Raw genomic sequence first — 72,089 nt, 5'->3', positions numbered from 1 at the left:
GGTTGTTACCACACTTAAGTGAAATTTATGTAATTATGCTTCTAAAATAATTTTTAAACATCAAAGGATATGTAAAATATGTACTGCAAATATTTGTCCACATGATATGTAATCATTAAAATATATGCATTCATTTCTTATTGAAAAAATGTGACTTAGACTTTATAGAAAATAAATATTTAGTTATCTCCCTTTATTAACATGACATGTAAATTCGGTAATATCTATAAAATGATCCTTACAATATTGATAAATCTTCATTCGAGCATTATATTTATGATATAAAACCATAAGATATGAGTTTCAGAATCTTTAAACATAACATGTCTACTTTGTGTGAACTCAAAACATATTTATTTCATATTCATAAAGAGAATGTGTAGCAATTGTCAATATTTTCTTTATTCAAAATTTAGCATAGGATATCTTTAACTGTTATTTCTTTGTGTAGAATAAGAGTTTTCTAAGGTGGTAAAGATATAAAATAGTTAGTCATACCTAATGTTTTTATTGTTTCCTCATATGCTTTACTTGGAACATAAACTTGCAATGTCACAAGATCATCTATCATTTCTTCAATTGCCATTGTCATATCTAGCAATCTTCTTTGAATGATTGGTCCACTGAAGTAATCTAGAAGGTATATCAGTGACGTTACTGAAGAACATGTGAACTTGAATATAATAGAACCAGGTCCAACGTTTTCAAAATCAGGATCTCCCATTTCACGAACATCACCTCTAATTTTCTCTATGGAAATCCTGAACGTTCTCTTTGCTGAGGACTCCCCTGAAGAACTTGTACCAGATGATATGTCCTGTTGGGCTTCAGCAAGTTCTCCCGATTGCTTGTGTTCACCTTGCCACCCTATACCTATTGATATCGCTTTAATGAAAAAAAAAAAACACGTAGGATTGGCGAGGATATTTTTTCTGCAGTCAATATCAAGATTTAGTATCCAGTTAACATATGGTCTTAGCCCTAAATTATACAAATTCTTTCAGAGACTACAGCATTTTTACATCTGTAAAAATAGAAAACGTAGATTGCATCAGTAACATTTAATCAATGTGTTATGTATGCAACATATTACATGTATATAGTTTGTGTCTGACCAGTTGGTATTTCCAATATTATCATTGTTCTATTTTTAGAACATAAACTACATGTATGTACTAGAACTTTCTTAACTGTTGTAGAAAACTCATGCATTATATTTAGATAGAAATTTCCGGAATGATCTTTATTGTTGATGTTGCTAGATTATGATAGAACATAATAGACTTTTCTGGAATGTTCCTAGTTTATATATATATTACGGGATATTTTTCATTTCGGTACCTTTTAAGTCATCAGTGATCTTTTAAGTCATCAGTAACCTTTTAAGTCATCAGTGATCTTTTAAGTCATCAGTTACCTTTTAAGTCATCAATATATTTGGAGTATTATTCAACTTGGATATTAAGTGAATTATTGGAGCTTGGATTTTAAAATAAATTATTCTTGTGGATTTTATTGTGGGAATTTATTGTAAAGTGTTCTTGGATTTAACTTGGATTTAACTGTGCAATTCAAAAAGGATCATTCCAGGATCAGACTGGACATTTGAATTTTACATTTTTATTAGGACTTCAGGTATTTGTACACATAATTTGTTATTTTGATTTTTCTTTAATAATTTTTCTGTAATAAATTTGTTATTGTTAAAAGTTTGTTGCTGGCTTTTCTTTCTCGTTACGCCTGGCTCGTAACAAATGCTAAACATTTACTTAATGAGAACAAAAATATCTTACACTTATATTCCATCTAGAACAGATTTCAACGATTAAAAAACAGAGATTATGCCAAAATATTTATCAGTACCAATCATTTTAACATTATTGGGACAAGCTATATGATTATCCGCTGTCTTTTCAATGTGTGCCAATATCTCAAATTATTTTAAAGAAACTAACTATGCTCTACAGCATATCTACTATCCATACATAAGTGTACAATTACGTTTTAAATTAATAATCATTTTGCAAAGAAACATAAATGTAAGAATATAAAACGTATTACATATCTCTATATTTGTTGATCGGTCATTTTCTTCAAACTTCATATGATAATCCAACAAGTTTGTCTTTACTTCGCCTACATCTGAAGTGAAGTGTAAATGAAACAGACACTAAATTGATAAAGTTATGACTCCTTCATCATAATTAATATAACAATTTATACTTATAAACTTTTTTTCCGAAAATCAAAACAAATTATAATTAAATATGCTTTTCTTAAGTAAAATAGCAGGGCAACAAAATACGGAAGAATACTATACTGATAAATAAAATTACCTCTCCCATCGTTTTCTATTGAAATTCCAATGTTAAATGTTTGATCTTCTATGAACCATTGCTTTAATTCTTTCTCTCCTTCTTCAACGTCCTTTTCATGAATATTTTGATCATTTTCAATAATTTTGTCTAGTTCTGATTTTAGTTTTTCATTGTTTAGTTCTTCCTCACATAGTCTAAAGATACGCTTCATCTTTTCTATATAACTTTTATACATGCCCTCTGGAATATCTTTAGTTCCTCCAAAATGCACAACCTTGTTTCTTAGATGCTTCAAGCAAAGTATATCCTGGCGAATCTTTTTCGGTAATTTACAGAACTCCAATAGCAGGAGACAAAACGTACTCAATTCCCACTCATCGACATTTGCTTTCACCATCTCTCCAGGGTAGAATATATGTTGTTTTGATTTTATATGTTTATACCCGAGTAATTCTTTTTTATTTTCTTTTAAGAAATCATCAACAGTCCACGGGTTATCAGATCCACTCGGTGTTATATCACTAACTCTTTTCAAGAACAATTCTTTGGTCAACATTACTCCACAGTGACGAATAACTATAACCAAATGACCATACCTGACCGATGTCATCTTTCAAACATATATGTAGTTGAACCATATGATACCCGTTTAAATTCCCTTAAAACGAAAGTTGAACTTTACAAATATTGAAAATGTGACTAAAATTAGTTCAATACAGTTTTTCTGTTAGAATACTACTATCTTTATTTTTTCTTATATTGACTTCATTTAAATTTTAATTAATTTAATAGTTTTTCACATGTTATTTAACATATGTCATTCAACATGAAGGGGTTTGGATGACAGATGCCATGTTCAACAATGCGATATAAATTCAAATGTCCATAACGTTTTATCATAAAAGCATTAAACAACACATAATGTGTGCAAAATTTCATTACGGATATCATTTATAAATAACATTTAAATTACCTAAAGCACGAAAGATGATAAAAGAAGAAAAACCAACCTTTTGCACTTTGTCATTCAATCTTGCAATTTGAAATTCATAACATAAACTCTATTTATGCTTTACGATTTTATTTTAATTGTGATGGAATGTCTTTTCAATATTTCACATAACCTGCAGTTTGATGAACTATTGGAAATTGTTTCTGAACTGTAGTTTTGCCAGAAATTGTTTGGAAAAAAGCCATTTTGGCCTTTTGACAAACTAAAAAGTACTTAGAATAGTAATTAGAATGAGTAAAACAATTTACCTCTGGAGAAGAGAAGGACTGTGGAAATCTCGACCCCTAAGGCACAATTTATGTAATATTTAAAAAGTTTAATCTTGAAAACTTAAATGCACATTAGTCAGTAAAATTGTAAAAAATTACCTTAATCACAAGTGACCTGGACCGTAGTGATACTTTCCTCCACCCATACCTAAAGGACAACCCATGGACCTACCAAATACGAAAGACATAAGTCAATATAAAGACTGCGTTAGCAAAATCGAAAACACCTTTTTAAACAGCTTTGTAACATTGAACGCGAACTTGACCTAATTGCTATTTCTCCTCCAGTCATAGAGCCCACCAAGCTTTTACATTTTACTTTATAACAATGACAACAATAAGTCAACAAATGAAGGCTTATTAGGACAGGTTTTAAAATATAACAAATTTTTAACATCGGTGACCTTTACGTTACTGCGGATTTCACCCTAAGTTAGTGTCAATCTACTTAATATGATAGACACAAGTAAATAATCAAATGCTGTACGAAGTTTCAATGCGATACCATTGACAAAAAGAAGTTATATTCGGAACACGGTTTATTCAACATTTTAAGTAAGGCAAAGGGAGAAAATTTGAAAAGTAAGGTAGAATTATGGTTCTTTGGCACTGCACGTTTTTACCGGTATCTATAACTATGTAAATTTCTAATTTAATCATTTCAATACTTTTCAAGTTATTTTCAAACACATGAATATTATAAAGGGAGTTAATTTAAAAACTATGTTTTTACAATGCACTTTCACTTTCTAGTCACTACAACTGTGTAATTCACAGAACACGCATTATTAATTCTTTCACTAAGTAAACTTTGAAACGAATTTCTTAGATACTTTTCAAGATATCTTGCTGACAAAAGCGTGACGGACGAATGGACGGACAAGACGGGGACTATAAACTCACCATTAGGGGAGTATTTTAAGTCGTATGCAACTTAAGACATTCATTAACGATAACAACCTAGTATTCATAATATTATATAAGAATGTTCTGCATGAAATATTTAGGTTATTATTGTATGAAATATCTGACCCACGGTGATTATTTTTTAATAAACAAATATAATTTACTTAAATCATTGAATGAAAAAATGCAAATAGGTATGTATGAAAATAAGAAACGTAAGAATCGTGAAACTTACATTAAAGTTTTAAACCATCTTTTAATTATGTCCATCCATGCACAATTATTATGTTTGAACTTTAAAATTACGATCTGTTATGCAAATGTGACAAAGATAATGATTTATTCATTATTGAATTTAAAAACACAGGAAACATTGATAAAATTGACGGATACAATCAGATAAATGTTGTACGTATTGTTCTATAGATTAACCGTTTAGTACCGCAAATTCGATAACCATCAGACAAACATTTATTTACTACCCAAGATATGCACTTTGCCATATTCTAATAAATGTCTATTGTATACTCTTGTATAAACATCAATAATAGTTCGTTTAGGACTTTAATAATTTGCATTGTCTTAAAAATTGCACATATCTATCCTGATTTTTTTAATCAATATTTAATGTACGGAAACCTATACGTATTTGCAGACTTCATTGGCCTATTTCGCCACGTGTTTGTATCAATAAAAACATTATTGGTTTCAATCTTATTAACTTATTCTCGTTTTATTTCCCATTTCCATAAGGTCCATATCATATGCAAAATGTACTCCATCAAAAAGTTTTATGAATCATGCACTTAAGGTTACACCTCCTCCATCTTGGAGGTGGTTTAGTATCATAAGGATAATGAAGAGACAAATTTGTTGATTGGGTCTCTTTATTGAAAGATTATTTTTGATTTCTATAACGAATTGAAATTCGGGCATATATTGCCCCGCCTTAATGGTGCTCTTGTTCACCAAACATGCACGCCCCTTACAAATGAATGAACTATGTCACATTCCAAAATTAAATGTAATATCGTCTCTAGGTTGACATTGCAAAAAGTATATTTCTTATCGTTCCTCAAAATTAAACTTGTTCAGTTCTTTGGTCACCAATTGGGTGCAATATACTATCTTGAAGCCACATAAATTTTGAGTCTTTTGTTACTTCAAAATGTGAAATATGGTTGTGACTATTTTTTTTACGAGTGAAAACTGATGATTCAAATTTAATTTGGATAGATGTTTTGAATTCATTTTGTTTGTTTCAATGTAAGATTCTAATACACGAAAAGGGATATAGAAATGCAGTTAAAAAAGAAACATATATTTCTTGGCGCTGTTGGTTTTTAGAAACGGGATAGTTTAACCATTATACTAAAATCTAAAGGAAACAAAATTAGATAAATTTTTGAGTAAAATGTCAATATCAAATAAAAATGATGAAATATGACAGCATCGTTTGTGATCATAATTTTATACACATGTGGAAATATTTTTTTGAGTAATTAAAAGAATTTTAAACTCTTTTTTTACATTCAGTTGTTTCAGAAGCCCTCAGAGAAAACCTCGGAGCACAAATCGTTCCGGTGAAACTGGTTGTACTTAAAGCTTATTTGTCCTGGCACCTTGTCATATGGTTAGTCACCAGCTGTCAAAAGGTGTAACTTTGGAAAAAAATCGGTCCTTTCGTTCTTTGACGTTTTTGAACATTTTCGATACATTTGCCAATTTATCTAACACGATCTACCAAATGGATCTTTCTACTCCGTGTTCAGCTTTACCGTGAATTTCACAACAGTTTGTTTGCCTCCCTATTAGCAGTAATTTACAAAGAAAGACTAAAATACGGAATTTTCCAAATTGAGCAACCTCTTATGTTTAGACTTTTTGTAATACAGTCTTCAAGTGCCAGTGCCCAAAATTCTTCTCTGCTAGCGGGAATTTTTGATATTTTATATGTAATCGGCTCAGTATTTCCTTCTGATGCCTCTGATACTGTTTCGGAGGATGGTTTTGTTGTCTTGATGACGTTTTAATAGTGAGAAAATCCAGTTTTACAGAGATAGATACCTTTCCCACATTGCTCTCGCTATTGTAATAAAGTTTGTAGGACCTAGCTTGTTCAATAGGAAATATGTTATTTAGAAACTGGGCAGATTGAAAAAAGAAAATATACTTTAAACACAACAAATATGTAAGGAAAACTGGTAAAGAATTTGTCATTGTAACAGTTAGTTTTTATACCAATGTAAATATTTTAAGTTTTAATGATATAAAAACTGAATCAAACCGAGTCTGCAATTTTCATGTGATTTTGGTAATTTTATTGCTTCCAAGCGTTCACCTTTTTTCAGATATTTATAATATCTTTCACTTCACTTTGTCATAGAAATGCCTTTTAAAATGAAACGAAGTGGCAACCATTTGCGTGGTGCTGATCAATAATCAAAACATTAAAAATACACTGTTAGTGCTATATCCCGTTTCGTTTGCATATATATTGACTGGAAGTTGAATGAAGAGGTATTGACAAATAACAATATTAAAGTTGATTCTATATCAAATATGATTCGCCCTGGGACATAAACCTTAGGCTTTACATTTAAATTTAACGCATGACATGAAAGCATAATCATATTTTCAATGACTGAGTTTTTTCCCATTTATTCAACAATCAGTATATTGGGATAAAATTTCTGAAGATAACTAAATTATTAGGCTCAGCGGTTTCTTTCTAGAAGTGAATTAAAAACAATTTATTCCTAATTCAAAGTATTCCAAGAAAAAATTTCCAATATTTCAGCCTTGCAAATTGTCGCATGAAGGGCAACCAATTGATATTTCACTTTTGCATTTGATAAATTCATATAAATTCTGTAGAGGAATCCTATGATTCTCTTCGAAGTGTGATGAAGATTACCGTCGATTTAGTAACTTGTTACTCCAAAAGCTGGTAAAAGTCAGAATAAAAAACTGGAAAGTAATTAATTCAGCAGTTTCAGGTATAAGATAATTGTGATGAAATATCAAGGTATAAATACATGTTTATCTGAGCTAAAATAGTGTCTTTACTTTGATATTTCCTTCGCTATTTAGTTAAAGTAAAATTACGATTTGCTGTAGAAATTATTCAAAAGTAAGCGTATTTGCATTTAAATATATTTAAAATTAAACAAAAGGCCTGCATAAACAGACAGTCTAAGTTAAGGCCTATAAATCTAATTTGCAATCAAGTATATGAAATCGATATACCAAAAACTAAAAGTTCTACTGCACAAAGTAAAAATATATCAATAGAACTGCATTCTAATTGTAGTATATTATATACGACTGTTTTGTAAACTTTGCAGTGTAATTTGGTATTGATTATCATGTTTAAAGTTAAACGTATCTTTCATAAAATAAATAAAAGCTAGTTTTCAAGTACTTCATGCTGGTTTATATATGGTTTACATAAAAATAAAATATATCTAACTTGTCTTCAAAATAATCATAAGTTTATACTTTTACACATAAATTAAAACAAAACAAAACAATAGATTGTTAGAATATATTGAAAGTGACATCTATGAAGGATATCTAGTTACAAGACAAGAACAAGTGATACAATGGTCATCCTGTCAAGATAAGATGCTATCACTTGATAACCTTTTAGAATGTTGAAACACCACATTATTTGGCCATCAAAATCAACCATAAAACGACGTTTTATTTTGCGAACAATATCTTGTTAAAATGATCTGTAAAATGCATAACAAATGCTGTGTTTTGCATGATTATCTTTTTAAAAGTAAAAGACAATATTTATCCTATATTCAAATTTTAACGTCGCATTTGACCACTTTAAAAGGGAATTAATTGACCATAAACGTGTTTAAGCAAAGATTAACTTTAACGCAAATATGGTTTCAAAAAACGTTTCAGAGCAAAACCCTAGGCAGGTTATAATTCATAAATAAATGAAAAAGTAGTAATGAAAACGACGAAACCCGTAGTAAAAAATATAACGTGACTTTCAAACCAATTGTCTCAAATTACAATCAATGGCACATAGAGAACATATGAATACGCTCTTCAAATAAATGAAAAACATGATACAATACTAGCAAATAACTGTCATAAAAGAAAAGTAACTTAGTAAAGTATATTATCAATTATATGACATTACTTTGAAACAAGAAATATATATATTATATTAAAGGAATAAGAATGGATGGATTGATGTCTGTCTAATATAAATATTCATCATTTAAAAAGAGGAACCATGACAGTTTCCCTATTGACATCAACCCTATAAAAGAGAAATTCGTGTTTAAAGACACTATTTTTTACTTGAGAAATAAGTTCATGGCCGCCGCCATTTTGGCGTTCTGTCATTCTCGCGAGACAGACGAGACCGAGATTGTGACGTGTAATACCCACTTCCGGTATAGTTGTACACGCTGGTACAACTGAAATATATCTTGATGAAGAACTTATTAATTTAATTGCGTACATTATATATTATTTATGAAAACATCATATGGAACTGAATTGCTTTAATTAATTAATTGTAGACGCCGCGACATTAATTATCATTTGCCCGATACTCAAGCTTGCTGATGATCCCACCACATGATTTAAGCAATGACTGCTTAATTTTCAAAGATAAACCATCAATTTACTTTGGGTACTATGAGAAACTTCTTCAAATTGACGATATATCCTTTTATTTTGTACTAATTTTCGCTAGACAAGCTGTCCAAATAGGGTACATCGCCGGTCATATATATTTTTTCAAGTAAAATATCAACTAAATCCAATATGCTGAGGACGCGATTTTCCGCCATTGACGCTAAAAATGAGAAAGGCGCAGGAAAATCGGCAGCCAGACTTATATCGTATGAAAACAAAACTGTCCGTAAAGTTATTTAGGCACCCTGTCAAAACTGGTACCAACAGCAACAGGTTGCCCATTCCCCTATAATTACGCATATTCTCGGGTTTATCCAGTTCCCCAAAGCTTTTTTTCCACGTTATCTACTTACCAAATTCCTTTCCCCGACAGATACGCGTTTCTTCTACCGTAAATTTAATCCAATAAAACAAAAAAAAAATCTACTTAATATTTAAAATGATTATTGGGAACTGAAAAAATGTGTTGCTATTTTATGACGTGCTGTAATTTACTACAGTACAATTTGACAGGTGTGGAACCGAATTCCCCCTAAGGTCATTCAGTTCACTGATGAAGCGTAAAAAAATAGATGTCTATTTCGTCATTAGAATATTTGACAAGGGTGATTAACCAATTAGGGCAACATTGTGCATGATCAAAAGGTCTGTCGGCACAGAGGCATACAAGGAGCAATAAAAATCGTCAGTACACAGTGTGACAGGAGCATTTGGTGCAAATTAGGAACAATTAAAATGGACAATGCGCAGTATTAGACATAAGTAGTAAGAACCAGCAATTGTGTGAATAAATTATGCAAATTAGATTTTTGAGCAGCCAATAAAAATGATTTGCCTGCAGTTAATATTAGGCTACGATTACGATGCGCAGCATCATACGTTGACAGACATGTTAACAATTTACTTTTCAAAACAGTTGCTGATATTTTTGAAATGTGTACATCAATTATAACATATAGTCACACCTTTTTAAATTTGAAAGTCAGAATCAAACTGCAAAAAATTAATTATATGTACTATTAAGAACACGTTTTAGTAGGGTTTTATAATGGAAGTGGCTAGCGTACGGGCCCGTACGGCTAGCCAAAAGTTTTAGCCGTACGTGAGTCACGTACGACTAGCAAGGACACGCTGTATTGGCTAGCCGTACGGCACTTTTCAAAATTTTATGGAAGTCGAAAATGCATATGTTATTTTATGACTTTAAGCGAGGATTTTAACCAAGAAACAGCATTAATTGTCTTTGGATGTTAACTTTTTAGAGATTAATCGCCTTGATCGCTATATATATCGATCTTTGTCATCGCAAGATGTCGAGAAAAAAAAATAGCCTTTGCTTGCATTTACACCAATTGAAATAGTTTACAAAATTTTGATAAAAATCCTTTTTTGTTTCATTAAGTTTTAATTTTCGACACCTTTTATATGAAAAAAAAAAACAACAAACACTGAAAATGATTGTTGTTAGGCTCTTGATAATTGCGACAATTACCGACGGTACTGTATAGAGTTTGTCCATCAAGGAAAGTTTGCATGTTCCGTGAAAGGCATTCTAAAATTCTATTGTCAGTCCCTGGATAGGTTTTAATCAAGGCTAATTAATTGATTGACTGTGCTTTTATGTTCGATATTTATCTACTGTTTTGAAAATTATATAATTATTTTTGCATTTCACCCTTTTTTTTTTTCATTCAATGTTCTTTTTATTTATTTATTCCACTCCAATCATTTTTTATTCGATCCATGTGCTTAAAATTAACAAAATGATTTAATAATTCATACAAATAAAACAACAAATGATAAGCATGAAAATCAACAATTTTATAACGTTTGACTTCCATATAATTTTGAAAAGTGCCGTACGGCTAGACAATACGTACAGTGCGTCCTGGCTAGTCGTTCGTGACTCACGTACGGCTAGAACTTTTGGCTAGCCGTACGTTTCTTTATTTTTCATTTTTTTTTTGATATTGTTACGTATTTTGAACCATAAAAAATCTCCTCTACACCTCCTGTGAAAATTAAATTGTCTGGTCATTAATTAATATTTCCCTACGATTCAACTAGATTTATCATGAATCTAAAGATGTGGGGAAATGACATCACGCGCACCTGTTTTTATACGGCCAATACACAAACATGGCCGCGCTTACTGATTTGTAGAAATCGGTGATTTAGCGATTTAAATTTTGTTATCATTCGTTTAATGTCATTATTTGGCGGCAGAAAATTTGCAGACTTATTATTTATAGTATTCTTTTTCTGAAATCAAGTTTTTATTCTAACCTTGTCTTTCCCTCCTTCTAATAGAACAAAACAAAGTAGCAAAGTAGCAAACTTGAACCAGTAAAGATGTTTCTGCCTCGATTAAAGTAAAATGATTACCCTGAGGTACGGCAGGTATACTGGAATATAATCTTCAATATGAATAAACCGGAAATAATTACTCTTACATGTTGCATGTCCTTGATTTCTTTTGTTATGTTTATATAGCGTCAACATGAACAATCTAATGATGGCTTTCAATATTATTAAACGGATTAATAGAAAGTGTATGTCGACGTCTATTGAAAGCCTTTTAGGACTTTATCGCACGTAATGTGTAGGTACATTGTCGGACTTCGTGACAATATCGACATAGTTGGCTATTAAAAATAATCGGTCAAAATGAATTCCAAGATTTAAAATTGCATTTTATGGAATATAATGTTATTTGTAAAAGCAATATCGTATATCGTATAAATACCTGGCCACGTAATCTTACAAAATACTTACAACTAATAATAATAAACGATTTATTGGTTGCTGAGTGATAATCACTAAACCAAAGACTGAAACTAAAACTTAAGTAACCATTGGTAAGCAATTTATCTCTTATATCTACGTCTTTAGTGTCAAATAATTGTTTTTTAGTATAAATCTCTTCAGTTTTTTTTTCAGTCTTAGACAAACTTTGCAATGGCTCGTAAGCAATAAGACCACATTGATATGCGTCATTTTTTTTACTTACTAAACAGTGCTATATACCGAACAAATACCTTATATAGTATTTTAAGACATTTAAGTTCTGATTCCTGTGTTTTTATTGTTGTATTGTTGTAACCTAATGAAATTTTATTCCAAACAACTTTAAGGGCATAAAGCTGTATTTACAAAAAAATATTTCTAAATTCACCAACAGTAAAAATTACACTGGTTCCATAATCTTATGGTCAATTTTTAGAAAGGTTTGTAACATAGAATTTCTCTGATATTTAACACACATGGATATTGTACGTAAACAGAAAGAAATGTTTTGGTTTTTATTTTGTTATTTTAAGTTGGATTTTATCTGTTTAACAATGATTTCGTGCATGCATTATATGTGTAATACCATATTTAATTTATACAAGCTTTTTGAAAGTATTGTTTTTATAAAATCTTTTTAACATTCAGACATTTTACAGCAGATATCATATTTAGCTTAATACATAAACAAATAACTAACTTCGAATTCTATTTATAAACTGGCTGATCAACGTTAATACAATATGTAATGAATATTTTTAACGAGTTGCCATATATTCCTTCAAGAACAAATGATATTTTATTTTTAATACAATCAAACGATGTGAGAACATTTGTTTATGAAACCGAAATTAGAAAGATATAAACTTACCTTTTAAAAACCTTGCATTGATATCAGTCTTTACTTTGTTAAGTGTTGAGTCTACCTTAGCGTGACTTAAAATACGATATGTGAGAAGTATAGATATATTTAAATTACACTATGGATCTAGCCTTTTGTTATTTTTTCCCCTTAAAACAAAAGAAAATGCGCAATAAACGTCTGCACAACTAGTACATAATAGATGACCTTCAAATTTTACATTTTATCATTGTTATTATCTGTGCATTTAATGTCCCTATACTTTTGAAATTTACTTCGGTCATATGTAATGCTTTTTAAGACATTGTATAAATGATATATTTCCAAATTGTACAACATGAATAAATACAATAATGCTTTTATGCGAGCGATCCTCTCAAACGATAATATACTCTAACATACACCGGCGCTCAAACACCTTTAAAGAAAAAAAAAACAAAACAAAAACACACACAACAAGGTAAGTGGGCACGTTCATAAGTTGTCCCGTTTATTTTGTCAATGATGTACAGGAAATTAAAAGAAACAACTTCAATGAGGAAATCTGTACGTTCTCTTCTTAAACGAGTTCTGCTTTCCGACCAAAAAAAGACAAACCAAATGAAATTCAATTTATATTAAAATTTGTAAGAGATACAACCTTTAATCACTACCTTTAATCACTTGCAGATAGATTGTTAAATTCTTATATAATCAGAAAAGCCAAAGTCAGAAATGCTGCGAGCCGCAATCCTACTCCGTTGGGGGAGGGAGAGGTAGGAATCTCCAAAGCTCTAGATCAGCGACTGCTTCCATAGTCTATCTGATTGGAAAAACAAGTGTATAAAATTAAATTATTTCCATATCCACGTGCACTAAATGGCTCAAAAGTATGGAGGGCGTTCGTTGCCAAAAATTCCAGACATGTAAACTGTTTCTTTTGAAAATGCCGACTTGTATGCCTTCCATTTATTAATTTATCCGTGCATAGTAAATAATATGCCTTTTAATTGAACGTTCCCACCTTTTTATAACAAATTTACATAAAGATCGTAACAAATTACCTAACATGGCAAACAACAATAAATTTACAAGTTCGTAGCTTCCATTGCATACAATACATATGCAAGTTTGCACACTTATAGATATTCATATCTGTACGTGAAATATAGATATGAAATGTAAAACTCGAATACAGAAAATAGAGTTTAACAAAACGTGTTTCACGTTGTGGAACTACAAGAGTACGTTTTCACAGTTGAAAAATAATCGATCGATGTTTTAATTTCCTTTATAAAGGTTCTTTTGTCTTATTCTCGTGCATGCGCATTGAACATTTATACACAAAAAATCCAAATCATATACAAAATGTTCTTCATCTGTCTTCGTTTTCATTTTTCCTAGTCCAAAAACCATATCGATTATTACTTTTCACTATCTAGTCTCCAACTCATTTTTCAAGTCAAATAATTCTATTTTTGTACAGTTTTTTTTAAACGGTTATGCCAAAAACTGTATGCTTAGTATTCAACACATTAAGCTTCCTCTTTTGATTTTATCTGACAAATTGGAGATTTATGATGATCAGTTTATTTAACCCACTAGGACTGAACTGTCTTTATTTTTGTCTTCTGTATTGTTTCGCCAGGCTCTTGCAGGTGATTTTCTTGTTTCTCTGCCTTTCATAAAGACAGGATTACTTTTGTTATGGTGATAATGTTTTTTACGTATTTTCACTAGATTTTATGTGTGAAACTCATTATAAGTTACTTGGTGGGAAATAATTTTATGTACACCGTCCCGTATCAAAGAAACTGTTGGACTAAGAGTAACGTTTGGTGCACAATTTACATGTTTAAACCCCTCAGTAGTGTTTCAGCTATTGATCGTTGGCAGTGTCCCACCTTCTTCGTGTCTTGTCAACCTTATTTGTTCTTTTATTGGTGTACCAATCTATTTTCATCTTTTGGTAGGTGTTTTCTCCCCTTCCATTTTCGCCACCCCCATCTCTTCCTCATTTTCCTACATCCTCCTTTCTGTACTAATTTCTACGCTAAAAAGTTGCCTTTTAGTAAATACTTGTCCTATCATTCGCCTTGCCCGCCTATTTGCGTGCCGTTGATTTGGTTAGATTTCGTGTCTACGTTTCTTATTATTCTTGTATTTTAAAAATTGGGTGTTTGAAACAACGAGTTTATCAAACATTGTTGAGTACCATACTGATTATATTGGACTCATTTGCAATATTTTATGAAATAAGAAAAAGGTTTTTATGCGGTATGTGCATGAATATTGTTGGATTGTTTTAGATGTGATGTATCAACTGAATGTGTTTCTTCTCCTGGAGACGAATAAATACAAAATATGATAAATAAGATCATCAAGGAAAGGCGGCGTTCAATGAACACAGCCCCCACCCGACCCAATAACAAGGGTCAGTGGAAAGGGGCCCCCAGGTTTGCCCCCAAACAAAAAAAGGGAAGGGCTTTAAGGGCCAGATTTAGGGGCGGGAAAACCACTCCCCTAAAATAAAAAATTAAAAAATTTAAAAAGAACAAAAGGGAAAAAAAAAAAATGATTAAAATTTTGGGCCCAAAAATTTTAAAAAGGAAACGGGGAAAGGGGGACTTTGAAAACCGGGGGGGGGGGATAAAAATAAAATTTAAATAAAAATTTGGGGAAAAAAGGGGAAGATCCCTTCCCTGCCCAAAGAAAAAAAACAAGAGCCCCAAAGGTGTCCCCAAACAGTATCAAACAACTTTGACAAACATCTGCCCAAACATCATAAAGTCTTTTTTTCAGTTGCTTTTGATCTTGTGTATCTTTATTTCTTTTTTTTTACTTTTAAATTTTTAATTTCCCGGTCTATATAAAGACACAGAAGACTTCTTCATTAAAAAATTCAAATATAAGTACCGATAATATACACTTTAACGCAACAATTAGTTTTTTAATAAATATTGTTTATGATACTACTCTCAAATTTCGCCAGTAATGGTATGTTTACTTGCTGTACATGATCAGAGTTCGGAAAACCCATCTCTCACAGCGTTTACCCACAGGGTAAATTGTGTTTTATGCTTTCAACCAGATAACTGGGGAATACTGGATAATAAAGTATTTAAACTTTTCAGAATTAAGAATAACAGAAAGAAAGAAATACTTCATCATTATACATACTTTTTGCAAAGAACATGCTTAACACTGGTGTCAGACAGTGTCTGGTTTTACCACAGATACACATCGACAGCATTGAAATATACATTTCTTAAAACTTGATTCAAAATAATTTTGTTTTCGGTCGTAGCATGTCTTTTTCATATTGATGGCCTTTGAAATCCACAGCGAAAATTTGAATAAAAGCGAAATTTTTGTTTTTTAACGAACTCTCTAGAACATGTAAATTAATATTGAGGAGTTAAGGAAATGCATTTTCAAGTCATAATTGCAGGTCTGAGTCCTGCTTAAAATTCGCATAAATAACTGGGGACATACTGCAATACAAGTACGTTGCAAGATATTAGACAAACTTAACTGTTTAGACAGATAAAAACTACACTTGAAAGGGAAAAATGTTCTTGGCTACTTCCGCAAATTGTTTACATAATAATGTGCACAAAATTAATATTGTATTACTACACTATAAAATCAATACAGTAAAACCCTGGTTAAGACCACAACAGAATTAAAGCGAGTCAACTATTAACATTTATATGCAAATTGTTTACATTTTAAAGTCTAAAGGCTTAGATTAAATTAAAATAAATGTTTTCTTTAATTGATTGATTTACTTGATTCTTGCATTGAAATTAAAACAGACTAAGAATGGGATGGTGATCGAGATTAAATAAAGGGAAAGGAAAACAACTTATGCACGGCAAAGAATACTTTATTTGTCACTGGTTATATGTATACACAACACACGCATTTAGTAAGAAATGTATTGAAACATTATTAAACACGTCAAAGTGCTGTTCATCCAACATTGTGTGCAGACTCTTAAAACTATGGCAGTGTTTAAAATAGTTATAATTTAGTTATGGAATTACAATAATTTCTGCTCTAATGACAAAGGTATTAAACACTTAAAACATCTACGCACACTATTTGTTTTGCTTGCTACTTTAATAGGGACGCCACTGAAGTTTAAAAAAAAAGAAAAAAAAAGAATGAACTGGAAATATGTTTTTTTTCTGAGACATTTGTACCATTTTATGTAGTTTTAGACTAATAACTTGTGTGCATGATTTCAGATAATTCATTTTTTTCCAGAATAATTATTTTTATTATACAAAATGACCAAAAATGAAAAAGGTTGAATGTTGCATACAAGTTATTGGTCTAGACCTACATCAAATCGGATATTTGAACACCCTAGTAGCGTCCCATTAAGAAAAGTGTACACGAAAAATATAAATACACAAACATAAAACAAGATCTGTTTACACATTGGTATGCACTACACGCAAGAATCAACAAGAGCGCCGCATAGGCGGGGCAATATACGTTTGAATGCAAATTTGTACCATTTTAAAGAATCACAAATAATGTTTAAATTACAGAAGAGACATATTCAGATTCATTACACTTGTCCGAACATGCTTTATCTCAATAACCAAAGTGACCCCTTCGGCGGAGAGATTTATGGCTATTTCCTTTCCCTTTTGTTGGGATCTATATTGATACATGTCATTTTCATGATAAGTACAGAAGTGATAATTCTACTTTCATAAAATCAACAAAGTGATGCTATACGCTAAACCTTTATGCTCTGTACATTGTAGGTTTTGAGGAAAAGACTATCAATACATGCATACTATATACTAGTATATATGTGTACATGTTAATTAGGTGACGCTTCCTGCCCTGGACAGAGCCATTTTTAACACCAGGGTAATGAGTTTTGTCACTAATGTAGTGTTCTTCTCGATAATGATACATGCTAAAGAACTAAGATATAGACATTGTGGTTTTACACAAAAAGACACACATGTTTATAAGTTTTCAGGTGCCTTTTTTGAAACCCCAAAGGGAAAGGGCCCCCCATTGGCCCCCGATTTACATTTGCGGGGAAATCCCCCAAAGCAATGATCCATTTCCAAAAAACCCAAGCTTTATTCAATTTTTTAAAAATGGACTGCCCAAAATAGCCCCAAAAATCATAAAAAAGGGAGCCACCAAATTATATCTGCAGGTTTCTCCCTTCAATTCAAAGTTTTGAAAATTTTTCTTTAAAAGCTGGTTCCTTTTTTAATTTAACTTTTTTTCAAAAAGGTTTAATTCAGTTTTTGCATAATTTTCATATTCAATGGTTTCATCAGTTTTTAAAAAAATAACTTTTTTTATTTTTAAAAAACTTAATGTCTCCTCAATAACAAATTTTTCTTAACAGAAAATGTTTTAAAAAAAAAGTTAAATGAAAAAAAATGAAGTATTATTTTTGGGAAAAAAAAAGGGGGGGTAAAATACTAATATTTTAGAGAGGTTTTCTTATTCATAAAATTGTACAAACGCTGTAATTTCCCTTGTTATATAAAAATTTTTTAAGGGGATTTTAAAAAAGTCAGTGTTTACCCGGACCTTATCCGAAAAGCCCAAACCTTCGCCTCTAAATTTTTTTCAGAAAAGTTAATATTTCAGCCCAAAATTTTATCTTCCTTTTAAAAAGTCTTAAAAAAAATAAAAGCGAACACGGAAAATTTATTTGAAATTTGGGGGTAAAACTTTGCTATCGTTTCATTATGGTTTTCATTTCTGTCAAAACAGGTTCAATTTTTTTTCCCAAAAAAGAGACCCCGGGAAAATTTAACAAAAACCAAAACCTTGGGTGGGCATCGAGTTGCATAAACCCAAAACACGCCCCAAAATTTTTTTACTTTTGGCGTATAAAAGGTTTTAAAAAAGAAAAAAGGGCGATATTTCGTGGCCAAAATTTTCAGTAAAATAGAGTTAATAATACATTTACACTTAAACTGTATACAACTTTACAGTTTTCCATTCCACTTGTTCATAATATGAACAGGCGAATCACTAAGTCGTATTGTATAGTATAATAAATATGAGACACATTCTGCCTCAGATATCCATATATTTTTTAGAAATGTCAAATATATGTGTTCAATAATGTTTAGGTAATGAATTAAGTGCATTTTTACTACTTAAAAAGTTGCGTTACATGACTTTATGTGTCTTAAATGTAGCAAAATGTAAACAAAGAAGAAGTACAAAAAACTTATTCACTATAATTATACCAATTGCAAACAGAACAAACAAAACTAAAGATACAAAAGATAGTTCATGAATATAGCAAATGAGAATGTATATATATACATTTATATCAAAACAGAAATAAAAAGAAAATTCCAGAATAATATTTCTGAGGCATAATAGGCCTTTAAACCTAACATGAAAGAAATATTCAGATATAAATTCACCAGTTGCAATATAATATATTACATTGTAAATACGATTCCATTCTATTGTTCAATATGTTACAGCCTATTAACATTGGCAAAATAATTGTGATAGATAGAAGAATTATATGCCTCACAAAATTATACTTCTTGCTGATCAAAAATGATCTATGTAATATTTATATACAAATAATAAAAAATGAGTACATAGTTATTGTTATGAAATGTGTGTCTTAATTAAAACACTTAAAAAATGTAGTAATAGTTTCATTATTCTTGCTGCACATCATAAAAAACTGCTCCGACTTTTTTCCTTGCTTCAAAGTCTTTTTACATTTTATGATATACTAGTATTAGATATTAACAGAGTTCTTGCAGAATCATAAAGATGATATCTCAACATTAAATATTCTTCAATTTCAATATCCTCTTACATGAGCAGCATTTGCAAATTCATTCACCAACACGTATATTTAGATACCTTCACGTTTCTTTTCTAATAAATGAGCACTAATTTTAAACTTTGTAAATGATGTTCTTTAATAACATTCAAATAAGGTTTACATATGAACTTTTGAGAAAGTTCATATTTTTTTCATTCTGCTCTTTATAGCATTCTTCTAATCGTTCTTGCCATTTGGTTTAAAACAGATTTTTAACATTTTGATACGTTTTTGCTATTGGGCAAATTCGTGGTTACTGACATTTGATCCAGCTATATTCTATTTTAGTTTCATCAAGAATGACATGAAAAATATAAACTAAACTTATGTAAAATTATTATGTAATTTCCTTTTTCCTGCTGTTAACAAAACAGTAGAGTATTAACATAGGGTTATAATTTACCTCAATTCAACTCAACTCAATCTTTGTTAGACAATAAGCATCTGTGTACACATTAATTCCATTACACAAAACATAAGATACAACATGGATAATGGAAAAAATAAAATACTGTGAAAATAAAATACAAATAAAATTTTCAAAAATTTTCTGCTCTCAATTCCATTGCTTCTTCCAAAATTTCATCTTCTTACTTTACTACATGTGTATGTAGAATTAGGGTGCTGACACATTTAATTTTCTTTTCAAAGAGCCTCTATTGCTCAAGGTGGTCCCGACGAGCTTGGCACCCTTGAAATAAAAGATAATAAATATACAAAGAAAAATATGAATAAAAGATATTTAAGATTTTTTCTATAGATACAGGATTTATTTCAAATAAATATTTAATGAGTGTCGGAAGTCACGAGTCAAATATGATAATATCCATGCCACAAGATGAAAATAAATCCTCTTTTTACAGAAAAGACTTGAATTTTCTGTTTATTTTATAAAGTTTTCTCTATGGTTCACTACAGTAAAAATAGATTTTACAATGAAAATATGGAAAATGAAAATGCATTTAATTTCAACTATAATTCTGAATATTTCATTTAAAAGTATATTATAAAAGTTTATCTTAATCTTTTGACCCCCAATAAATCAATGAAAATATTGCCGTAGTGACTTTTTATTTTAATAAATACCGATGCCATATGAAAACAACCAAGACGAACACATTTATTCACGTCATTTATATATATTAATATAGGATTTAAAAAAAAAAACCTTAAAGATAGTAAAACAACAACAACAACAACAAAACATCAGCAACAACAAAAAACAGCAACATTCTCTTACCTTTGGCTGTGGAATTTTATTTTCCTTACACCATTCTTCGAAGGACTCTTCAATTACATCGAATAATTCTTGGTCTGTTTCACTACAGTACACTCGAACATATTGTTCGGCAAACGTGTCCGGTAAGACAAATGAAACCTAAGACGATTTCAAAGATAGGAGTACAATTTGTTGATCAAAACAATATTACTATAATTATTTCATCTAGTATACACAATATTCGTGTCTGAAACTTACACACATTCTAATGCTTAAAATTTAACACGAAAATAGGATGACTGATAGAAGTAATAAAAAAAAAGAGCATATAAAAATGGCATGGTGTGCGTATAAATTGTACTGATTACCTGTTCTTTACCAATACGTATAGGTGTATCTTCTTGGCCTTTTTTGAAAAACCAAACATTTGTAACTGGATCTTTGTCCTTGCTTCCGTAATCCAGGTTAACAACCTTTGAATCATAGTGAGTGTTACCGGTGTTATTACAGCTACACAATATGGGTCTTTGAATCGTACGCGCATTGTTACGGGAATTATTACAGTCATTAAAATTTGCTGTTATGCAGATATCAATAAAGAAATCTAAAAAGTATAGTGCTAGCGGAGAATTACAGAAATCAAAATATGAATCTTTGAATCCTAGCGGAATTAAAATAAATTTAAACCTTTTAATAATAGTGTTAACGAAATAATTACACTTATCAATCAAGAGATCTTACAATTATTGTGTTAGCGGAATAAGAATCATAGTGTCATTACATATAACATATATCTTAGTGTTTGCGGAATTATGACAGTATTCAATAAAGAGTTCTTAGAATCATAGTGTTAGCGGTTTACTACTGTAATCAATAAAAATAGTGTTCGCGGAATTAGAACATTTATTAATAAACATGTAGATAGTGCTTACAAAATGTAGTTTAAAAATGCACAGTGTTTAAGTTGTGCATAAAATATGTATATAAAGCGTTTGAAAAATGATGCATGTATTTATTTCTGTATATAAAATTAATTTTCATGTTTCAGGAAATGTTTTATGTTTAAACGTCATATCGAAAGTTAAGTTACATAATGACTTAAAGTATTAACATACGTCTATTTCAAGGATTTCTGACAAATCTCTCTCATCATTTCTTTTCTGATTAATCCTGTTAAACAGGTTTTCTTGAACAGATGCCTTCTCAAATTTATCTTTCTGCTGCAAAAACATGGCATTTCTGACGTAACAAAACGATATATAATACATGCTAACAATAGATATATATAACAAGTAATAATTATATGTTTTGTTTATATATGTTTCTGATCAAGACTTCATTCTTTTAATGTACATATATTGCCTCATTCTTAACTCAAGACAGCCACATACATTAAGTGAGAAAAATGCAGTAGTGTATTAAAATACATTTATCAATATAGGTAAATCAGTACAAAACAAACAAGAAATACGAGAGGATTATTAAGAAAGTTTGTAGAATTTATTCTTTCAAATGTTCAATAATCATGTGAACTTTTAACAAATCACACATTTATAACCTTCAATATTTTTTATATCTTATCTATAAAATTCTTTGCTTTAACTATTTTTTAACATATATGCATTTAACCCATACCCGAGGCCAAGTGTAATATTCTTTTATGTGAGAAAGTAATAAATGCTTGTTTGTTTTGCTCTGTAAGTTGACATTGTAATGTTGAGAATGGAGAAAGGACATATACACCATGATTCATCCGATCAAGAAAAATGCATATGTAAGAGTAACAAACGCCCATACAGCAATGTATTTTTACATATCAAGTGAAGTTATAAGATAAATGAAATATTTCCAGCAGCTCCAAGTAAAATCCGGATTACAACAAATATGCAATATGGGTACTAGTATCCTTGTCTGACGGTCATCAATCATAGATATATTTGTATGGCTAATAAAAGATATACGGGTAACAGTAAAAAAAGAAAGAAACGGAAGTAAGATTATTTTACCTCCGTGACTTTGACTTGTGTCTGGCATATGCATTTGTAGAAATCTCTGCGCACTATTCTTTCTACTGTAGCTTTTGATTTCTCTAAACCCTTTTTGGAAGAACGCTGTATCTTTTGAATGACGTCATCAGTTAAGTGTGTATAAGCCTTCATATCGTAGATTGTGTCAGACATTTTCACCCTTGTCCTTTAAATTCATGTTATTTTAATCAGAGTTTAAAGGACAGACTGATTTTTTGCATAAGAATAAAATTATTGCAAAATGTGTAGATGTATTACATATCATTTGTATTTGAATTTAGTCAGAATATATGGTACTTAATACAATCAAACATAACCATTTCATCACATAAGACGGAGGAAATTGTATACAAAAGAAATCAGAAAGTCCGTTGAGCGTTGTGACAAAAGTATGACATAAGTTAATACAGGTTTAATGTAACGAAGACGACCATTAGTTTTGTAATAGTTTACAAAAGCAATAAAAATATACGAGTATTTTCATTTGAAAACAATACTGCTATTTAAGATAATATTCAATCAACATCATGTTACAAGACGACAGAAACAAAAACACATTACCCGTTTTCTCCGACATATGAAATCTGGTCATTTGCATCATGCAAAGCATTGCATACCCTGAGATATAAAATAAATGCTTATGTAACTTTATGTTTATTATTTAGATTAATGCTCATACCTGGTGTGTTAATTCATTTATCAATCATTTTTAAATAGAACAAAGTTCTAGTGTACCAAAATAATAAAATTAACTAGCATTTTGTGCAACATCGTTTCTTACTTGAACATTATTACAAAATTTATATGTATTAGAACACTATAAACATAAAACATACATTAATCCAATAATATTATGCGTTTTGTGTTGATACGCCCTCCTGTATAGAGTAAGTCTTGCATAAAACATATCATATATGTCCTGAGCTGCCTGAAATGTTAATTGAAAAAATGTCACAACTTCTTTAGTTACAAGGTCAATACACACATGCATATGTCGCAGTTCTATTCTGTTCTCTTGTTAATATTAAAATTTACTTGTAAACCAAGGTGGAAATAATTCCGTTTCATGGTTACTGTTAAAGCTTTATGTCAAACAGATAGGCAAACAATCAGCAATATGTTCTCCAGACGCCATAAAAAGTAACATTGATTAGTTATCTCACATTATACTTGGTTTTCGAATTTATATAATTGATGTGTCATAGGTACATGTAACTGTACCTTTTCTCTGTAGCAGATTTGTTTTCTTCCTTCTGCAGTAAGAACCCGTGCATGATGTATACACCTGTTGTGATCAAAACCATTTTCCATCCCGAGCATGTAGCTATCGCGAGCAATATAGTCCCATCTGTCAACGTCTATCCCAGTCACGTGATTAGCTACTACCTAGTTAACAAATTGGCATTAAAATGAAATAAAAAGGACAATTTCGCTTACGAAATTAAAAACACCGTATATGCTGCACCGATATTTTTTAAGATAAACATTATTTAGGAGTGTTAATTACTAATATTTAGGCAGATGATAAAAGACATTTTGAATACATTCTAAACCTATGTCCTTAATAATACCACAATTTTAAATAACCATTATTCAACATAGTTTCATGTAACAAATTCACCCTACAAGATTTCAGTGACTGTTCAATAGAAAGTACCTCGTATAAAAAGCTCTTTAGCTTGTTTCTTCCTTCGTACGGCCAATTCTAAAATAAAGGAAACAAAGAATTTATCAAACGATGTTCACTTGACATAGTACGTGTCTCGTTTACGAAGAGCATAAACTAGTATACGGCTTATTTAAGGAAAACATAGTCGGTCCATTGTGACAATAGTATCAACATATATTTAATTATGTAAAGTAAATCATGAAGACATTTTGTGTCTTATAGGTACAACTGGTATCTTAAAGGGTAGGGCTCGAATTCATGATATCTGGGTTGAATTGTAGGCCCATTAGCTTATTATCATTTACATGTGTAAATAGATAACACATATTCACATTGAAATTTAAGTCACAAAATAACGTAATAATTTAAATACACAATATCTCTTGCAAATATGCAATGCTTGCCAAAAACATGTACACATAATATGAACTATGAGTCAGCAATACTAAGTCTATCTAATTTTGTGAAATATTTACATAACAAAAATGTATTACACAGACGCGTACATCAATAAGCTCATTTTCATCCACCTTTAGTCTGTCTTATATATCACATCTTTAAAATGTAATAAAATACTGCTAAGCCTTCAAGAATACACGGCGTTGGTTTCTAATATAGTTTTATCTAGAAACAAAAAAATATACAAACTTCTCCATTTATATCCCTACGAACACCGATAAGTTCTTTTATAAATATAATATCTCTGTCTTCAAAGCTAGGTATCATCTGCTTGAAGTCCTTATACAGTTGACGATTGTTTTCATTTATCATAAGCTCAAACATCTTCACTGAGGCCATCTCGTGCTATTGGAGAAGAACACATTGTTACACCTGATTTCATATTCTTTTATTATTAACATATTGATTAAGATTTACATTGAATTATGCAAGTTTATTATATTTACACAAACATATGAGTTTAACCATGACCTTTTAATGCAGACAGGAATTTTTGGAACAAAAATTGAATAGATGGAATGGATACACGTGGTTCAGCATAAGTCTAGAATAATCCCGTACTCATTCTTGCAGATGGTATCTTACATTATTAAGAAGCATGAAGCTTAAGTATTTCCTGATACACCCTGTTTCGTGAAAACTAGGACTGTTTCTTAAGTATAATAGTTTAAGGCCTTTGACAGGATCTAAAATGTTATTGATTTCTTTACTCTTATGAATAAAAAGAATTAAGAAACAATAAAAAATAACCTTCCATCCAGTACCAGGAGAAGTAAATGCAGGAATGAATTTTTGTTCAAACACATGTGAGAAAGGTCCCTGGCCTGAAAACATGAATATGTTTATTTCGTACGCGCAAAAATTCAATATTCAAATTAAAATGTTAGTTTAAACAATATTTTATTTCAATCAAACCATATAATATAATTACAATCAAATGAAAAAGGGTTAAGTAGAATTTAACAAGCTTTTTTTTTTAAATGGATGGATGGATGGATGGATGGATAGATAGATAGATAGATAGATAGATAGATAGATAGATAGATAGATAGATAGATAGATAGATAGATAGATAGATAGATAGATAGATAGATAGATAGATAGATAAATAGATAGATAGATAGATTGGAACTTAAGTTATGCTCCAGAAACCATAATTTTCAGTGTAAAGATCCCCGTGACCCTGACCTTTAACCTTATGACCCTAAAATTAATACGGATCATGTATTGGACATGGCTGTTCATCCTATTAAATTTTACAGCAGTAAGTTAATTAATACTTAAGTTATTGAGCGGAAACTGTTTTCAGTTTTAAGGTAATAGTGACCTTGACATTTGATCTTGTGACCCCAAAATCAATAGGGGTCTTCTACCCTATATTGACAATGACCCTATGAAGTTTATATTTTGGGCAAATTCCGCTCAATAACGTAAGTATTAATCAACTTACTGCTGTAAAATTTAATAGGATGAACAGCCATGTCCAATACATGATCCCTTTTAATTTAAGGGTCATAAGGTTAAAGTTATGCTCCGGAAACTGTTTTCAGTTTTAAGGTAACAGTGACTTTAACTTTGACCTTGTGACCCCAAAATCAATAGGGGTCTTCTACCCAATATGGACAATCAACCTATAAAGTGTGCTTATTGTGTGCTAATGGAACTTAAGTTATGCTCCCATAACTGTTTTCAGTTTTAAGGTTATAGTGACCTTTGACCTTTGACCTTGTGACCCCAGATTCAATAGGGGTCTTTTACCCAATATGGAAAATCATCCTATGAAGTTTGAATATTAAGGGCCAAATGGAACTTAAGTTATGCTCCGGAAACCAAATTGCTAACAGACGGACGGACGGACAGAGGGACGAATTGACAGACGGACGCCGGGGGGTATATCATAATATGCCCGAAATTCTTTCGGGCATATAAAAATCATTCACGAATGAGATTTTTCTTCTATTTAAAAAGTGAACTTTTTCCAAAACTATTTGTCAAAGTTTCAACATATCCAATTTATATGTTATTTTCTAAACTATTTCCATTGTCTGTCAATTTGGATGATTTTAAAGGAGGTAACTACAGTATCACGATAATTACAAAATATGGCAAGTATGAAAGAATAGATGTGTCAAAATCTTCAAATTAAGTTGTGAATATATTCAAACTTCCAACAGCTAACTTTCTAAACATTTTAAGCTATATCAACAGTCAATATTCCAGAATATTGGATTGTATTACATCTCTCTTGACTGTGTGGAAACAATTAACGGAAATGGTAGTCAAATATAAAGATAGTTTTCTTACAAGGATTATATCTATTGTTCACAAAGCAGATGCTTTGCGATTTAGTGACTCGGTTTTACGAAAAATATCATCAACATGTGCATCAACAAGTGTTGCTTCACATGCAGTCACAGAAAATGTAAATACCGTTATATCATAGAACCCGTGATATCATTGGAACTGAGTATAAGTTATAATTTATGTTTTTGTATGTCTTAATTTTTAAATCTCCGAACACCAGCAAATGAACTCTGCAATCCGACTGACAAAAAACTATTGACCAACATGTATAAATGCAAACCAAAGCCATGTTCATCAACATTATATGTTAAGGATAGCACAAAAAAGGGTCGGTATAATTCTTATTCCCATTGTGGTCCTTAAGACGTTTAGCTTAAAGTGAATTTTTGTCTGTTACTTTATGTTTCTTTGTCGTAAAATATGAACAGCATTTTTTTTTAAATTGCGAATAACATGTTAAATAGTTTTAGCCCGCATTGCATCTAATTTATCTTAATTTTATCAACTTAGTGATGGCTATGTACGTTCAGTCGTGTATTATAACACGTCACCAACAATGAATCTTGAACAGCAAAATGCAAATGTTGCTGACACCCCAGCCAGCTCCACAACCAGGAGGTATGTCATTCGCAACCAGTTGGGCTTAAGCATTGAATAAATATGTAAAAACCATAAAAACATCATGAAAGAGGCAATACCAAAAATTGAGTTAAAAGGTGATTTAACTGAAAACTTAAACAGGATAAATATTAAAATCTAAGACATGGAAACTAAAGTAATAACAATGGAAAACAATATAACGGATCTGGACAAATCGGTCTCATTTATAAATGTAATGCAAGCAAGACAAAAATATGAACTAATACATTAAAAAGAAGACTTTGAAAAGACTATAAAACATTGTGAAAAAATGACAGAAAAATGTATGACAGTAAAAAACGTGAACAGTTAGCGAATGACATTTTTAGACCGTGAAGCAAGGTCAATGAGAGTAGAGCTTATTAATTTACGATTTATCAGAGCAGCCAAGATAAATCGAAAACTGTGAATCCCTTAATTGTAAAAGATTTTAAGACTACCAAATAAGGTATTGACACATCCTGTATGAATTTTGATAGAACACAAAGATTAGGATGGCAAATAGTTTGTAAACCTCAAATTGTCGTAAAATTTCACACGTAGTAATATCGCGATGCAATACGCCAAAATTCATTGCTCAAAAATTCAAACCTAGGCGTATGAATACAAGTACCACAACAATACATGAATCTAAGGAAGGCACTAAAGGAACATTGCAAACGGGAAGAAAACCCCGGAATCAAGGCACCCATAGTAGACAATGAATTGTATGCAAACACTAAAATAACAAAGAATTACATCAATGGAAATGTTTATGATCACAGTGAAAGTGAGAAAGGAACTGAAATTACTCTTTTGCAATGTGAACGATTCTTACCTTTGCTGGTTTATATGAATAACATAATATATCTGATTCTATAATGTATATAATATTAATTAAGGTAAATCTTGTGATCATATTTTGTTTATACACAAATATTTATGGTGGCATATTTGTGCCAACAGTTAACCATGTATCGCGATAAAGGGAAAGGCAATGTAAGAATAAGAAGTTTATATGAGTAAAAGAATACTAAATAAATAAAACATCTGCAAATTTTCTGCGTTCAAATAATGATATTAAACGCTTGATAACAAAATTTAAATCTCTAAATCACCGATACCTACAAATCAGAAGGCGCGACCATGTTTGTGTATTGGTCGTATAAAAACAGGTGCGCGTGATGTCATTAACCCACATAGTTAGATTTACGATAAATAATTGCACAGGTCTGTCGATCACAGTGTCAACGTTGCTGCGTGTATTTATGTACATCTAGAACCTTACATTGTAATCGATGGTATTTATAATAATGTTTCTTAATAATATTTCATATTTTTTGTTCATTGTAGTTGATGACATAGCATGACAAAGGTTATGCATGAAATATATATTATGGATTTACATGAGTTTGTACGCTGAAAATAGGATAAATGACCGGCGACGTGCCCGATATACACATACAAAGGACAGCTTGTTTCGAGAAAAAAGATCAAAATAATAGGATTCGTCGTCAATTTGAAGGAGTTTTTCTCTCATTTTAATTACAGTACCCAAATTATATTGACCGAATAAATTAAATTGTTTATTTTTGAATATTAAGCAGTCATTGCCTAACTATGTGGTCAGGGATCATCGGCAAGTTTGATCATCGGGCAAATGTTAATTAATGTCGCGGCGTATTCAATTAATTGATTTAAGCATTTCAGTTCAGTACGATGTTTTCATACACTTTATTAATTTATTATTATAATATATAAAGAAAAACTTGAACTGGAGATACGGGTAATAATAAAGTTAACAACCATCCATTATCGGAAAAAAATGAATTTTACAAGGCATCCATATTATGTCTATAACATGCGATCATTTCAATATCGGTATCTACATATAATACTTATTATTTATACTTTTGGAGACAAAATATTGTCACGGACACATTTTGTAAACTCATTGTAATGTATGCATGTATGTATATATAATGTACGTAATATGAATCATCAACATATATTTCTGTTGTACCTGCTATTCTGTTAGTGGGAGAAATACGTTATAATCTCGGTCTCGTCTGTCTCGCAAGAGTAAAAGAGCGATAATTATATGGATAACTGTTGACAGAAATATGCCACCATAAAAATTACATCAAACGCTTGTAAAATTCCTATCAGAAAGATGAGTAGAGCAAACACGTACATTAACTTAATATATGAAAAAAATTTATCCTAGAAGTGTTTAAGTGAAAATCCAAATATCCAACTGTCACTTGACTCATTTTGTTGACTAAGGCCTCGACATCTAATATTTTCTGTGTTCATTACCCGTAGTTCATATCTTTGCACTAAACATCAAAACATGGTTTCATCTGAACGAACATTAAAATAATATGGATTGAAGGTACAAGTCAATCTAGAAGAGTTTGTAAAAGATGAAAATGTTAAAAAGACCTTGGAGCAGGAACTGCTGGACTTGATAAAAGTAGATCAATGTAAACATGTTCCAATTGAAAAAAGGAAGAAATAAAATGATTATGAAAATAGTAGAAAATGAGTTCAGTAATATGATTTTTTTAAATACTCTCGTACGTTAAAACAGATGCAAGAGTTCTGTTACCATGCTTTTGGGTTAGAAAACAGTATGAAACAGTATGAAGAAATAAGTTAATTGAAACAAAATATGAACGAAAACGAAACAATACTCCTTATGGCTTTCGCCCAGAACTACACATGTAAATCGGCTGAAGAAATACTAACAGAGTATTTGAACCAGACTGGCGTGACTCTCCATGCGATAATGGTATATTTCAAGGGTAAAAGTTGGTATTCTCTCACACAAAAACATAGAAATAGTTTCTGATGATCAAGCACATAATTCGTCTACAGTTACTTGCCTTTTTAGATCAAGCAATCCCACGCGAGAAGAAGTTGGTCCCAGGCCTACAGAGAACACATTATTGGACAGACCATCCAACAAGCCAGTATAGGAACATCTTTATCTTTGATGCAATTGACAGACATGAGCAGATGTACGTAAAAAAAGCTACGTGGAATTATTCGATTCAGGGCATGGCAAGGGTTCATGCGACGGGCTGGGTGGACTTACTAAGATATTGGCGGACGGACGAAGCAATCAATATGGGAGAAACAAAAAAAACAAGACGCTTATGAGGTTTTTGCATGGACCAAGTTGTGAAGTCTGGAGTTTTTCTTTGCGTCCGGAGAAGAATGCCAGAAAAAGCAGGCATGTGCGGAAAAGAATCTTGAATTATTCATTTTGCAGATGTGAGTTACTACTGTATAATTTGTAGAACAGGAGAGTTATGTTCGCACTGGATGGGCGCAAAACTGATCAGGTCTGATCAAACCCCAAATAACACAGAAACTATACAATCAGAGTCGGAACGAGTGTCAAAACAACAACGGAGAAACCTCACAAGATGAAAGCAGCAATGCACAAGGGAATTTGAAATTAGTAAATAATGATATCAAAACTATACCGTAATAGGACGATTCAACAAAAGACGACCAGAGTATTAAGAACAATATAAAGAGGGAGATTTTTTTTAGCTGCATTGTATTCAAATAAATAGAACATTGGAGAAATTAACTAACAACTGAATGACTTTTCAGTAGCCAGCGGGCGAAGACAAGACATACTATCAAAGGTTAGGAAGCCAAGATCAAAAGGCAAGTGTCGGCATGGCCGAGTGGTTAACGCGTCGGACTAGTAATCTAATGATCGCTAACCTCAAAGATTGAAATCCCCGTCAGGGGCAAGTCGTTGTTTCCTTGAGTAAGAAATTTACACTCATTGCTCAGTACTGGTTGGTTCCAAAAATGGATTCGATAGTGTGTCTTTCTTATATAGCTTCCTACACAATCGAACTAAAATCAATTCTGTATAAACCAAGAGCAAAAGGCAGATCACATGGGGCATTTAAACTAGAAGATGACGATACAAAGTTGATCAATTCTTTGTTTGCTGCAAGGAAGCAGACGCAGTGAATAACGAATGTACCGTTTTCGTAAATGACACAGATCAGATAAACTGTTCTACTTGTTAAATATAGATATTTTTTTTCTATTTGCCAAATGGTTATCTTTACATTTATTACAAAAATTGAATCTAGTATTCCATATTGATATGTTTTCATTGGATTGAGGTGTTTGTTTTTGAGTTTAGAATAAGTTTATAATATGTTTTGTACTCCAAATTCCAATTCAATTAAATATTAAATTTGATAAATGGAATATAATAGGTAATGAATATAATGGTCGAGTATCTATATCTTAATTTTTATCTATATAGAAATCTATCTAAATAAATTGGATATTCTTAGTGTTAAAATCCGGTTAAGACAATGAAAGTTTCGTTATTTTACATAGAACCTGAATTTTTAAAAAAGGTGAAAGTAATTAATATCTAAACACCAGCAATGAATTAGGCCGGAAAGAAGTGTTCTACTTGTATGATGTAGCTTCTAGTTTCATGTAGATGTATAGCGCTGTGTTGAAATGTCTTTCCTTAATTAAAGTTACTGTTTAACATTCAAAACAAATCTTTTGTTTGTTTTGGTTTGTCTTTAAAAGTTTCGTTATTTGTACAAAAGACTTGAATTTCTAACCTATCAAACAGATCATTAACGTAATATTGTATCACAAACAACACATTTAATCCTCAGCAGTGATACTACGGATTGTATTAATGACTATAACTAGCCATATACTAATTAATTCTAATTATGAAATATGAAGCAAATTGTCAACATAGTTCAGCTGAAGCTAGTTCAAAATGTGCATAAGGTTATCCAACAAGTAGTACATGATATTAATTGTTAAATTGACATCCAATTTATCATGTTACAATTAAAAGTAATATCATTAATAAATAAATAAATATTAATGTAATAAAAATTAGCCTCTGTTTATAACAACAGGTACTTTGTCACGAACATTTCTCGAATTTTGAAAAATGTAAAATAGGTATATTTAACTAAACGGTCGAATTAAAAAGATTAAAATGACTATTTATGTTAAAAATATTTTACCTGAGCTTCAAGGATGATGCACGGAAGGTTTTAAAAAAGATCAACAGTATTTCTTTTTTAAACTTAAAGTTTTTCTCAAATTTTGATAGGGATAAATAACGACCGATTATCAACAGCTGAGAGTAAAAATGTCTTAAACCTGACATATATAATGTTATAACGGCTTTATGCTATAGGCAGTTTAATGCAAAATAACTATATATATATATTATATACAGTGTAACTTCCGAAAACCGAACACCCATGGGACTTATAAAAAAGTTCGGATTTCAGACGTTTCCGGAATTCAGAGGTTTATGATAATGTGGACAAGACTAAGCCACTTAATGTCACTAAATGTCAATGAAGATGTGGCCATTACTGTAATATCATAATTATTATATAATAGTCTTTTAATCAAGATAAAGATGTGAATGAAAAGAATACATTTTTATCTTACCTGCAAATGCTTTTGAATTTCTATCAGTTTGTAGAAATGTTGTTAATTGCATAAACTTACATATTGTCCGATGCTAGTTTATTAATTATTACATCAAATGCAATAAAATCCCTTAAGATGTTTGATGCATACATTGTCCAATTAATTGTCATTTAATCCGCTAATAAACACTTCAAATTAACTGATCGCCGTAAATTACTTGATTAACCGCATCACTTCAAACAAACCATTTCACAGTTTGTGATTTTAACGCATGTCAAATTACACGATCACCGCTAATTAGTAAACAATCGATAGGGAGATTCAAGCTTCCTGCTGGGTAAACATTCTCGATTTACAATGTATTTCACACCTTTGGATATTTCCGGTTTTTGGAGGTAAAATTGCATTGATCTGACTCTAATTGTACGAAAATATCGTCCGGAATTCAGAATTTAGAAGTTCCGGAATTTAGAAGTATTATAATATGAAAAAGGCAAAGCCTCAAAGCGAGCTCGATGTACTTTTAACTTGAAATAGTATAAAATAATCGCTCATTTTTATTTTAAATTTTCCGTTTTAAAATTGTCATTCGGTATTTTATACACTGCTTCCGTTTATTCTGGTTCCCTCCTATTAAATGAATATAATTAATGTATTTTATCATTTGTGCTACGTGAATTACCTTAATTTACAGGAAGAAAGAAGGAATCGGCTCGACTGTTGTTTCAAACAAATGCAGTGACGAGTGCGTGTGACGTCACACATACTGTGTTAAATATGGCTTCGCCCCTTTATTTTTTCTGTTTTTGTTTTCTAACACGTCAAGAAAAAATATAATAATTATTATAATGTTGGACTTTATGTTTGGGTGGTTTAATTTGTTTTCGCCTCAGAGTTTTCAATAGAAACGTTCTTTAGAGGCTCTGTTCCAACGACTGAATAAAAGATAGTGGTGTTCGGATTCATTTTCTTAGTTAGACAATTTTCTTTCATTCTAGATAGTTTTCACATCAAAATTCGACAAAAAATTGTTTGGATTTATCAGATTTTTCAAACAAAATGGCGCCCTCAATGTGAAAATACACAGGGAGATAATAAGAACGGCGAGTGCATTGTTGTCGGGCCTTCTTTGTTTATACGATAGTGTTAGAATGTTTTGTTTGTTGAAAAAAGAGGAGGTAAATGTACATTTAATGAAATCCGGCAAAACCTATGTACGGGAAAAGTCGGTTAAAATAATCGTTTAATTTTCATTTTACATTTTCCGTTTTAAAACTGTCATTCGATATTTTATACACAGCTTCCGTTATTCTGGTTCCCTGTCCAATTATGGTTCCCATAGAAGTGCGCGGGTGACCAGTCTACACATCCGTTTTCAGTCAGAATTCCTCAGTTTTTATCGTTATCTTTAAATTCGAAAAGTTGCGATGTGTCATATCAGTACTTCGGACGAAAGTTTTCAAAACCATCACTTAGGTACTCGCGTTACCGTAAAGCTTGCTTTGCGAGCAGGCCCTTCGGGGGGCCTGCTCTTCGAGCTCGCTATTAATAGAAAATAGAAGGGAAAAAATCGGGACCGAAAAAATTGTTCGGTTTTTAGAAGTTTCCGGATTTCAGAAGTTCCGGAATTCGGAAGTTACACTGTATTGAATTGAATTAATTATTGCTTAATAATGGGTACAATGTATATTATTAAATCATGGTCACAATGCCTTTAAAACAGATCTACGACTAGTGTTAGATTTAAAATCCTGACAGAGTCATGCGTTGTCCTACAGTCTTGTGTCAACGAAGAACATAAGATCTGTCGCAGTAAGCCTTTCATAAAAAACTAAAAAATTCTAAATACGTATTAGATCTAGGAAATCTCGCATAGTCTCACATGAACGTTCAATTTTGCTGCGTTTCCCTAACCATGATCCTGCGTTGTTTTACAAAGATTTAATGTCGTTTATGTCTGCGTTGACTTATGTGATCCTGCGACAACGTGCGTTGTCTTATACCCATATCCCGACGATGGCGCCGCCTGTTTTATCCGTTTATGCGTCAAGGTATGTACTCACACAAGACTAAGGACTGTCAAGACCCACACTTGACATTTTAATTTTGTACATTTATATTAAACGCAATTCGCTGATAACACTTACTTTAGTCACTTAAAGATGCAACTGAAATCGGTAAGGTATAAAAAGGGACTCCAAACCTTATGTTTAAAAAAGACGTAACAGAAAATACATGCTTGGGACGTCGATTGGTGAGGTATCCTGTCCGTGATCAGCCACAATTTATAACCAAAGGAAAGGTAGTACCAACATAACGGCTTATATCCAATATCATCGATCAATAAATTTTTAAGTAATCTCCGATCTGGTTGTAAAAAAATCATACCTCAATAAGACTCCCCATCTAACGGCTAATACTTTTATAAATCATGTACCGTCATTTAATAAAATAACGAAAGTACATCGTGGTACACCCAACGAGTACCTAAGACAAAAACACATCGACGTGAGTTCGCGCAAACAAACGTAGAAGGTGGTATACTCGTAAAACTTGGTTACGCCGAAGTAGAACAGTATAAAATAATTTGTAAAGTAGTCTTGCGGTGCCGTCGAATGCATCCTATGTCAACGCAAAATAGACATACATAACGTGTTCAAACATATATTTAAATGCTTTTGGATTTTGTCAAAGACTGCAATTTTCGCGCAAATTCTACACTGTCCTCCACAACTCCATGTAAAGAAGCCTTTACTCACCTAGATCATGACAAAGCGCAGCAATCTCTACACATAGTATATCCTTTGATGTGATGTCTAGCTCAGGCTGGCGTTCTTTAAGAACTCTTAGCAGCTTACCGGCTAGGTGGCATACCCTGTTAATTCATTCTTTTAAAACAATTGCATGAACTAGTTTACGGTATTTCAATTTCTAGTTTTATATATTGACTTAATTTTTGTTTGACGAAAGGAAGTAATACCGTACTTTATCATTAAAAAATGCAAGTAAAACTAGGTGTTATTTAGACATTTCAAAACACCGTACTAAGAAAATCTAAAAAATATAAAAGCTCAATATCTACGGTTTCTTGAACAGGAAGAAAACATTCAAAACAAACTCCTCTCTTTAAATTTATAAATCTCATTATTGCTTAACAAATGATAAGTCACTAGGAAAAATCATCTTCCCAAATGTATCTAAAATTGTTGTGGACTCCTAACAATATAGGATCTTTGTGGTGAAGGTGACTCTATTGACAATTGCACTTATCAATATAACTTTATTACCGCTTATCAAAGTGATGTTTTAGATTATATAGGTTAATATACATTTTTTTCTTTAAAAAAATGTATCTTAAGCTCTCTGCTATAGCTCATACAAACGAATCCATTCATAGTTTCCAAGAATTCAAACTGCAACTAAAAATATATTGAAATCAATAAAAGGGTATAAAGCTCATAAATGAATCTAATTAACTATTTTCTATGAAGTTAAAAAAACGAAACAATTATATAAATTTCATAATCTTATGCTCGTTTCTTGAAAGAGTTGTAACATAGAATGGTTCTGTTATTTGACACACATGAATATTCTCCATAAATAGAATAAAGCGGAACAATATATTATGTTGCAGTCTTAAGTTTTGTGTTAAATTATAAGGTAATGATTTCGTAAACGCGACATTTATTTGCTTTTGAGAAAATAAAACAACAACATATTTCTTTCATTCTTTCATACAGGCACTTTGACATCATTAAAAAAAAAGAAAAAAAAAACAACAAAAAAACATCCTTATTTATTAAACCGCGGGTAGTAGAGATATAGCTTTATACAATTTTAAACTTGCAATTTTAGATGATATAGCTCCTTACTTGCTGTATCAAGACGTTCACGTTTGGAAAAAGAAGAGATATTTACAACAAAAATGTTACATACCCTATGGAATGTTCGAATCTGTTGTGACTTGCTCCCGGGTAAACTAAATACACAGTCTCTAATTGTTTGATATGTCTCAATCTTTGGAACTGCGGTGTGTCGATAATCATCATACATATAGGGTGCAATTCTATTTGACCATACAATGGGTCATTGAATACCTTACGATAAGTAAAATGTGACATTAATTTTTAAGCAAGGTCTACTGTTTAAATTTTGTTTTCTGAATTCTATGTAAAGAAAAAGAAATAAAACTCACTATAGAAGAACGAGATAAGATGAATGCATAAACAAGATTATGGTTTTGATGCTCTCCGAAGGGGGAGCATATAGTCGCCGCTTTGTCCGTCCGTCCGTTCGTCCGTCCGGCCGTCCGCTATTCTTGTACGGGACATAACTTTTAAACAACAAGAGGTATCAACATGAAACTTTGTATGTAGATACATCTTATTGAGTAAATGTGCAGCACAAGAACGGTAACTCTGCCTTGCCTAATTTTGAAATTATTGCCCTTTGTTTACTTTTACACTTTGAACTTTGTCCGGGACATAACTCTAAAACTATACAAGATATCAACATGAAACTTTGTAGGTAGATAGATCTCATTAAGTGAAAGTGCACTGCTAAAGAACCATTACTCTGTCTTGCCTTATATTTGGAGTTATTGCGTTTTGGTTAATTCTTTTCACTTTGAACTTTGTCGGAGACATAGCTCTGAATTCTTAAGAGGTTTGTAGGTAAATTGATCTCATTAAATAGAAGTGCAGCGCAAAATTTTGGAGTTATTGCCCTTTGTTCATTTTTACACTTTGAACTTTATCAGGGACATGACTCTGACACTTCAAGAGGTATACTTTTCTGTGTCCAAAACCTACCCGGGAGTATCACCCGGTTCAACCGGTTCTTGTTAACAATTGGCATTAAATATTTTGTATTAACTGTAGGATAAGATATGTGGTCCGTTGAATTGTATATGATGTCAATTGGATGTCAATAATTTTAATGCTATTTTTCTTAAGAACAATAACTGTAACTTTCACAAATTAAAAATTGAGTTCAAACGTGCTTGAGAATAAGAAGCAACAAGGCCTTTTTAGATAAATTAAATACAAAGAAGTAAAAAATGGCATTACCAATGTGACTCATTATAATTATGATATTAAATATAATTGTTTTCAACAAAATATGGATTTGATAGTTCACCAACACAACAGCAAAGAAAGAAAAAATATTATATGCTAAGAATCTCTGATCAAATACTAAAAGCTATCATAAGACAGTAAAACGAAAACGTTTTAGGTTATTTGCCATAAAAATAAATACCTTTGCGCTTAACTTTTTCTTTTGTTGTGCAAAGGCCCAATTACCGTCTCCTTGGTCTATAACATGTTCTGGAAATGCAACAACGAAAACATATATCAGTATTATTTAATAACATCATTTTGTATTATAATCAGTGTAAAATAATTACATTATTACTTAAAGATGTTTTCAGTCCCATTGTAAAGAATTATGACATTCCCGTACTTTTTACTATTAGCCAATAGTTTCTATTAAAATGGGTATATTCCCTGAGTTAGAAAATAAGTTAGTGAAGAATGTGGAGTTTCGAAATTATAAATTAAAGAGATACTCAGGCACATTAATGACAACAATATAAAAAGATGTTATTAACTCAAATTACGCTATAATGACATATTTTTTTTTAAAATCCCAGTATGAATTTCTGTATTAAATTCTACATATTTTTGGTTTTAAGCGTACATATATCTTTACGTGTTGAACGAAATTTAAAAAATGACAGAATCACCGAGTAGTTTAAAAACAAGTTATGTGACTTGAAACAAGAGGTCCAAGATGGCCCTAAATCGCTCACTTAACACACCCATCGAACTCATTCGAGCAATTACTTAGACAAGCATCCTGACCAAGTTTGATGACCTCTTGCGTTAAAAATGTTTTTTCCATATTTTGCAATGTTACCTTGTTTTTGACCCCAGGTAACCTATATTCAAACTTGACCTTGAAATCATCAAAACAAAATTGTAGACCAATTTCCAGGATATTTGGATAACAACAGTAGCCACTAAAGAATTAACAAGATTTTTCTATTTTTAGATCATGTGACCTAGTTTTTCATTGGATATGACCAATGTTCAAACTCATTTGAGCAGTTAACTAGACAAGCATCCGGACCAAGTTTGATGACAAGTTATTCATACACCTTTATAAAAGAAAGAAAACTTATTTGAGGAAAGTAGCAGACAATAAATAAGTGTTGACAGATGTGTAAATATTAAAAAAAACGGCTAGGAAATTGGAAAACTTGGAATAATTAGAAGGCTGCCTTACAAAGGCTAGGTTGTTTACTTATTCTTCAGGCTTATGGCTGTCATTGCTTTTTATAAAGCATACGGCAGTTATTGCTGGTAGGATATTTAGATATGCCCAAATTCATGCATGTGGAAGGAATGTTTTTTTCAGACTGTAAAAATGAAGCAAAAAATTAAGAGACGATATTTGGTGATTGGTAATTTAAATGAATAGAAGTCAGTTTTCTTCTTTTTATTTCTTTTGACATTAAAGTTATTTATCATTTTCAGCTTTGCTTTTCTCTAAACAGCCTGACATTGTCAGCAAAAATAAAATTGAGGTACCACATGGGCAAAATCTTAAAAAAGTAGTTTCGTCATTGAAAAGTGTGAAATAATATTTTGATAATTTTTACTGTGAAATTATCAAATATAATTTTCACGGATAAATCAGTAATCGACTGAAAAGGTTCTAATTTTTTATTCATCTGAGTGTCACAAGTGAACGTCTAATATTTATATGACCTTTCAAAGCATTTTTCAAGACAGAAAAATGAAAGAAAATTTCAAAATGAAGAAATGAAAATTTTGTATGTGTCTCCCTTTCAAATGAAAACATATACTCCTCATTATAATGTTCTAAATGTTTTATTTATTATATTGCCACAAATCGACCTCTTATATTTATATGACCTTTCAAAGCATTTTTTCAAGTTCAAAATACTTAATAAGAGTAATATTTCTAAATGTAGAAAATCAGCACAGAAACTAAATTTTATTTGCAGTACGTGTGTCAACTGTACTGCTGCTGCTGCTGCTGCTGCTACTGCTACTACTGCTGCTACTGCTGCTACTGCTACTACTACTACTACTACTACTACTACTACTACTACTACTACTACTACTACTACTACTACTACTACTAATACTTCTACTACTACTACTACTACTACTACTACTGCTGCTGCTACTACTGCTACTACTACTACTACTGCTACTACTACTACTGCTTAGTTACTACTACTATTACCAATAAAGGTACTTTGATCGTAACTATGAAAAAAAAAAAGAATTGTAAAAACCAAAGGTAGACATACCCAATGTTTTGATTGTTTCCTCGTATACGTTTTTAGGAATATAAACTTGCAATGTCACGAAGTCATCTACCATTTCTTCAATTGCCATTGCCATATTTTGCAATCTTCTCCCCAATATTGGTCCACTAAAGTAATCCAGCAGGTATATCAGTGATGTTACTGAGGAACATGTGAACTTGAACATAATAGAACCAGGTCCAACGCTTTCAAAATCAGGTTTCATTTCACGAAGGTCGTCTGAGATTCTCTCTAAAGTTACCCTTAATGTTATTCTTGCTGAAGATTCTCCAGTGGAAATTGTTCCAGATGATAAGTCTTGCAGAGCTGCAGCAAGTTCTTCTGACTTTTTGTTTCCAGCCATCCAACTTATTCCAATAGATATTGCTACAATTAAAGTCATAATCAGTTTGAAACAAATGTTTTTTTTCTACCTGTATCATTCAATACACATGTATAATTATTCCAGGGGTTATCTTTTTGTACAACATGAAACTAATCCTAAGTAATAAGTTGTTTTAACATACTTCTAATTGTCAGTATTTTTTGTAATATTCAAATTGTGGTTTAATAAACTTGTGGTATAATAAACAACTGTCAAAAAGGAGCATATAATCTTACAAAAATGTTATTTATCTGCAATGTTGTAATACTATTAACTTTTAATTTTTTATAAGTAATAAAATACAACAACTAAGCAAATATTGTGAAGAAAAATAATAGTTGTTTTACTTGTCTCAATATTTTTTGGCCGTTTATTTTGTTCCAACTTGCAATGATACTCCAACAACTCTACTTTTACTTCATCTACATCTGAAATATTATTTTATGTAATTGTATAATTAAATTTATGTAATCAATTGACCAAATTCTAAAAACATGCTATGTTTATATATATATATATATATATATATATATATATATTAATGGTACATCGTAGAAGGTAAATCATTATACTTGTATAAGCTTTAACTCTCTAGATACGACTGACACAATTGATTGTGAAACCATGCAATACCTTTTCCATCGGTCTCAATTGTTACTCCCACGCGGAATTGTTGTTCTTCGGAGAACCATTGTTTTAATTCTTCTTCTCCGTCTTCAACGTCTTCTGCTTGAATGTTTTTGTTATTTTCAAAAATACTTTCTAGTTCTGTCTTGAGCTGATTATTGTCAAGCTCTTTTGTACATCTATCAGTGATGCCCTTCAATGTTTCAATATAACTTTTATATTTGTCTATTGGAACATCTTCAGTACCTCCTAAATGAAATACATTGTTTCTTAAAAGTTGCAAACTTAATATGTCTTGGCGAATCTCTTTTCTCAAATTGCAGAACTTTAACAGTAGGAAACAGAGCGTGCTCAAGTCCCACTTGTTGACATTTGGTTTTCTCTCATTCCTAGGGTAAAACTTATATCTCTTTAAATGTATCTGCTTATGCTTCAGCAATTCATTTTTATTTTCCCTTAAAAAATCATCTACAGTCCAAGCATGGTCAGTTTCTTCAGGTGTATTATCACTGACTCTTTTCAGGAATAATTCCTTTGTTAAAGTTACTCCACATTGACGAATAGCTACCACCAAATGACCATATCGCGCAGGCTTTCTTGCAGTCATTCTTTTAAGCAGATTTATTGCTTAACCATAGGATACTTGGTTCGATATGTTTTCTAAAAATAAAGGAAACGTTTTTTTTCTCAATATACTGATTAAATTAAAATAATGGTATGATTATTTCAAAATGATAAACATATTATCCTGTATTATGAATTTATTTGTTTAGATTAAATAATGTACTAAGAAAGACATTTTAAAAGAAATTCATTTCAATCTAGTACAGAAATGTGTGTAGGAAACAACTAAAGAAAAAGATTTGCGATTGAAAACATATCACACGAAAGAAACGGTCAAGCGCAGCCTGAATTCGAATCACAGCTTGTCCAGTATGTTCACACCACCTGTCGCTTTCAGGTACTTAAGTAAATATTTGAAGATAAGATTCAATAATAACCACTTCTTTGTCATTGAAATACCTTTCAAACGGAAAGGTAAACAGTAGTACGGAGCTGATTAATATTATTTTTATTGTATATCGAAACGACTTTCCAATCTTATTTCGATACTTACTGTTATCAGCTTGCTAGAAGTGGAGGTATTAATCCATAAAAGTTTGCTTCTACATTTAATCCTTATTCAGTTAATAAATGACAGAACCAAAAATGAAAGCTGTTAATTAAGTTGAAAGTTAATAGGTTAAGTGTCAAAAACATTCTTTATGAAATATGACGATACAAATATATCTATGGTAGACTAAGTATATAATCGTTTTGTGGAGTACAATTCGGTAATTGTATATTTTGTTAAAAATAATAATAAATAATTAATAAATTGACAACATTTATCATGGATTATAGTAAAGGTACTAATTATCTCAACATGGACAAAAATTGATCACGTACTCTAAGCGCTATATAAAGAAAAGTTGCTAATTTCTTAAAAGTATCAATATCTTAAGTTGGCATCAGATTTAAATATTTTATATATGAAGGATATTTCCAGAAATAGTCACTAATGTACGTGTGTCTTATATCGGAATGGACAAATGAGTACAAAATGGTACTTATTTTCTTGAACACATTCACAAAATCGGCAATACCTATAAACACGTTCAATACAATTAAAGATGAAGATCGAAAATGTGCTAAAACACTTTTTTTACTTTCTTATTATCTTCTAATATTCAGACAATAGATTTGCTTCGCAGATAATTTAAAATAATTTTTATTTAAAAAATGAATATAATCCATCAATTTCACATTTAATAAACATTTTGACATCCAATTTGGAATATATTTGTCTTTTAATTTATTGACATATACTGATAAAAATAAAATTGGCTTGTCCACACATTGCTTTTCCCAAATACATGTATATACAAAACCATTTTGATACAAGTTAATTCTAACTACAGTTACCCAATTTTCATGACAAATGTTATCAAACATATTATAACAATTTTCAACATATCTAGAAGGATGCATATCAATAATACGCATCCAATATTTCACAATACGTTTATAAACCAGTATATACATAGGGCAATGACCCAAATCCCCTAGAACTGAAACATTGCAAGCTTTTGTTTTTACATAAAGAAAACGGTTATAAGCATATTTATGCATATCTTCAGTACATAAGGTGTTACATGTTCCCCTATTTAGCACCCATACAATAGAACTGGACTAACTTTAACATCAAATATTTTGAATAATGTTTGATAGTGTATACATCCTAAATTATTTTACGAGCTGACAATATCATTAAATACATTCTTTTTTCTTTTTTTTTTCTTTTGAACAGGTAACTTCGTTTATTGTCTCCGTCATAGGTAAAATAGGGTCGGGGATCCATCCGCTATTTCACCTTACAAGTTTTCTAACAAACAATATATACACAATATGACAAGGACAACATAATTATGTAAATTGTAAATTATTATAATTCATGCGCTATAAAATTATGACATGCTACAAAATAATGCAACAAGATTAATAGATATAATAAATATAATCAAGTACACATAAGTATTTGTTTTTTTACTTATATATGAGAAAAGATATATATTAATGTAAATTCACATTAAAAAAATAAATAAAAAAACAACAAAAAAAAACAACAACAGTATTCGTATAGAGGCCTATATGCACGTTTCTCATTAAGGTTGTCTGATTATATTTTAAAAATATTTTATGTTTCTTTAATTTCCTTCTCGGTATTCTGATATAAAATATAAGGTTACTCATCATCAGGGATAATTTTTGAATAAAATTTTGCCACAAATTATGAAAAGAAATTACATTTTAATTTAAAAAAGCTATATATTCTTGATTTTTTAATTTTATTTTTAAGTATATTAAAAACATATTTATATTTAAGTTATTTTGACAGTTTTCTCTAAATTTTGTTTTATAAACATAGTATTTTGCCAATAATGTTACAAAATTCAAAATAGAATGTTTTCCATAATACGAGAACAGTATGCCTTTCATGTCTGAAATATCAAATTCGACAAAACACTAATCTCTAAGTCAGTCTTTCAATTCTAAAAGAAAAATTTTGGTATACGGGCATTGATAGAATAAATGTTCAATCGTTTCCCTATCAATGTTACAATATGAGCATAAACCATTATCTCTAATATCTATTCGATGTAAAAATGTATTTGTCACAAGAATGTTTTGATAAATCTTATACTGAAAATCTTTCAACTTTATTTCTTTCACAGTATTTAAGCGTGTACAATGATTTAAAAACTCTTTCTGTGATAAAGGTCCTACAGAATTTACCCATTTGTTAGGAACAACTAAATTGTCAGCGTCAATAAGGATATCATAAAAGAATCTGCAACCCTTACTATTATGTATAACACATTTAACATAGGGATTTAATGAAATGTTTTGCTTGTATAAAAATACTTTATCTTTACTGTTCCTAATCTTTTCTCTCCGTAAAAAAGGGATGGACTCAATGACTTGTCGAATATCTAAACATATGTCTCTTATCTTATATATATCTTTAAATATCTTATATATATCTTTAAATTTTTGAATACTGTAAATATTACCATCATTGTCATATAAATCAATAATAGATATTATATTGTGATGTATCCAATTGTTAAAAAATAAATTAGTGTTACGGAATCTAGTGTTAAACCATAATGGTGAATATAATATATCTTCGATACTTTCTATGTTCATTTTATTTGCAAAAGTTAGTCCATGTTTTCAACACTTGTTTCCAGAAAATATTTGAAAGTTCTTCAGATATAACTGATGCATAACCAGGACCAAGTTTTACCACTTTGGTTATATTCAAACGAGAGAGGGTAACCCAAGATTCGCCATTTTCGTAAAATAGACGTTTGATCCAACTTAACTTTAAACTTTTCATAAAGGCTCTAACATTTACCATTTTAATACCACCTGCCTCTATATTTTTATCTATAACTGATCTTTTAATTTTATCTGGACCTTTTTTCCATAAAAACCGGTATAATAATCTTTCTATTTGTTTAATGAAATTTTCTGAAGGATTTGGCAATGACATAAACAAATGTACAAATTTTGAAATAATCAAAGATTTTATAATTGTGACTCTTCCAAAAAGAGTTAAATTACGCTTAGACCATACATTTATTAATTTTTCACATTTATTAAGAATTTCATGTCCGTTTAAGTCCCAAATGTCCTCAACGTCTGCGGAAAATATTACTCCTAATATTTTTATTGGAGATTTAGACCAGTCTAATTCAATCTGTTGACATAATTTAATATTTGATTTTCTTCTCGACCCTATCCAAAATGCCTTTGTTTTTTCAGTATTTATCTTTAAACCAGAAATAGCATAAAATTTATCAAGCGTGTTTAGGCAATTTTCTAATGATTTCTCAGTTCCATCTAAAAACAGCTGTGTGTCATCTGCATACTGAGTTAACTTATATTCTTTATTGTAAATCGATATGCCAGTAATATTATTATTTTTCCTAATCATTGAACCTAAAACTTCCGCACATAAGATAAAGATATAAGGTTAAATTGAATCTCCCTGTCTACAACCACGCTTAACTATAAAGAAATCTGATAAATGACCATTTTGTATGATACAGGTTTCTGACCCATTTTGGAATAGATTTATCCATTTTTTGAAAGAGGGACCAACATTAAAATAATCTAAAGTTTTCTGAATAAATTTCCAAGAAACTGAATCGAAAGCTTGCTGAAAATCTATAGATAGTAAAAGACCTAGTATATCGTTTTGTTTAGTTTCAAAAAGAATATCATATAATTATCAATCTGATATTTTCACTTATACACCTTCCTGAGATAAAACCTTTTTGATCTTGGCAAATAATGTTGTTTAAAACTCTTTTCAGTCTGTTTGCTATAGCAGCAGAAGCCATTTTATAAATTACATTTAAAAGTGTTATTGGGCGCCAATTCTTCATAAAAAATCTACTTTTATTCGGTTTAGGCAGACAAGTTATAACTCCTTGTTTCTGAGTGACAGATAAACTATCATTAAAGTAGCCAAAGTTAAGAGCTTTTAAAACAAAAAATGAGAGATCTTTCCAGAAAAATTTAAAAAGTTCAACTGTATATCCGTCTAAACCTTGACTTTTACCATTTTTCATGTTGCTTCAAGCAATATTTAACTCATCAATTGTCAATTCGCCCTCTAACATTTGAGAATCCAGTTCACTTAATTTATTTTCATTTTCCCCTATAATGTCTTTTATAGGAGTTTCTTCTATATTTGAATTTTCTGTATATAATTTTTCGTAATAATCTTTTTTAAAATTGAGTATATCTTTCGTATTTCTTATTTCTTCATTGTTTTCCATAATCAGTTTTGTAAAATTTATTTGTAAAATTTCTATTTTCAAGATTTCAAAAATAACTACTAGGTTTTTCTCCTAAATTTTCATAACGGCATTTCGATCTTAACATCACTCCTTCTAACTTTGATTTCCGTAACCCTTCATTCTGAGATTTCTTTTCATTAAGTGCCGCCCAAGTTTCCTCACTCGAAGAATTGAGATTATCGGATATGTGTTTTTCTAATGCTTGAATATTTATTTCTAAATCTTTTTCTAGTTTTTCTAATCGTTTTTTTCTTTCTGCACTATATTTGATTGTTTCGCCTCTAAGCCGGGATTCGATTCCCCGCTTGGGAAGATTTTCATAAACTTGATCGGACTTCGAACTGTCAACATGTGTTTTAATCTGCTCTTGGATTTATCTTTATTTAAGCAATAAAACATTGCAATTCTCTGGAGATTTTTGGATATTATTGAACCTCATAAATCCTGGATATTAATTTTAAAATAAAAAAGTGATTTGACTAGCAATTAAGCAAAAAACTGGTGAAAACTAATCATAAATTTGTATAAAATCTGGAAATATGTATAGTTTTTTACCAAAGGATTAATACTTATCACTTACAAATATTTGCTGTCAAAACAGGTATAATAGTTATATAGTGCTAAAATACATCAGGTATTTATAAACCTTTGTGACAACAATAGCTGACTAAAAGGTGATAATGGATCAAACAATGGATCTGAATATTTCCAATTTTGAAGGCTTTTCTTTCAATGAAGTGTTAACAGACTGTCTGGAGATAGCAGAAAGCCAATATTTCTCTGTAAAAACAAGTGCTTGTGGAAACAATGTTACAATAACATTCTTTAAGAAAGAAATAAGTGACAGAATTAGAGAAATACTACAACAACAATATACACTTGTTCCCAACATTGATAACACCGGCATTTCTATAACAACTGAACTGTCATCCTTCAAAGTGGTGATCACATGGTATTATAACAAAACAACCCTACTTATTCAGGGCAGTGGCAGTATATTGTGGACAAATACAATATTCAAATCTCTTGCCTCTCACATTGACAGTTTTCCAGAAAGTCCTCCTGACACTCTCCTAGATGAACTGGACTCATCTGGGCTGACCTCAGTAGCTGAGTCTCCAGTTCAGATTTCAACACCTGCTGCCCCAAAAATCAAAGGTCAGAAATCTACACCAAGAGGGTTTAAACACTTACTCTCAGACCTAATTTTTGGCCCTCCTGAATTAAATGCTCTTGTAAAATGAGCAGAAGAAAAGAAAAAAGCAGAAAAGATTCAAAAGAGAGGTGGACCTAAAGTAGATCTTGAAGAACTTGAAAGACAACGATCTATTATAGCAGAAACAGGGAAGAAACCAAAACAGAAACTTCACAAAATGCAACAAAAGAAACAAGCAGTGAATTCTTTCATCAGAACTGCAAATGGGTATGCTCATCCACTAATATCATTTGGGGATACAAAATGTGAATCTGAAGAAACTTCACCTAAATCCTTGGATACTGAGTCAGAGCAGAGCTTTAAGCTGGTCAATCCTGTTCTTTCTATCATAGACAAATCAAACTCGGAAACCTCAGTGCCCGTCTCTACTGACACTACAGATCATAAATCCTTTCATAATAACAGTGAAATTATCAATATGGATAGTGTTCCCCAGATTGACTGTGTAAAATTTTTCTGAAACCCCTAAAATGTATGAAAATCAAAACAATATACAGCAGTTTCAAAAGTTGAAAAAAGATAATGAAACACTGCAAAATGAAAACGACAACCTTCAACATAAATATGCTAGTCTTTCAATAAAGTATGCTAGTCAAGTTCAGCAAATTGCATCCTTGCAAAACGAAGCTGAATTTCAGAGAAAATCTTTTTCAGATTACCAATCAAAGACCTCAGACTTAAACGCTGAAATTCAAATCCTAACTGCTGAAATTGAAACCATGAAAAAATCAAACAATTCATTATAGCAAGAAAATAAGTCTCTAAAAGGAAAGATATCATCAAAACAAAATGATACATTTACCAGTGAAATCATTCAAAATGACATAGAGGAACTTAAGAATACAATGTCAGAGTTTACAATGACAATCGACTCTTTAAAGAACAGAACAGAGAATCTTGCTTCTAGCACTGACATATATCTCCTTCAAGCAGAGATAAGAAATTACAAGAAAGTAGTAATTGAAAACATGGAATTAAAACAGATGCGTACAAGCGTTGATGCCCAAATTTCAACTCAAGTCGATAACATGGCTGAAAACGCCTCTGTCGCACCAACAGAAAAATCTGAAATATTAGACAAAAACAATGGATCAAAACATTCAACAGAAAAAACAAAAGAAAGCTCGGGTCAAAAGAAACATGAGGTTCTGATTCTTGGTGATTCTGTGACAAAAAGTGCTAAAGCCGAAAACAATGAGTGGAAGTAAAAAAAATTAAAAAAAATCCTTTCCCCACCCAGGTAAAAATCTTTGAAAATAACCAAAAAAAATTTTTGGAGTTAAAAGAGGGAAAAAAGGGGTTTCTAAAGGAGTGTACTTTTTTGGGCCCTAACTTTGCGGGGATAAATTTAACATCTCAGAGGGGATAACAAAAAATCTTTAAACTGATAAACAAAATTTGATCTAAAAAAATGAGCCCCTAAAAAAAAATTTAGCGGGTGCAAAGGGGGTTTAGTTTTTGCCCCAGTGCCCCAAAATTTTGCAGGGGTAATCTTTGAAACAAAGATAAAAGGGAAAAAAAAGGGAAATACACCCCTTTAAAAATTTTTTTGTAAGCGTAAAGACCCTCACTTTTTCTTAAAAATTACACTGCTGTTATATATAAAGGGGACAGAATTTAAAATGATCAGTTGTACCCAAGATGCTTTTTACCCCTTTACTAAAGGACGGGGAGCAGCAATCTTAGGTAAACAGATCAAAAGGGCCATATACTCGGCACTTGCCCTACCATATGAAAGTTCTGAGGATGTAAATTTTCCCAGGACAGCTCAACAACCAAAACATCCTCCACATTACTCTCAATGCCAGCAAAGGCAACAGAGGTTCCAAAGACCCCAGAGAACCAAAAATCAACTCAGAGAAAGAGCTTTCCAGAATCAGTTCAGCACACATCAACAGGAAACCTATTTCTCTCACTACAACTCATATCCCCATCCTCAAAAACGTATGAATTCCCATTCTCACCTACAGGACAATTCCCAGTCTTTCAAAAGCCTCAATACCCATCTTCAACAGAAGAATCCCATTCAAGTACATCCCCACTATCAACAGGTAAATACCAATCCCCAACAAGTAAATCCCCATCCCCAACTGGTCAATCCCCATCAGCAACAGGTCAATCACCATCCCCAACAGGTAACTCCCCATCAGCAACAGGTCAATCCCCATCCCCAACAAGTAATTCCCCATCAGCAACAGGTCAATCCCCATCCCCAACAGGTAATTCCCCATCAGCAACAGGTCAATCCCCATCCCCAACAAGTAATTCCCCATCAGCAACAGGTCAATCCCCATCCCCAACTGGTAACTCCCCATCAGCAACAGGTCAATCCCCATCCCCAACAGGTAACTTCCCATCCTCAACATATCAATCCTCATTCCCCACAGTTCAAACTCAAACAGGACAATCCCCATCATCAGCAGGTCAATCCTTATCCGCAACAAGTCAGTCCCCATCATCAAAATGTCAATCCCCAATCACAACAGGTAAATCCACAAAAGACCAATTCTTATCCTCAGCAGATCAATTCTTATCACCAACAGGACAATCATCTTCATCAACAGGTCAATCCATTTCATTACATGGAAGTACACCAACCAACTCAATTTCAACAGAGCAAATCTTATCCTCAGATGATGCAGCAACAATCGATAACAACAAATCCGTCATATTAAATAGTGAAGATTGTAACAGTGATATCCTAAAAAAATTAAGTGAATTACGACAAAAAGATCTCAAACGTCCTTTGATAGCACATTTAAATATGAACAGTCTTAAATCAAAATACTTAGAAGTGCATGAAATTTTGAAGAGAAAATTAGTGGATATATTTATCTTATCTGAAACTAAGCTGGATGATAGCTTTAATAGCAACATTTTCCGTTATAATGGATACAACATTGATCGCCGGGACCGCAATAAATTTGGAGGGGGAATTCTTGTTTATTCACGTGATGATTTGCCATTCCGGAGAAAGAAAGACCTGGAGCCAGAGAATTTTGAATGCATGTGTTTTGAACTATCTTTAAATAAAAGAAAGTGGTGTATCCTGGCTCTTTACAAACCTCCTAATATCAAAAATGTGGATTTTACTAACACCTGCACTAATGTTCTTGATAGAACTTTAAGACAATATGATAACATCCTGCTTCTTGGTGATCTGAACTTTGACATGAACAGGCTTGAAAAATCATCCACCCTTCACGATATTTGTGATACATATAACCTTGAAAATGTTGTAAAAGGAAACACATGCTTTATGAAAAATACAAGTCCCTCGGCAATTGATGTTATTTTAACTAACAGATCAAATTTTATTTTGTAACACAGAAAATTTAGATGTTGGTATCAGTGACTGTCACAATCTAGTAGCTACTACAATAAAAGAAGCAGTGTTGTCAAACAAAACCGAAATATGTTAAATTTAAGATATACAAAACATTTTAATGAGTCTGTTTTCAACACTGAGCTTTAGCAAAATTCCATTCCATATTGCAGGATATTTTTTGATGATATTGATGATTCATACTGGGCTTTTTGAAACACTTTTCAAAGAAGTTGTAGATGAACATGCTTTCCAATAAAAGAACCGCAAAATTTTAAGATCCCAAAAAAGTTCCTTTCATGAATGGTGAATTGAATGAAAATCAATCTATAAAAAACAAGCAACTAAGAAATTGCTATTTCAAAAAAACCGTAATTAACAAAAACTGGTAAAAGTTCCGCAAACAAAGAAATTTGGTCACAAAACTAAAAAGAGAGTCAATGGAAATATATTTCTTTGAAAGGTGTAATGAAGGTCCAAAATCTAGCCACTTCTGGCCAACAATTAAACCATTTTTGACATCAAAATCTACAGCAAAATCTGACAGCAAAATTATTCTTAATGAAAATGAGACCATAATATCAGACCAAAAGGAAATAAGTAATATTCTGAATGATTTTTATGTGAATATTGCTTGTGATATTGGTATAAAAACTGATACTAATATTGATGAAACACATCCTAGCATAACACAAATATCTGAAAATCATCCATCAATAGATACTTTTCAATTTGCTCCAGTGAGCACTGATCAAACTTTTAAATTATTGAAAAGTTTAAATTCAAAAAGGCCATTGGTGTGGACAGCCTACCACCAAAGATAATTAAAGCAGGTGCGTATGCCCTGACAAATCCTATAACTTCGCTTATTAATAAAAGCTTTCAAACATCTCAATTTCCACAAGCTTTAAAACTAGCACAAGTTAAAGCTCTGTTCAAAAAGGACGATCCTTTCCAAAAGAAAAATTACAGGCTTGTCAGCATCTTACCTACCATTTCAAAAGTTTTTGAAAAATCTATTAGTGCTCAACTTAACTTACATTTTGAAAACATTTTTCATGACTTTCTATCAGCATTCCGTAGAAATTTTGGCTGTCAGATAACATTACTGCGCCTCATTGAAGATTGGAAGAGAGCATTAGATAGAAATGAATATGTAGCTGCCATACTCATGGATCTGTCTAAGGCTTTTGAATGTCTTCCGCATGACCTGATTATTCTTAAACTTAAGGCCTATGGTCTGTCTGATGCCTCTGCTAATCTCATGCAAAGTTATTTGTTTAAAAGACAGCAACAAGTAAAACTAGGTACAATCTGTAGTGAGTGGAATGAAATAAACAAAGGGGTTCCACAAGGGTCAATTCTTGGTCCCCTCTTATTTAACATTTTCTTAAATGATATATTTTATTTCATTAAAAAAGGTTCTGTTTATAATTATGCAGACGACAATACCCTCTCATTTAATCATATTAATGTAGAAACTCTCAAAAACACAATACAAGATGAAAGTGTTGTCATGATTAAATGGTTTGAAGACAATCTTATGCAAGCAAACCCTGAGAAGTTTCAGGCTATATGTATAGGCAAACAAACCTGTAAAAATGTGTCAAAATTCCAGATTCTTGATGCCACTATTCCTTGTGAATCTCATGTAAAACTTCTAGGTATTGAAATAGATTTGATATTCATATCTCAAATGTTTGTAAAAAGTCAGCAAGACAAATAAATGTATTAACCAGACTATGTCCTCTACTTAATCTGGATGCAAAAATTCTTATATACAAAAGTTTTATCAGATCCAACTTTTATTTCTGCCCTTTAGTCTGGCATTTTTGTAGTAAGGACAATACAAACAAGTTGGAAAAACTTCAACATATTATTAGAGCTCTGAAAATTGTTTTTAATGACTATTCATCAACTTATGAAGATCTGCTTAAACTGACTAATATGTCTTCACTCCATATCAGTAGAATTAAACAACTCGCTATTGAAGTCTTTAAATGTCTTAACAGCATTTCTCCTAAGTATGTTCAAGAACTTGTTAATGTGCGTTCATCAAATTATAATTTTAGATACCAAAAAACATTAGATGTACCTAAAGTACGCACAACCAATTATGGTAAAAAGAGTTTTCGCTTTGAAGCATCTAAAATCTGGAATAGTTTATCTAATGATCTAAGATGTACATCTGACTTAAATGAGTTTAAACGACTAATTGAAACATGGAGTAATGACAAGTGTGCCTGCTCTATGTGCATCTAATCGTTTATGTTCTATTTTACTTGATTCCTGTTTTTTGCTTGTAAATAAATTTAGCCATGTACTATGTATCTGTATATATGTAAAACCCTGTTATACTACCTTTAATAGATATGACTGTATTTTCATTGTAAATGCTCAGATCTCATTACAATGACTATATAAATTAATTGATGTATTATTATCTTATGGTGTCTGTTAATTTTTGTTTCTTTGTTTCTTATTATTATTTTCTATATTTTGTTCATGTCGGATACAAGCTTAAAGCTTATGTTTTGTACTGTTAACCATAACCGACTATAAATAAAGTTTGTCTTACTGTCTTAACGACCAAAAATGTTTCAAGAAAAAGTTGGGGGTTAATATCTAAATCTGGATCTGTATAATTATCTTCAGTGTTATTTTCTGTTTTATGTAAATCCACTAAATTATGTAATGTATTCTTAACTAGCTCAATATATGAGTTTTCGGTCAAAAGAGAGCAATTAAATTTCCAATAGCTTTTTCCCCTTTCATTTTCAAATAATTTAATTGTTAACAAAACACCTGAATGGTCTGTTCTATAACCTGTAGTTATTTTACAATTAGTTACATAATTCATCACATCCTCATTTACAAGAAAAAAATCTAACCGTGCTTACTTTCTTGTCGGATTTTTTCTTTTCCAAGTATATTCTCTTTTATTGCCATTAAATACATTCTTAGCTGAAATTACTCGCCTTGACCTCTGCTTTTTTGTTTAGCCGTGTATAAGCAATAAGTAAAATACAAACCATCATATGAGAACCTATTAAATATGTATTGGTATACCCAAGATTCTGTAGCAGCAATTCTACCGCCTTGTTTGAAAATGATTATTTTATTTATATATCTTAAAATCAGTACGAAGTTCATGAAGAAAATTCAACTGTTTTTGCAGACCAGTTAGAGAGCTAGATATCAAAGCCGCATCATCTGCAAAAAGAAGCATAAATATTTTAGTTATATCGAGGAAAAGCTGTATCCCTCTAACATTATTACAACTAAAGATGTATGAAGCTCATCTATAAATAGACGGAACAGAACGGCGCGCTTAAGGCATACCCTTGTCTTAGGCCTAAAGGGCATCTTAAAATATCAGTGAGACCATCTTGTGTTCTAACATAAGTTGTTTTACAGAACAATACACTAAAATAATTGATCGATAAAGATTAGCTACGATCTTATTTTGACGAAGAATAGAAAAACAATGGTTATGGTTATCAGAATTAAAAGTATTATGAAAGTCAATAAAAGCAACATATACAGCTTTCTTTTTATGTTTCAAATACTTCTTTATAATTTAGGGTAAAATGAAGGCATTTACAATTGTTGAGTATCCAGATCTTAATCCTGCCTATGATTCTGTTAACGTTCAAATATTTCAACATAAAATGTAACACGTTAAGTAATTATGAATAGATAAATCAAGGCAATACCTATGTAGTTGTTGGGATAGGTTTTCGATCCCTTTTTGTATACAAGTATAGAAATAAATCTTGACCAATTTTCTGGAAATTGTCTTGTTTTAGATAACCTAAAAGTTACAACAAAAAATGAAGCAATGCGTTTATTCTACCTCTAAAATGTTCAGGAATTAAAATTCCACCTCTTGCCTTATATATATTTATATATTTTTTATAAGAAGCATTTTTACAAGAGGTTCAAACTTTTTTAAAAGGTTTGTTACTTTCCATCACAGCATTTTCAAAAGTTTCAAGTATAACGTTGATGTCTTGTGTTTAGTCATCAATACTGTTCTCAAATTCTTCAAAAGTACCATTAATAATATCATTAGATAACATATGAAGAAATTAGGTAAGCTTATTTGAATTTATATAGGTCTTTCTAAATCACTGAAGAGTTATTGCCCTTTTTCATATTACATTTGCATTAAAATATGGACAGGAAAATGAGAAATTTCAGAAGTTTCAACCACTATAATGATGCCAAAAAGAGTTCTTAAGATAATGAAATAATCGATAATACTATTTCCGTTTCTATTAGCAAAAGTACATTCAGAAGACAATGGTCTAAATATACCAATATAAAAAAATTTAATAATTCTTTACCCCTCTTATCCTCTTTTTAACAATAACATCATCTGATACTCTTCGTTGATCAACTATATTTTCTAAAATATCTACATTGTCAAGCAGTACAGACACTGACTTCTCAATGTGTGCATTTAAGTCACAACAAATTATTAAGTTAAGGTAAATAAGATTTTATTCTATTGATAAATCTTCAAATATTTGAAGTACACTTTGAGGCATATTTCTATTCACAGGTGAACCCTCGGGTAGGACATAAAGCGAAGCAAAAAGGACATTTCCACTTGTCCCAAACAAGGATTTTTCTAGTAATAAAAATACCATATGCAAACTCATGGCACACATGTTTAACTAAATTGGCGTAGAAATTCTTACAAAAAAAGTTTTACAACCAACATGACGGCCATCGCTAACAGATTCCTTTGCCGGGCAAAAAAAGAAATCTTGGTCTTTAAAAATACTATTATAATAATCACTATTTAAATCCCAAGTTTCTTGTATGCTGAGAATATCATATTTTGATACAAAATCAGACAAATCATATAAATTTAGCTTATTATGCAGACCTTCAATATTCTAAGTTGCTAAAATCAACAATAATTGGTCTTGGCCAATATCCTATGGTGGTCCGTAAACTCCATCATCAGAATCGTCAACCTCCTGTGTGTACTAACACTGGAAACAAGTCTATCTGAGGGTCTAAAATCACTTTTATAGAAACGTTTAACAATTTAACCGAAATATCGTTTTTAAAGTACATCCTCCTTGATTAATTTCCTTCAGTTGTTGCCTGTGGGAGTAACTCAGTCATTAGATATCCTAATGCCACAGTTTTGTAGTTCCGTGCGGTACTTAAACAAGTCGGAGTTAACTCCTGTCAGTATAGATGTGACAATGACCATCCTATTATTTTTCACATCACCTTTTCTTGCCGGTTCAATATATCTGGGTTTATTAATAATATTTGGCTTTGCTTCATTCTTTCAAACTTTCTATATACTAAATAGCCATCTTCACATTCATCTAGCCCGAAGACCCTTAATGAACATTTCAGCTTTTTGGTTTCAAAATTGTTAAGACGACTTTCAATTCTTTCTGACCGATCAAAATGGCTATCTCTTGTTGAGACAAAAGCACTTATTTCACTACTCAAAAATCATTTTGATATTCAATATCAGATAATCTTTTCTCAATATCTTCAATATTTGCCTGAAAATCACTTTGTTTCTGCTCAATATTAATCAATTTTGACTTAATCTAATCTAATCGAGTCTAAAATTTAAGACTAACAAGCTCTGATCTTTCACCTAATACTTCTTTTTTAATGAAGGAGGTTATTTAATTCTGCAGTATTTTTCTATAGTACTTTAAAATCATTTTTGTGTCTTTGGTGGGCCAAGGATTGATTTCGATTTCAGCAGAGGGTAGAACAATTCTTAAACTAAATGTTGAAAAATAGCACTATACATATCATGGATATCAGACAAAAGTATGGATAAATGCATATGAATTGTCGTTGGAGCTGAAGAAATATTCAATGTTTCAGTTCATTAAATTAATATTCAACTCCAATTTCTTTGATTCCAAATCCGTTGTGTTGGATGACACGCTCTTAAAATATTAATGATGATAAAATACACACACTTACACACACACACACACGCACGCACACACACACGCACGCACGCACGCACGCACGCACGCACGCACGCACACACACACACACAGAGCCCTTTTACCAGGCTGGAACCATGCTCGACTTTTTCATACTTCTAAGGTAAAAACATTGAAGAAAGAAGAATATTGCAGTAAACAATACTCCTAGGAAACATAACAGTAATATTAAAATTTGTTATTTGACCTTGACAGGCACGGCCATTTGGAGGCCAAGGCCAAATTTGAAGTTATCATCATTATAACATTATAGTAGTTTGGCATTGACGATCTAGGTCGATAGAAACAGGTCTTTCATTTGTGTTGTTTATTCCCAATATGAATTTAATCCGTAAATAAATGATATATAAATATTGGTTTATATCATCTCAGAATGAAAAAGTAAATGAAAATTTTCCTAAAATAAAAAATATATATCTGTAATCAACAAACCAGTACATGACGGTACCTCAAAGGCGTTTATTAGCTTGAGAAATGGTCTTGTTTATTCAAAGGGGCTTATAATTATCAGTACATCACCTTCAAAGGAACCTATTAACTTTAGAACTAAAGCCAAAGGCAAACTCTTGTTTATTTGTAAACAACTTTTACATACCTGATGGTCATAAATCATAGATCACAATTTCAAATAAAGCACTTCTGAAGAAATATCTTCTTGTCTCTAATTATTTTCATACAAATGTAATTTTATTTAAAGTGTATAAAGCTATATCTCTGATATAAAAAATATTATTTAAAAAAAAGTATACTTCCAAAATGACATATCTACCGGGTATTCCCGAGGAATTTCATCAAAACAAACAAAAGTTCAACTAGTTAATTTTATATATTTTAAAGAGCTCTAACATTTAGTTAATTAAAAGGTATCTATTCTGATTTATATATCAACGTTGGATTATTCACCTCTTCGGACCATTTAGACGACAACAATATATTTGTCAGTTTGTGGACTTTAAACATTTGTAAACAAACAGTGTAAATTCTTTAAAATTATTCAGTGTTTACATATTTTGATAAGTTTCTTATTCAATTTAATTAGTATCTAGTGCCATTTCATAGTTATATTGTAAAATGTAGATCTGGGTTGATTTTTTTCATTTATCCATATTGAGTGGTGTAAAATCTTGATCAAGATCTACATGTGAAAATCAATTTTTGTTTTGAACCAGAGATATACATGATATACTATAATTATTTGTTTTTGTATATTTTAGATTGAATTTTACAGAACTTTGCCTGAAGTAAGCATGAAGATTGGATAGTTTAGCATTTATTGTAGGAACAGAACATTGTAGTTGACTTGTGAGTAAATATAAATAAGGTATACAAGTAGGTCTGAAATATTTATTCTTTAGTTAGAATAAATTGTTCAACCCGGGCAGTTAAAATCAGTTATATTTAAAATTCTTTTACTTTAAAATAACAATTCATTCTAAATACTGCGACGGTATCATGTAGCCGGTAAATAGATTAGAAGTGAAATATTTATTCTTTAATAAGAATAAATTGTTAATTTTTAAGTCTCGCTGATTATATATTTTTATACACAGTTTGTGAGAACCGACACCAAATTTCTTCTTCATTTTCGAATAGTGAAGTGTTTTGTGTAAGTTGTAATATATTTTCTTATAATTATTATTATATATTATTCTATATTTTCAAGAATTTAACATATATACAAATAGCAAATCAATTGTTTCTACTCTATCACAGCTGAAAAGTTGATAATTTCTGTTCTACTCATTTAGTCATAATGATTATAAAAAGTCTGTGAGTAGGTATATTCCTTTACTTTATGAACTGAAAATTAAACATTTTGCATTGAAATAATTGTCTAAATCAGAAGAAAGAAAACTTAACAAATTTATTTATCCTGATTAGCTTTGTGTTAACTTGTATTAAGTTGAGTCTGTGTCTGAGCTGGTTAATTTATAATTTATCTATATACATGTAAGTTAGGTCTTTGGGATATTTTTTTCTGATATTGTATAGAGTACTGGACTGAACATTGTTGCAATACAGAATTCCTGCATATAAATTCACAAGCCTGTGTGTCTCTTGCAATTACCATAAATAATTTGAAATTTATACACTATGGCAAGTAACTGAACAAGGGTCTGTGCCTTTCACAATATAATTTTATAGACTTGTTACCTGTAACTTGACAATCTTAGGTGTCTGTCTTAAGTTATTTATTTACTAATTGAAGCACCGAAAATTACTCAGTTGAATTTAATATTGCTTTATAAAAGAAACTGAATATCAGTGTTTTTAGATATTTTGTTTGACAAACTTTGATCTAATTTACTGACTGTATTGTACATATACTATTCAGGTGACCTTGAAATTTTGTGTTATGTATGGTGCACTGTGTGGGTGATAATTTGAAAAGTCTTTGTGTCTTTCTCTTAAAATAAATTTGGTTCATTTCTATTGTTTGTTTTTTATTACATCTATATAGACCTAAATTGGTTACTGATGTAAATCACTAAATATAGTGTATGGTGTTCAATTTGGGCCATTTGAAATCCTGAATTTTAAGTTACATTCATTTTTTTTGGTTTTGGTCCAGTCCAATTGTTTTTGTTTCACATCATCATGGCGGATGGTACATCTCAGTCCATAGACATTTCAGATGCCTAAAGTCTATTGATTGGAAGAAGGAGCAGCAAGATGATCCGACACTTTCCCGTTAATTCAGCTTTTTGAAATTGGTCATAGGTTAACTGAACGCCAAAAGTCACATGAAACGGCCAAGGTTCGATCGTTTCTGAAGGAATGGAGCAACCTTTACTTTAAGGATTCAATTCTTTATCGTAAAGGTACTTCAAATGGCTATCCTGTCACTCAGCTTGTTCTCCCTGAGCATATGCGTGATTCAGCTTTGCATGATGAGGCAGGACATCAAGGCTGTACAAGAACTATTTCCTTGTTCCGTTCACGTTTCTTTTAGCCTCAGTTAGAACAGTATATTGAACACCGGGTTCGAAACTGCCCCAGATGTATCCGGAGAAAGTCATTGGATAAAACGACTGCTAAGTGGAATCCTATTCAGTCGAGTTATCCAATGGAAATTGTCTGTATGGAATTTTTTTCTCTGGAGATGTCTCGGGATGGTTATGAAAACATCTTGATCATCACTGATCACTTTACTCGTTTTGCTCAGGCTATCCCTGTCAAGAACCAAACTGCACATACTACCGCTAAACATCTCTTCGAAAATTTTGTTTGTCACTATAGGTTTCCTAGTCGGTTCCATAGTGATCAAGGGCGAAATATTGAAAGTAAAGGTACCCGAAAGTTGAGCAAGTTGGCCAATATTTACAAAACCAGGACAACTCTGTATCATCCACAGGGAAACCTGAGCGCTTTCACGAAACCCTCTTGAATATGTAGGGGACCCTGGAAGAGACAAGAAGGTCAACTGGAAGTCTCATTTTCCCGCTCTTGTCCATGCCTATAATTCTACTCTCTACTGGTTATTCTCCCCATTTTCTCATGTTTGGTCGCCACCCAAGGCTTGCCATCGATGCGTTTCTTGGCATCGAATCAGACAAATCTCCTGTCAAGGATCATTGTTATGTCTCCGGTCTCTAGAACAGACTCAAATTCGCATATTCTGTTGCAATCCGAGAGGCCAAGAAACAAGGCAAGAAACATAAAAGGTACTATGACCTCCGTGTGAGAGAAGCAGAATTAAAGCCCGGGGATCGAGTACTGGTCCGAAATGTAGGTGTTCGGGGAAAATCCAAACTTGCCGATAGATGGGAAAAGGATGTCTACATCATTCTCAGCCAGCCCACCTCTGGAATTCCCATCTATGAGGTGAAGAAGGAAAACAGCAAGGAAAGGTTCATTTATTGATTATACATTAGAATTGCCTTTTTGTATCTGATTCTTTGGTCAAAGGACATCCAATTTAGTTCTTAAAATAGTTCATTTGATGGGGCATCAAAATTTTCGTCAAAAATTATTCTTGCAGCTCTTTTCTGAAATTTGATTATTTGTGACATTCCCCAAAGTGGGGAAGTATGTCATGTGGTCGATATTCGTGTTTTGTTATTTGTTACGAATATCGTTTTTATGTATCATTTTGTCCATGTATTTGTATATATATATATATATCTCGTGTATGTGTCTATTATCTATGTTTATCTACAGCCCGATATACAATCCATAAACACATATCATTCCTTTATCATTTCATTTCATCATTATTTTTTATTATTACAACTAATTTCTTACATTTCATTTCGACATAATTTGCATGCCGGGCCTCCGCTTTTTCAAACATCCCGGAAAAACCACCTCACGCATGCGCACTTTGATAAAAAATATTTCACTTGGTTTGCGCCAGAAATTGTTTTTTATTTATGTTGCTCGAAAGATATGTAAATAAAATGTTTCTATTTTCTGACACTCTTACAAATAATAAATTGGTCCTGAAAAAATATTTACGGTTTTATCTGTTTAACAATGATTTCGTGCGTGCACCATTCGCTGTTTCGTACTTTATTTCATCTTATAATTATTTTTATAAAATCGTTTTTAAATTTCAGACAATAATTTTTGCAGCAGATATATAGCTTTATACAGTAACATATAACTTCGAAGTCTATTGATATACTGTCTGATCTTAACTATTATCCACGTGAATACAATATGTATGAATAGTTTTACCTCATGAAGATTAACCGAGTCGCGATTTATTTTTTTTGATAACAATTGATATTTTATTTCTAATACAATCTAATAAGATGTGAGAAAAATTGTTTATGAAATAATAGAAAAGAAAGAAAGATATAATCTTTCCGTGATAATTGTTTTTAAAATCTGGAAACAAAGTGATCCCTCGGAAGCTTTAAACATAACAAAATAACATGGACATTGCTGAGGTTTGATTGAGTCTGTACATGAAATCTTGCTTTAATTTCAGTCTTTTCTTTGTTTTGAGTTGAGTCTAGCTTAGCTTCCCTTTAAATACAATATTTGACAACGTGTAGGTATGCATAAATTACACTGTCGAACTAGCCTTGGTTATTTTTTATCATACATAACACGGAAGAAAATTGCGCAATAAACGCCTGCACAACTTGTAAATAATGATAGTCCTTCAAAGTTTATTATCAGTGCATTTAATAGCCATAAACTTTTGAAATATAATAATTTACAAATAAATTAATAATGTAATATCTTTTAGACTTTGTATAAATAAAATGATTTATAACATGAATATATACAAATATGTATAAGTCAAACACAGTAAAAACAATCGTAGATTGGAAAACAATACAAGATTGAATACTTTCCATATGAACTTGTAAAAGGAAAACAAACTTGGAGATAATCCATCTTCTGCTAGCAGATTTAAGTCTTTCCAAGATAAGCCTGAACCACAGTCCAAAAAAAAACAAACACTGTTATTTACACAGATTATCTTCATGTATATTATTATTGGAGTTTTCCTGTCGCAGCTTATTTTACAGTCAACAGAAAAGAACTTGTGGCTTGTTCTATTAATTACAACTATAGGATTCATTCTACCTTCTCATTGACTGACGTATCTGAAACAATCGCTATTTGAAGACGACGCACCGAACCCCATACAACCGTCGTCAACGATCACATTTTAGTAAGCGTAGTGATTGCCAAGAAAGATACAAATTACGCGCTAGATCTAGTAACTTACAACAAGTTTAAGGAATACTACTGTAATTAAATTTCCGTTAAAATAATGAAAAGAGGAAATACAGAACAGTATCTAAAAATAATATATTCTGAACCTAGTCATCCAGCCAGTTTTACCGCGCCAGCCAAGTTGAAATGATTATTCCACGTGGAAGACGAAAAACAAGTAAGCAATAAGCAAATTAGGACATTTTAACAAAACAAGACACTTACACTGTTAATGTACATATAGTAAAACAGAAATGATGTACAGCTATGACATTTAGACCATGTGCACAGTTTTAGATGTAAAATTGAATTTTGATATCAACTGACCTAGATATTGATAATATGACCTACTTTCTTGTCCTTTTATGTACAGCTATGAAATTGGAACCATGTTTACATATTAAGATGTAAATTAAACTTTTATTTTAACTGACCTAGATTTTGACCAAGAAGTGACTTGAACGCCGCCTTTCCTTGTTGATCTTGTTTATCATATTTTACTGTTTTTGTCCTTTGATGTACATGTCATGAAATTTAGGCCATGTGAAATATGACCTTGACCACCGAATTCACTAGACTCAACTGCATTATTGCAATATAAATATAAGGAAACAAACAAAACAAAAATCTTCTGTTCCTACACGATTATTTAGTGTGTTATTAATGCGGTGGCATAGCATTTTTATGCCCCCGCCATATAATGGCTGGGGCATAATAGTCTTACCCTGTTCCGTAATTCCGTCCTTCCGTCATTCTGTCATTCCGTCATCATCAGTTTCCGTTCATTATCTTAGTAACGGTTGCACACAATCAACTCAAATTTGACATGTGGATATGTCATGAGAAAAAACAGGTCAAGATTGCATTTGGTCATGGTTCGATGATTTGTGGCACAGTTATGCCCCTTTAACTTTGAAAATAATATGAAATTTCCAGTTTCCGTTCATTATCTCCCCGACGGTATTACACATTCAACTCAACTTGACATATGGCTATGTCATGAGAAAAAAGGTCAAGTTTGAATTTGGTCATGGTTGGATGATTTTTGGCAGAGTTATGCCACTTTCACTTTGAAAATAATATGAAATTTTCAGTTTCTGTTCATTATCTCCCCAACAGTTTTACATATTCAACTCAAATTTGACATATGGATACGGCAAAGAAATACGCAGGTCAAGTTTGAAATTGGTCATGGTTCAATGATTTTTGGCAGATTTATGTCCCTTTCAGTTTGAAAATAATATGAAAATTCCAGTTTCTGTTCATTATCTCCCCAACAGTTTTACATATTCCACTCAAATTTGACATATGGATACGTCACAGTAATGCGCAGGTCAAGTATTAATTTGGTCATGGTTCAATGATTTTTGGCAGATTTATGTCCCTTTCAGTTTGAAAATAATATGAAATTTTCAGTTTCTGTTCATTATCTCCTCTAGGGTATTACACATTCAACTCAAATTTGACATATGGATACGTCAAAGAAATGCGCAGGTCAAGTTCGAATTTTGTAATGGTTCGATGATTTTTGGCAGAGTTATGCTCCTATTACTTTAAAAAAAGGGATTTTTTCAGTTCCTAGAGTTATGCCTCTTGAACTTTGAAAAAAATATATTTTAAGTTCCCGTTCGATATCTCCCCAATAGTTGTACACATTAAACTCAAATTTGACATATAGATACATCTTAGGAATAAGCAGTTTTAGTTTGAATTTGGACGTGGTTCAATGATTTTTGACAAAGTTATCTTTCTTGAATGTTGGAAAATTTTTGAATTTTCAGTTTCAGCACTTATGTGGAAATGTATGTCGCCATTAATATGGCTACAAATATGCAATATGCAATTTACAAAAGGTTAACACTGAATAGTTTCAGTGCCTTGAACTTTGTATAAAAGTGGTTTGTGTTAACTTTGAACTTAAAATGAAAAAAAAAAAAAAAATTTTGCAAACAAATTTGGAACTAAATATTATAACATCTGAAATTTTGGCTGCATGTGGGGGCATCCGTGGCGTGACGACACAATTCTAGTTCACAAATGCAATCTTGTTTTTACGTCATTTAATCAAACATATTTTATAAGTTTACTTTAGTAATTACGTCTACCGTATGTATCAAATTTTTTTATGGTCAAAATATGAAAGCATAGTCAAAACACGGTGGGGTTTAACACCTAAAATCTTATATACGGACACTAAAAACTGTCAATAATTGATTTCATGCAATTTAAATAAATTATTACAACCAATTTTCAATTTGCTTTCCCATATTGACTGTGCATGTACCTAAATTAACATTTCAGAAATTGGATGCATCACTTTCAATGTAGAAATACTTTTCTTTAACTTGGTCAAATTATAAGTAACCAAAAATGAAAATAAGTTGAAATATTGCGAATTTATGCTTATTATTCAAGAATTTCGGTAAACTTTACTATCTTGTCTTGTAAAATATAAATGAATAAATATCGTTGTTACAGATGAGAAAATTTTAGTTGACCATATTTGAGATTATATTGTAGAGGTAAGTAATAAGTGATTTAAGTAAAGTCAATTTTGAATAAAGCAATCTAATCTATATTGCACACAATATCAGACTAAGACCTAAGATATTAACGGTTTGGCATAACAAATTTGGATCTTTATCAAATTTATTTATTGGTCATGCCGCTTTGATAATTTTTATATAAGAAATGGTAGTATTTTATCATCAGAAACTTAAGTAACCTTCAGTTTAATTATTCTATGTATGCAAATTAATCAACCATGTACCTAGTGTGTGACAATCATGATCCTTTTACAAAACCGACAACATATAATTAATGCTACAAGTGAAGGCTTTTCACTTCCGTTTTATTTCAATTATTAGATGAAATCATCAAAAAGTAAATCATTCATATAAGTTTCCGAAGCTAAAGATCTTTAATATGACATATGTTTTTAGAATTGAAAAGATATATTTATTTGTCTAAGAGAAAAAACGTTCTAACTACATACATTGCTTTTAAAAATAATTTGAAATTAGCATGGAATATCAATAGAAATACAAATTTGACAGATGATGAAAATAATAGATGGGCAATTAAAAGATCTTTATTTAATCTACACTAAATATGTGAAAAAGAACTTTACCTCGTAAGAGAATAATTAATTGTTTTATAAACAGTAATATTTTTCATAGTTAAGATATTTTTGAAAATAGATGTGTTTGTTTATGTATGTTTCTATTTATTTACATGTATATACTGTAGGTTTGTTTGATAATATTAACATTAACATACATTGTATATTAATAATGTAATGCATAATGGGGTAAGACTTTTAGCTGAGTTATTGCCGTTGAGTTTAACGGTGTTTTGGCTGAGAAATGTTACAAAGTTGCCAAAACTATTGGGGTTCATTTTTTTAGATCTGTTTTTTTCGTCCGTGTGTCCATCACAAAACTTCCTCGGACTATTTCTAAAAAAATACTTGTGCAATTTCATTCAAACTTTATGGGAATTATCAGTACCGAGTCTAGATTTGCCCTTCAATGTCTTTAATTTTAAAATTTGCCCAATCTACTTTTTATACAACTAACGCAATTTGAATGAAACTTTATATGATTGGTAGCTCAAGTACTTGCGCATATTACACTGGTTTTGAGGTTGAACGATTTTAAGCTTATCTAAGGTCCTTGGGGAAAAGGGCGTTTTGGTCTGTTAATAATTTTTGTGTTTTCAGGTACACAGTAAGTGATACATGCTACAAAGAAACAGAAACTATTAAGTATCACTTCTTTGTTGTCTGTATGTCCGTTACAAAAATTGCCCGGACTACTTATGCAATTAATATGAAACTTAACAGGACTGATGGGTACCTCAAATACATAGGAATATTACTCTGGATTTTCGGTTGAATATTTTTGGCCTGTTAAAGATCCTGTATGTTGTAATTAAGGTAGTTACCACACTTAAGTGAAATTTTATATATGTATATAACTCTGCTTCTAAAACTATTTTCAAACATAAAAGAATATGTAAAATATGTACTGCAACTATTTGTCCACATTATATATAATTATTAAAATATATGCATTAATTTCTTATTGAAAAAAATCTGACTTAATTCTGATATTAACATGAAATGTTAAGTCGCTAATATCTTTACAAATAACACGTTTTGGAACTTACAATATTGATAAATCTTCATTTGAGCATTATATTTATGACATAAAACCATAAAAAATTGAGTTACAGGATCTTTAATGAGTTTTGTGTCTCATGCTATACAGTTTTGGGCTGTCACACATATCGCTCTTGTTTTTTAAATTATGGCTATGGATATGTATTATGTTTCTCTCATGCCGTTATAAAAATCCGGAAGAAAATGATTCATCGAAAGCACTAATTACAACAATTTTACATGAAAATTGCAGGCTCGGCTTGACTGAGAATAATGAAAATGTATCATCCCATCCCATTAGCATCCCACATTCATCTGCGGTTACTATAATCCAGTGCAACATTTTTAATTGAAGCAAACTAAGTTTCAGTATTTCTAAAAGGTACCAAATATGGATGTGACTTTTACGAGCAACATCTGAAGTTTACCAGGCACACCAAGTTTGGGTGCGAACCGTTAAAACATAAAATTTGTCTTATTCCATTGCGAATAAGCCATTGTATTAGTTTTAGAATTTTTTCTTTACATCAATATAATGCGCAACGCTCTATCCATTTTGAAACTGCAGATTATATTTTTTGAATGGACATCAAACTGTGTACTCACAACTTCATGAAATATGATAAACAAGATCAACAAGGAAAGGCGACATTCAATGAACGTAACCCTCACACGATCAAGCAACAAGAAACACTGTCAAGGAGCCCAAGAGGATCCCAAACAAAAACAGGACAGGGCAGAGCACGGACAAAATAATCACTTAAAAGATACTTAACAAGAAATAATAGTAACAGACAAGAAAATTAAAGAAAGAAAACAAATAATTGATTTATTAATAGGCCCACAAAGTAAAAGGGCACAGGGAAAGGGGGCTCGAGATGTGGGGAACGGAGGGGCAAAATAGATAAAAATAGGGACAAAAGAGAAGATACTTACCGTAGACGAGAAAAAAACATGGGACCAAACAAATGTGTCACCAAAACAGTATGAAACAACAAAGACATACGTCTGAGGAACACAGAGGGCCCCGCCATGGAATGGTAAACAGCATCAGTACTGTTTGGGAGTTTAAACCGGTTAATGCTGCACATAACCTCACTCTTAGCCCTACCATGTTCCTAAAAACAAAAGGAAAGTCCAAAACGGCAAAATTGAAGTTTACCAGGCACACCAAGTTTGGGTGCGAACCGTTAAAACATAAAATTTGTCTTATTCCATTGCGAATAAGCCATTGTATTAGTTTTAGAAATTTTTCTTTACATCAATATAATGCGCAACGCTCTATCCATTTTGAAACTGCAGATTATATTTTTTGAATGGACATCAAACTGTGTACTCACAACTTCATGAAATATGATAAACAAGATCAACAAGGAAAGGCGACATTCAATGAACGTAACCCTCACACGATCAAGCAACAAGAAACACTGTCAAGGAGCCCAAGAGGATCCCAAACAAAAACAGGACAGGGCAGAGCACGGACAAAATAATCACTTAAAAGATACTTAACAAGAAATAATAGTAACAGACAAGAAAATTAAAGAAAGAAAACAAATAATTGATTTATTAATAGGCCCACAAAGTAAAAGGGCACAGGGAAAGGGGGCTCGAGATGTGGGGAAGGGAGGGGCAAAATAGATAAAAATACGGACAAAAGAGAAGATACTTACCGTAGACGAGAAAAAAACATGGGACCAAACAAATGTGTCACCAAAACAGTATGAAACAACAAAGACATACGTCTGAGGAACACAGAGGGCCCCGCCATGGAATGGTAAACAGCATCAGTACTGTTTGGGAGTTTAAACCGGTTAATGCTGCACATAACCTCACTCTTAGCCCTACCATGTTCCTAAAAACAAAAGGAAAGTCCAAAACGGCAAAATTGAAAGGCTTGGTTTGATTTAGCCTGTTCAAAGACGGTAGTACTTTCGAGTGCAAACTACCGTACACGCCCGTAAGCACCGACTTAAGCAAAATTCAACATTTAAACATGAAATGGCAAAATTTTGAATTTAGAAACATCCGCAGATGTGTTCATGCGATTATCATGACACCGTCAATGTTACTCAGTATTGCCATTCCATGAAAAGAGGCGTATTGTCCCCAAATAATAGAAAGGTGTGCCCTAAACGAAGAAAAAATGGGCGGAAATAAACTAAATGGAATGTTGAAAGTGGATTAGAGGTTATGAAGCCTGCATATCACAGGTAAGACGTCAAAAGACAAAGTGAAAAAGCAGGCATCATATTCTAAGGGTAATTCAACGTTATTCAAATAGGAATATTGGAACCACCCAACTAGAAAATAGCAAATAACATGTCGCGCGCAATAAGCGTGTGGCTAGGTCAAAGGTCATACTTTAAGGTCAAATACAAAAAATGGTCTCAAACAGGTTTTCCACACCATAACTTTATCACTAGCTGGTGGAATTTCAAATAACCTGGCACAAATGTTCAACATAATGAGACAGCGTGTCGCAAGCAAGAACCTGTGTGGCTAGGTCAAAGGTCTAGGTCTTACTATAAGGTCAAATGCTAAAATGGTTTCAAACAGCCTGTCCGCGCCATAACACTATCACTAGCTGTTGGAATTTCAAATAACTTGGCACAAATGTTTAACATCATGAGACGGCATATGGCGCACAAGAACCGTTTGACTAGGTCAAAGCTCAAGGTCATACCTGAGGGTCGGATGTGACAGCGGGCTCGACAAGTTGCCCATGCATCCAACCGTTAAATCACCATTTGACTGATTCCTTTGAGTAACTTAAATAATTTGAACTCTTATCTTACATTCACTTGTTTCGTAATCCCTTAAATACTTGTTCGGAGGACATATTGTTTGGTGAAACACTTGATAGAATGTGGGTTATCCTGAGATCGTATCTGTTTTGACTGTTTGTCATATCATCGTTAGTCACAAGCTGTCCGTGCTTACGACGCACTTTGAATAAACACTCGTTTTTTATAACTAGACGATCATGATACATTTGTTGAATATTTAGTTCGATCTACTACATGATTTTTCGACTGGATTTTCAGCTTCAAAGCCTGAAATATTTAAATATTTTCAAACCCCAGGTTAAGTGTTCTCCAAGGTTTAATCTTTTTCTTTCTCTAATAAAGTCTACAAGTGCCAGTGTCCACAAATCTTTCTAGCTATATGTAATATGATCAGTATTGCCCTATTATGTTCACTGATACTGAAGGAGGATTTGTAATCTCGATGACCTTTCGATAAGTGAGAAAATCGGTTTACAGAGATAGGAACCACCTTGCTCTCGCCATTGTAATAAAGTTACCGAGTGCTCACGTGCACTACTACAAATGCAAACAATTTAAAGATTCAAAAATAGATAGAGCCGTTTATACAATTTACTTGTTATTTCACTCAATGAAATAGGGATACTGTTAAGACATAGCTTGTTAAAAAGGAAATATGAAATTAAACAACTGGGCAGATTCTCGGTTACAGTATAGATTTGATACTAAAATAAATATTTGAAGTTCAAATGATCTTTCACTTCATTTTGTCATAGAAATGCCTTTTAAAATGAAAAGAAGAGGCAACCATTGGTTATCAATCGAAATATAAAGATACACTGTTAGTGCAATATCCCGTTTCGTTTGCATATTGATGGATGAAGTTGTATAAACAAACAATCTATTATTTTAAATATTATTCGATATCAATTATGTTTCGCCCAGTGGATACAAAGTGTATTTTTTTCAATTCAATGTTAACGCATGACAAAGCATAATCATGTTTGCTGTCATTGTATTTTATTTTCATTTACATTTAAAAACCATTATTTAAGATTAAAATATCTGTAAATGACTTCCATATTCCCTTGTTAAATGATTTTATCCCTTCTGTAGAGATACACAAACGAATGCTTTAAGTCATTTATCTTATTGTTCAGCTTTGAAAACTGTGGCAGGAAGGGCTTTAACACGACTCTTATTTCACCTATGCATTTGACAAATACATATCTTTTGTGCAGACGAATCTTAAGGTTCGTCAATATCTTGCAGTTAGGGACAAATGTTGATTTAGTAAGTTTAACTTTTTATCAAGATACTCTTAAAGTGTTACAGGACAGAACAAAAGATTAAATAAAACAAAGCTGGAAAAACAGCAAGTTAAGGGACAAGGACAAGTGATCTAGATGTAATATGTTTGTGTTAGGATATACTGAAAGTTACGTTTATTAAGAAAACCTTGTCACAAGAAAAGAACAACTGAAACAAGAGACATCCTGTCAAGATCCTAACATTTGATAACTTTTTGAATGTTAAAACAAACACCACACAATCTGTCCATCAAAATTAACCATAAATGACGATTTATTTTGCAAATAATATCTTGTTAAAATGATATATTAAATTCATAACTAGTTCTGTGTTTTGAACGAGATTATCTTTTTCAACGTAAAAAACATAAAATACATTCACGCAAAGATAAATTCTAACGCCAACATAATTTCAAAAAAAATTCAGAGTAGAACCCTAG

At 31.5% G+C, this 72,089-nt stretch overlaps 2 protein-coding genes across 2 annotated transcripts; both read right to left on the bottom strand.

The window, feature by feature from the left end:
- Positions 1-498: 498 nt before the first annotated feature.
- LOC132728072 (uncharacterized) lies at positions 499-2,973 on the bottom strand (the record flags this gene model as incomplete). The annotated part of the gene is made up of 3 exons (XM_060713682.1): positions 2,337-2,973; positions 2,062-2,142; positions 499-885 (listed from the first exon to the last, which is right to left on the bottom strand). Coding segments are annotated over exons 1-3 (1,060 nt in total), but the record flags the coding sequence as incomplete, so codon positions are not given.
- Positions 2,974-18,751: 15,778 nt separating this feature from the next.
- Positions 18,752-42,442, bottom strand: LOC132728073 (deoxynucleoside triphosphate triphosphohydrolase SAMHD1-like). Its single transcript, XM_060713683.1, has 17 exons — positions 41,783-42,442; positions 41,497-41,577; positions 40,768-41,151; positions 38,682-38,749; positions 37,359-37,519; positions 36,182-36,297; positions 25,785-25,858; positions 25,224-25,379; positions 24,564-24,611; positions 24,128-24,292; positions 23,743-23,834; positions 23,468-23,524; positions 22,886-23,072; positions 21,995-22,099; positions 21,248-21,352; positions 20,901-21,038; positions 18,752-20,351 (listed from the first exon to the last, which is right to left on the bottom strand). The coding sequence occupies exons 1-17, from the start codon at positions 42,381-42,383 to the stop codon at positions 20,277-20,279; spliced, it is 2,613 nt and encodes an 870-aa protein (XP_060569666.1). The 5' UTR covers positions 42,384-42,442; the 3' UTR covers positions 18,752-20,276.
- Positions 42,443-72,089: the final 29,647 nt, after the last annotated feature.

The sequence above is a fragment of the Ruditapes philippinarum genome, unplaced genomic scaffold, assembly GCF_026571515.1.
Source record: "Ruditapes philippinarum isolate M1 unplaced genomic scaffold, ASM2657151v2 ctg2687_1_1_1_1, whole genome shotgun sequence".
NCBI classification, from domain to species: Eukaryota; Metazoa; Mollusca; class Bivalvia; order Venerida; family Veneridae; genus Ruditapes; species Ruditapes philippinarum.
Note: the sequence above shows the minus strand (reverse complement) of the source record. Positions and strands in the feature narration are given on the sequence as shown.

Coding starts and splice junctions, on each gene's coding strand:
- LOC132728073 (XM_060713683.1), bottom strand. CDS start 42,383: ATGACTGCAAGAAAGCCTGCGCGATATGGTCATTTGGTGGTAGCTATT. Junction 25,859..36,181: donor TGCGCTTTGTCATGATCTAG/GTGAGTAAAGGC, acceptor TCATGTTTTCAG/GCCAGGGACCTTTCTCACAT. Junction 24,612..25,223: donor GTAGGGATATAAATGGAGAA/GTTTGTATATTT, acceptor CCTTTATTTTAG/AATTGGCCGTACGAAGGAAG.